Genomic DNA, 71040 nt, shown 5'->3' with positions numbered 1-71040 from the left:
TCCCTGGACCAGTTCTTCTGTGAAGTTCCCCAGATCCTCAAGCTCTCCTGCTCAGATGCCTACCTCAGGGAGGCTGGGCTTATTGTGGCTAGTCTCTTAGTAGGTTTTGGGTGTTTTGTTTTCATTGTGGTGTCCTATGTGCAGATCTTCAGGGCCGTGCTGAGGATCCCCTCTGAGCAGGGACGGCACAAAGCCTTTTCCACGTGCCTCCCTCACCTGGGTGTGGTCTCCTTGTTCATCAGCACCGGCATGTTTGCCTACCTGAAGCCCAACTCAATCTCCTCCCCATCCCTGGATGTGGTGGTGGCAGTTCTGTACTCAGTGGTGCCTCCAGTAGTGAACCCCCTCATCTACAGCATGAGGAACCAGGAACTCAAGGAGGCCATTAGGAAAGTGATTTCATGGATGTTTCTCAGTTGTGGTAAACTTCCCATCTCTCTTCACAAGTGAATCACAGGGCATCTGAAAGCAGGACTTTATTTTGTTTGTTTATCATTATTGTCATTGTTATCTGGTTTTTTTTTTTATTTGTGTCTATTCTATTCCTAAGTAAATGTTTAGATTCATCTGACTTGTACTGAGGAATGAACTTGCTCTGTCTCACCTGTATAATAGGGGTGTCTAACCCTGGGTCAGAGGAGACTCTCTCATTGCACCTCTGTAATAAAGTGGCATCTCCTCAATGCAGTTCCTCATGATTGAGGTGTTTTTCCAAAGCTGATGTCAACAACAGACCCAAGGAATTTCACCCGAAAAGGTCCTGTTTCTCCTTGCGTTTTGGAGAGAAAAGCTAATTGTCACTTTTGTGGCTGTTAGAGACCAAGGGGTGGGATTTGGACTAAGCCATTGGTGTGTGGTGAGAGTGGAGATGGTGAGTGGTCTCTGAGGTACATACCCAGGGTTATCCCACATGTGACAGTGCACAGGACTTTCCCCCGGAGGGGAATCTGCAGCTGCCTGCAGATCTCTGTGGTGGGCACTGACTGGACCCACCCCAAGGTGAGCGATGGCCCAAGCTGGATTCACCCAAAGAGAAAGTGCTAAATCCCAGTATCTGCAAGGAAACCAAGATGGACAGAGGTGACCCGTCACAGACCACCTCCAACCAGGGACAGCACCTTTACAGCTACCACACCTCCAGCAGCACACACACCACCATGACCACAGAGCCCTCCCGGTCCCCTCTCAGGCTGGTCTGGTGTGAAGGTGACAAGCGGTCTGTGCATCCCCTGCAGCAGGTACCCACCAGAACAGCCACAGCCACAGTCCCTCCAGTGTGGGCCTGGGCTTTGGGTCTGCCCAGGTGCCCTGCGCAGCCTTGGGGCCATTCCTCACCAGGCCGCTCCAGCCCTGGGTCTCTCCACATCCTGCTGTCCTCCTCCTCCAGCCTGCCCCACTTGGCCTGGCCATAGAAGCACATACATATCTTCACCCCCAAACAGACACACGCTGGTGAGAAGAGTCACACAGCAAACAGCCAGGAGCAGAGTTGAAGAAGGCAGGACAGACCATGGTGAGCAGGCACAGGGTTGGGCTGGACCAGCACTGACCTGACCCTGTCCCACATGCAGCTGGCTCCTTGCATCCCTCGCCTCTCCCCTTCCACATGATTCTTCCTCCCAGTCCACTTGGATCCCTCCCTTTCTCTGCCCCGCTCTCCTCCCCACTTAACAACCCTCACCAATTACTTCTGCCCCATTGGTCCCAAGGTTGCTGTTCCCATCCCCAACTTGGCTAGTTCCTATACCATTGCCTGCGTCACCTGGTCCCTTCAATGGCCTCTCTGGTGGCTCCCCAGGGCACTGTAGGCCTTGCAAGACTTGACCGACAACAAGATCCCTGATGCTCCCCTTCAGTTATCTCTGCAGTCTGGTCACTTCTCACATCTCTGCTCTTCAACTGCCTGTGAGACCCAGCTGGGCCACACGGTGCTGCCTGTACCTGTGTTCCCTTCTCACACTGTTCTCTGTCACATCTGGCAGTTCTCATGTCATGCCCCACCATTTCCCATGGCATGTACAGGTGGCTTCACCCCAGGGCAGGGCCTCAGCAGGGACTGAGTCATCTGCCTGCAGCTTTCATATCTGGTGTTCTTGATGATCTCATGATGCCTGCCTGCTTGCTCCTGCAAATCTCATTGCTGTCATGAGGTGGCCTCAAAAGTCACAGCCCAACCAAGTTGGCTTTTCTTACCTCTACCCCAACCCTGAGTTGTCATTTGTGTCATGATGGGGTTTGTGACGTGCTTGATGATGTCAGAGTATGTGTCTGTACTGGTCGTGTCACCAAAATCCGGGAATAAACCTCATAACACCAATGTAGTGTTAAAAGGCAGGCATTCTTTATTGCAGAGCTGGATGCACGGGGAATCAGCTCCACCCAACGTGCATGCCAGGTGATCACCAACACACAAATTATATGGGATCAAAACATACATATTCATTGTTTTTCTCAGAAAAGGCAGTCCTATGATAATCATTTCTTAGAATCCATTTCCATATTCTCCTCCCCGTCACGCATGCTCAGTGATTTGAGTCGGTGGTCCTCAAGGGGTCTCTGGTGGTCATGCACCCATGTCTGCTGGGTGACCCTCTTCTTCCAGGCATGTGCAGTATCCTTGTTGTAGGTGCACCTGTCCATAGCAACTTACTTCATAAGATTAATATCTCCGAACCTATTGTTCAGTTTGGCAGGGACTGTACATGGAACATAGCAGCATTGTACCTTGCCATGGTCAGTGAGCTTCACTACCTATTACCTTGGTTACAAACTAATTATCTCAACCTGATTCTATAGTTTCTGTTTCACAGCCCCTATCCCACGGTTACAGTTGTGGCTGGGATGATTTTCTTCACAGTAGCTTGCATGGTGCTGTGTTTTGGATGTGTGACCAAAACAGTGTTGATAACACACCCTTGCTTTAGCTATCGCTGAGCAGTGCTTACACAGCGTCAAGGCCTCCTGTTTCTCACCCTGCCCCACCAGTGAGTAGGCTGGGGGTGGGCAAGGAGTTGGGAGGGGACACAGCTGGGACATCTGACCCCATCTGACCAAAGGGATATTCCAGACCACATAATGTCATGGTCAGCAAAAAAAGCTGTGGGGAAGGAGGAGGAAAGGGGGGACGTCTGGAAGATGGCTTCTGTCTTCCCAAGCAACTGTTACTCCTGATGAAGCCCTGTTTTCCTGCCCAGGGCTAAACCCCTGCCTGCTGCTAGGAAGTGGTGAAGGAATTCCTGATTTGGCTTTGCATGTGTGCGCAGCTTTTGCTTTACCTGTGAAACTGCCTTCATCTCACCCCACGAGTTCACTCACTTTTACCCTTTGGATTCTTCTTCCCCATCCTGCTGGGAGGGAGGGAGGGAGCGAGCAGCTGTGTGGGGCTGAGCTGCCTAACAGGTTACACCACACCACCAGGACATTTTCTTGGGACAACCTCCCCCACCCAGCTGCCAGCTCTTACCCCACAAGTCACTCCCAGACAAAGCTCCTCACCTGGGGCTGAGCTGGATGACTGGGGTCCAGCTGTGACCAGAGGGAGGACAAGGCTTCTCCTGGGTCCTCTGCAGCCTTTGTGATCCCCACAGATCAAGGTAGCATGCAGAGGAGAACCTGGAATCATGTAGACCATACCCATGTCCATGAGGGCTCTCCAGAAGGGTCCCTCAGTCTAAATATTCAGCCTGGCTTGGTTTTATTTTCATGAAGAGAGAGGAGAAACTGCCCCAGGAGCCTCCTGCCAGACCCATCTCTTCATGCCACCTTTCCAGCCCTGGCCATTCACCATGGTCCTTGGGAGGGCTGACCTTTGCCATGTCCTGCGGGGCTCAGTGCCCATGTCGCTAGGAGAGGCAGTCCTGCCCAGCCTCTGTCCTGGCCCAGAGCCCTGCAAAGTGCAGAGCAGGGCTGACTGGGAACCAGCACCTGGGACGCAGCTCAGCCTGGGCAGGGGCAGGGTGCTGGGGGAGGCTGCCCAAGCAGGAGGGCCGCTGGGGGCTGGGGCACTGCGAGTTGCTGTGGGGGATGATGCCAAGGGAGACTTTTCTCCACCACTGAACACCCCCTGCCCCAGGGGATGTGCACAGCAGGGCCGTGGGGCCATGTGTGGGGCTGCATCTGCACAAGGGAGGGAATGCCCACAGCAGACACAATGCTCCAGGGAGCTCCCACACTGCTGGGACCTCAGAATTACCCCCAGCCCCCAGCCAGGCAGGGCTCTCGCCCTTCTTACTGCGATGGTTCCAGTGGACATGTGCTGGCTCACGAGAAAGCACTGACCAATCTGATTGAACTCTTAGGTTCTCCCTGCTCAGAGCAGACCACGGTGCTAGAGACCTCCATAGGTCCCTTCCCAGCCAAACCTCTGTAGGGGGGGAGGGGAAAAACAGTGGATGTGAGGGTAGTGCATTGAGGCATTGCTGGCATTTTTAATCCCTGTCCAACCCTGTCCTCGGGATTACTCAGTGAATGAGTTCATCCTCAAAAGGAGGCTCTGCTCCATGGACACCAGGAGTCAAATCAGCACAGGAATACCACCAAAAATTTCTCAGAAACACTCCTGGTAATTCCAGAATTACAGTATAAGGAGTGTTTGAAGAGGCCTCTGGAGGTTGTCATGTACAACCACTTCTTATTCAAGCATGGTCATCTAAAGCAGGTTGTCCAGGACTGTGTCCAGACAGAGTTTGTTAGAAGCTGCTCGAGGTTGTTTACAGACTGCTGGGAGTCAAGGAATCCTGTGACTCTCCTGACCTGGCAGCAAAAGGCACCGCAGCTTCCTCAGACAGTTCCCAGGAGTCCCCCAATGATCTCAGACAAAGTCCCCAGGAAACATTTTCAGGACACTGTTAGAATCATAGAATGGTTAGGGTTGGAAGAGACCTCAAAGATCATCTAGTTCCAACCCCCCCTGCTGCGGGCAGGGACACCCTCCACTAGACCACATTGCCCAAAGCCTCATCCAACCTGGCCTTGAACACTTCCAGGGATGGGGCCTCCACAACCTCTCTGGGCAACCTGTTCCAGGGCCTCACCACTCTAACAGTAAAGAGTTTCTTTCTAACATCTAATCTAAATCAACACTCCTTCAGCTTGAACCCATTACCCCTTGTCCTGTCACTACACTCCCTGATAAACAGTCCCTCACCATCTTTCCTGTAGGCCCCCTTCAGGTACTGGTAAGCCGCAATTAGATCTCCCTGGAGCCGCCTTTTCTCCAGGCTGAACAATCCCAACTCTCTCAGCCTGTCCTCATAGGAGAGGTGCTCCAGCCCTCTGCTCAGCTTCATGGCCCTCCTCTGGACTCGTTCCAACAGCTCAATGTCTTTCTTGTACTGGGGCCCCCAGAGCTGGAGGCAGTACTGCAGGTGGGGTCTCACAAGAGTGGAGTACAGGGGTAGGATCACCTCCCTCGACCTGCTGGTCACGCCTCTTTTGATGCAGCCCAGGACATGGTTGGCTTTCTGGGCTGCAAGCACACACTGCTGGCTCATGTTGAACTTCTCATCAATCAATACCCCCAAGTCCTTCTCCTCGGGGCTGCTTTCAATCCATTCCTTGCCTAGCCTGTAGTCGTGCTTGGGATTGCCCTGACCCATGTGCAGGACCTTGGATTTGGCCTTGTTGAACTTCATGCGGTTTGCAGAGGCCCACCTCTCCAGCCTGTCAAGGTCTCTCTGGATGGCATCCCTTCCCTCCAACATGTTGACCACACCACACAGCTTGGTGTCGTTGGCAAACTTGCTGAGGGTGCACTCAATCCCATTGTCCATGTTGCCGACAAAGGTGTTGAACAGTGCCGGTCCCGGTACCAACCCCTGAGGAACGCCACTCGTCACCGTTCTCCACTTGGACATTGAGCTGTTGACCACAACTCTTTGAGTGTGACCATCCAGCCAATTCCTTATCCACCGAGTGGTCCATCCAATCGAATCCATGTCTCTCCAATTTAGAGACAAGGATGTCGTGCAGGACAGTGTCAAATGCTTTGACTGTCACCAATCACCTCCTAATTTTCCATGTGCCTGAGCATAGTCTCCAGGAGGGTCTGCTCCATAATCTTGCCAGGCACAGAGGTGAGACTGACCGGCCTGTAGTTCCCTGGGTCTTCCTTTTTACCCTTCTTAAAAATGGGGGTTATGTTCCCCCTCTTCCAGTTGGTGGGAACTTTGCCAGACTGCCAGGACTTTTCAAATATGATGGAGTGCGGCCTGGCCACTTCATCCGCCAGTTCCCTCAAGACCTGTGTATGCAACTCATCAGGTCCCATGGACTTGTGCACCTTCAGGTTCCTTAGATATTCTCGAACCTGATCTTCTTCTGCAGTGGGCGGTTCTGCATTCTCCCAGTCCCTGCCTTCTGCGACCTGGGCAGCGTGGCTCAAGGATTTGCCAGTGAAGACTGAGGCAAAGAAGTCGTTGAGTACCTCAGCCTTCTCCATATCCTGGGTAACCAGGTCACCCGTTTCATTCCGGAGGGGACCCACATTTTCCCTCGTCCTCCTTTTCTCACTGACATACCTATAGAAGCTTCCCTTTCTGTTGAAGAAAGCCCTGAGGAACATGGTGGGAATTTACTGTTCATCCTGAAGAGAGCAGGAGGTTGGTCTGGAGTACTCCCAAGGTCCCTTCTGGCCTGAACGCTTTGGTGTTTCTGTCACCTCTGATGGTAGCTTCTGCGAATCCTGATTTTCTTCCCATGATTCTTAAATTGCTTCTGTGTGTAGGGGTGAGCACCTGAGCCAGCCTCTCCTAGTGATGTAGTGTTTTCTTGTGAGCCTGAAACATTTTAAGTTCAAAGTTCAATTGTGAATGACTGCTTGTTCAGACTGGGCTCTCCTCAGAGCCTGCAGCACCTGTGAATGACATCATGATGACATGCACAAGTTAAAGGCAGGTAGGTGATGATATTCTCTCAACCCTGAAGCCCCTTGCAGATGCAAGAGTATCAAGCAGGACTGCAAGGACTGATGCTTCTCCAGCATGCGTTTCTAAGGTCAACTTTCTCACTGTGGGAGGGTGAGGCAGCTGGGTTTGTTCAGTCAGGAGAAAAGGTGGCTTTGGGGAGACTATAGAGAGCCTTCAGACACCCACCAGGAGGGAATCAGGGAGAGGCAGGCGCTTCACTGTTGTGAATGTATGATTGGATCATGGCGGCAATGAGGTGATTTCCCAGGGAGTTGGTGTCATCTCCATCCTTCGAAGGTTTCAGGTGCAACATGAGTGCATTCTTAGCAAATGTGCAGATGACACCAAGCTGTGTGGTGCAGTTGACATGCCTGAGGGACGGGATGCCATTCAGAATGACCAGGACAAGCTAGAGAAGTGGGTCCATGTGATCCTCATGATATTCAGCAAGGCCAAGTCTAAGGTCCTACACCTGGGTCAGGGAAGCCCCTGGTATCAATAGAGCCTGGGGGATGAAGGGCTTGAGAGCAGCCCTGTGCAGCAGGACATGGGGGTACTGGTGCATGAAAAACTGGACATGAGCCAGCAATGTGCACTTGCAGCCCAGAAAGCCAACTGTATCCTGGGCTGCATCTAAAGAAGTGTGGGCAGCAGGTCGAGGGAGATGATTCTGCCCCTCTACTCCACACTGATGAGACCCCACCTGAAGTACTGCATCCATTTCTGGTGTCCTCAGCACAGGAAAGACATGGACCTGTTGGAGCAAGTCCAGAGGAGGCCACGAAGATGATCAGAAGGCTGGAATGCCTCTCCTATGAAGACAGTTTGAGACAGTTGGGATTGTTCAGCCTGGAGAAGAGACTGCTTCGGGGAGACCTTCCTGCAGCCTTTCTGTACTTCAAGGGGGCTTATAAGAAAAATGGGGACAGACTTTTTAGTAGGGCCTGTAGTGATATGACAAAGGGTGATGGTTTTAAAGTAAAAGACGTTAGATTCAGACTAGATACAAGGAAGAAGTTTTTTATGATGTGGGTGATGAGACAGTGGAAAATGTTGCCTAGAGAGGTGATAGATGCCCCATTCCTGGAAACCTTCAAGGTCAGATTGGACTGGGCTCTGAGAAACCTGATCTAGTTGAAGATGTCCCTGCTCATTGCGGGGAGGTTGGACTTGATGACCTTTAAAGGTCCTTTCCAATTAAAACCATTCTATGATTCTATAATTTAATAACTCTATGATTCTATGTTTCTGTGTCCTGTGCAAGTTGGTGTGACCCTATAACTGTGGGCAGTGAGTGTGACCCTCCTGTGAGCAGGAGGTTGGACTAGAGCCCTCCTGAGGTCCCTTCCAGCCTGAAGTATTTTGTGTTTCCCTCTACTACAGGGATCTTCCCTTTGTGGTGGTAGGGAAAGCACTCGGGTTCCCTGCCACCATGGAAATAAGTCAGACCGACATATAGTCAGATCAAGTGCAGCTTTCTTGTCCCACTCCAGTCAGCCTTTCTCAGGTGAAGGCTGTTTGGCAGGTACCCCTTGTCCTGGTTCTGGCGAGGATAGTTAATTTCACAAGGAGCCAGGATAGGTGAGCCAAGCTGGCTGGGGGCTATTCCATACCATGTGATGTCATGCTCACCATAAAAGGGGGCTAGCTGGGGAGGGGCGGGTTTGGCGTGGCTCCGGGAGGGGCTGAGCATCCCAGTAGGTTGGTTGGATCGGTAAATTGCTTTCTGTTATCACCCATTGTGAATATCTGTTATCAGTACTGTTGTTGATTGTTTTCCCTCTCCCTTCCTGTCCCAGTAAACTGCCCTTATCCCAACCCACGAGGCTTTGCCGTTGTTTTTCCTTTCTCCTCCCCATCCCGCTGGGGGAGGGGTGAGCGAGTGGCAGCATGGTGCTCAGCCGCCGACTGAGCATCAACCCTGAACAGCTCTGATCATATCCTTGCCTTCACCTTGTATTTTCTTTTTGCCTCTTTTGCCCCTCCCAGGTTCCTCCTTTGATCACCCTCATGCCCTCTCATACGAACAACCCACCTCTGGTTGCCCTTTCCTCATCAACCCCTGTTTTCCTTGCTTTGTGCCCTCACTTGGTGTTTCTGGGATGGTTACCATGGTAATATTGACCTTGGCTTGCTCTTTCATTTAAGTGAAGGCTCAGGGAAGGACAGCAGTAGCTGGAGAAAGCTTGAAGGTTGCTCTCAGAGATGACTGCATGTTTCTTTAGTTGTGGGAAAGAGCATGAGAAAGGAAAACCACCAGAACCTGGGGTTTTGGAGGTCCAGACTGGACATGAAGTTGAAGAAATGTCACTAGAAGGGTAGTGCTGTGGTGCAATAGGTCACTCAGAGAAAGTCTGGATTAGCTCCTTGGCCCGGAACAGCCAGTGAAGATGGAGAGACGTCAGTAAAGGAAGGGAGATGCTGGAGTGAGAACGAGGTGGAAAAATGAGCCTGCAAGGAAACAGAGGCAGGTGTGGGACAGTATAGGACAGCCTGTGGTGGAGATGGCCAAGGGTGCTGGCAAGGCTGAAAGGCCCTGACATGGGGCAATGTTGCCTCCTTGCACCCCGCACCGGGGAGGCCAGGAGGTGTCATATAATTCTCCTTCACTTGGCATCACACACCACACAACCCACTGCCCCAGGAGACCTCTGAGCCATTCATGAGGGACAAGATCTCCCTTCTCAGGGGCTGGGGCTCAGGGCTTGGCATGATGAGACATATCTAGGGTTGATTCAGCATTAGAGCCACCGGCACTTTTCCTTTGTCTGCCTTCCTCACTTCCTCCAATGTTCTGCTCTAGGGAGTCCTTGAGGAGGCTTCGTTGGTAGTGGTCCTCAGTGCGACCAATTAATACTCTAGGAAACTTCAGCATTTGCTTCCGACTTCACCTTCTTGAGAAGTTTGTGCAATCTCTTCTCAGCGCTGGAGGTTCATGGATTCAGCACCAAAGACACCACGGGGCTCATTACAATGCAGAAAGCTCTCATGTGTCTTGTCCGTTCCTGTAAGTTTCTTCATGTCATCAGGATATGTACAGCTATGTTGAGAGGCATCAGGAAGGTAGTTAAAGAGGAAGAGTTCAATAAGCATTTAAGACAAAAGGATTTTTTCCTATTAAGGTCTTTACGGAAGAAGTGATAGCAGCATTCTCCATATTGATCCCAACAGTCACCAGAGGAGGTCTGGGCAGGTAAGAGAAGCAGTCTTTTGAGGCCAGACACTATGGACAACCTTTGTCCTCACCACTCCACTCCCGACATTTCTCTCCTCAGCCCTCTGGGCCTTGCATCACTTTTCCTCCCACCAGACTTCTCCACTGAAGTCTGCAGCTGGATACTACAGCTCCTTTGCACCAACTCCCACCTGCTTTCCTCCATGGATTTCTCTCCATGGCCAACAAACAAAAGTTTACCCACAATACAATTCAGTACAGAGTAATTATGCCTCAGTCTTCACCAGCAAGGGCTTGAGCCACACTGCCTAGGTCACAGAAAGCAAAGGCAGGGACTGGGAGAATGAAGAACTGCCCACTGTAGAAGATCAGGTTTGAGAATATCTAAGGAACCAGAAGGTGCACAAGTCCATGGGACCTGATGAGATGCATCCGCGTGTCCTGAGGGAACTGGCGGATGAAGTAGCTAAGCCAGTCTCCACCATATTTGAGAAGCTGTGGCACTCTGGTGAATTTCCTACTGACTATAAAAGGGGAAATATAACCCTCATTTTTAAAAAGGGAAAAAAGGAAGACCCAAGGAACTACAGACTGGTCAGACTCTCCTCTGTGCCCGGCAAGATCACAGAGCAGATCCTCCTGGAAGCTATGCTCAGGCATATCAGAAAAAAAGGAGGTGATTGGTGACAGACAACATGGCTTCACTTAAGGGCGAATCATGCCAACAAATCTGGTGGCCTTCTATGATGGGATTACAGCATTGGTAGATAAGGGGTGAGCAACTGATGTCATCTGCCTGGAGTTGTGGAAAGCATTTGACACTGTCATACACAACATCCTTGTCTCTAAATTGGAGAGACACAGATTTGACAGATAGACGACTTGGAGTATAAGGAATTGGCTGGATGGTCGCACTCAAAGACTTGTGGTCAACAGTTCGATGTCCAAGTGGAGAACAGAGACGAGTGGTGTTCCTCAGGGGTTGGTACTGGGACCGGTGCTGTTTAACGTCTTTGTCGGTGACATGGACTGTGGGATTGAGTGCACCCTCAGCAAGTTTGCCGACAACACCAAGTTGTGTGGTGTGGTCAACACGCTGGAGGGAAGGGATGCCATCCATAGGGACCTGGACAGGCTGGAGAGATGGGTCCACAGGAACTGCATGAAGTTCAACAAGGCCAAGTGCAAGGTCCTGCACGTGGGTTGGGGCAATCCCAAGCACAAACGGATTGAGTGCAGCCTCGAGGAGAAGGACCTGGGAGTGTTGATTGATGTGAAGTCAACATGAGCAATACTGCTCTTGCAGCCTAGAAAGCCAACTGTATCCTGGGCTGCATCAAGCAGCGTGACCAGCAGGTTGAGGGAGGTGATTCTGCCCCTCTACTCCACTCTGGTGAGACCTCATCTGCAGTACTGCGTCCAGCTCTGGGGGGGCTATGTAAAAGAGTTTAAGAAATTTACCAGATGTGAGTTACCCTAGGTTTGCTTTATTGCAGTGCTGGATGCACAGGGAATCAACTCCACCCAACGTGCATGCAAGTGATTACCAACACACAGGTTATATAGAATCAAAACATACATATTCATCATTTTTCTCAGAAAAGGCAGTCCTATGATAATAATTTCTTAGAATCCATTTACATGTTCTCCTCCCTGTCACGCATGCTCAGTGATTTGAGTCGGTGGTCTTCAAGGGGTATCTGGTGGTTGTCAGTGGTCGCGCAGCCGTGTTTGCTGGATGACCCTCTTCTTGTACGCATGCTCAGTATCCTCGCTGTGGATGCACCTGTCCATAACAACTTACTTCGTAAGATTAATATTCCTGGGCCTATTGTCCGGTTGGGTAGGGACTGTACGTGGAATGTAGCAGCATTGTTCATTGCTATGGTCAGTTACCTTCATTACCTATTACCTTGATTGCAAACTAATTATTCCAAGCTAATCATTCTATAGTTTCTGTCTCACGGCCTCTATCCCACGATTACATTTTCCCCTTTTTGGAAGTTTTCCTTCCAGGCCTTGAGTAGCTTTCTGATTAGCATAAGTTTACTTATAGCTAAGCTTCTATATTTTCTACAATTCCCTCCTTTTGTTTTTTTTGCATCCCTGCAATTATTTATGTCTCCAAGCTCCTTGCAATTTTGCTATTATACTAGAAAAACAGGTTATACAACATTGAAAAATCACTATTACACATACAATCCCTGTAATCACTAAGGCTGCTAAAGCGAGTGCCTTTTTGAGCCTTACAGATAAATCAGGAATCCAGGAGGTCAACCATGACACAGTTTCAGTAAAACCCCAAGATGTGTCACCCTTTTGTACTTGTTGCATTTGAGAGCTAACTTCCCAAATTTTATGTACGTCAGTCATTAATTCCCCTGAATGATCTATATACATGCAACAACTCACATTTAGCATTGTGCAAACTCTGCTGTGCAATGCTAACATCATATCTAAGGCCATACAATTTTGCAGGGTAATTTTCGAGAGTTCTGTAATTTCAGTTTGCAAGGTTGTTAACCCATGAGCAGTATAATTCGCTAATTTTTCAATTTCTCCTATGTTTAGAATTGCTTTTTCCAGTTCACTCACCCCTAAAGATGGTATGAGCCACCAGAGGAAAGAATCAAATCCTGAGGGCCTTTCTATTAGTGGGTTATCCGTCCTTTTGACACCAGTCAAAAAGGTATGATGCCAGATTGGAACTTCTTTAGTTTTAGGTAGAATTTGTAAATCTACAGTTACCAATCCTAAAGTGCAAGTTCCTCCCCAACGTGGTGGAAGCACCTTATAAGCTTTATCACCACATAACCAAAATATTCCTAATGCATTTGGTGCCCACCAAGCCCAGCTTAATTGAGATTTAATATGACTGGTTGTGTTACATTTAGTCCAATTTCCCACAAAAGTGTGGTTAAGGCAAAACTGTCAATTCCAGTCTTCTCTCTACACAGAGGATGTTATGATATTCATCTAAAGGGGGAATTTCATGGTTAATATTTGCTCTTCATACTTAGTTGTTACAGAGGTATTTCTCCAAAACTTTCCCCAAACCGAATCCTTTGGAATTGGAATACCAATTAATTCAAATCCATGATCTACAGACTTCAGTAAAGATGCACAAAGCCAACATGCAGTGAGATTCAGATTCCCTGTGAAAGACTTCATTAAAGAAACATGAGTATTATTTAACCAGAAATTTTCCTCTTTGTTTCCAGCTAGACTTCATTTCTTTAATCTAGGTTTGGTCATTGTTCTGTAGACACTGCCAACTTGAAAATCCCATGAAAATTCATAATCATACCCTGCTGGGGAGTTCCAAAATCCATCCTTGATTTTGTCATATATTACAAAAAAAGAATGGAATTGTTAAGTTTAAATTGACACAACACCAATCATTGTATCTATTCTTTGCCATTCCCCATAAGTGATGGTTGATACACCAGGTTCCTGTCTGCAGCTCATATACATGTATATGATACAAATACGAATTCCAAAAATCTTCCGTCAAAAATCTAACAATAACACAAAATTCTAAAAGGGCATTAGGATTAAAAAAAAGGTATTCCACACAATCTCAGTATCTCTACCTACTGCAATATTTTCCCCTTTCTTATTCTTAGTTCCCCAAACTTTACAAAAGGTTTGTCCCCAAAAACTAGTATTAGTATATTGTGTTATGGTTCCATTTGTAAATGCATCTCGGTATTGCAAGATAAACTTTGTCCACAAGGTGTCAGTCTCCGTCAAGAGAAAACAAATCAGCAAGTACAGCAGTACGTTGGTTTTCATTCTGTCGCGGAATCTTTACGCACATGTGAGTGATGGATCCATGTCTCTTTTCCTTGTACCTTTATGACATGAAAGGAAGTTAATAACACCATTTAAGGTCCTTCCCATTTGGGCTCAAGTCTATTTTTGCATTTAAAATTCTTTATGTACACTTTATCCCCTCATTGAATATTATGTACCTGTATTTCAGGCATTAGCCCTTGATACCAATAAGCATGATCTCGCAATTGCATAAAAGAATTTTACAGGTACAACAAATATAGAGTTACCTGTTCATCTCCATCCAAAAGGCTTGTTTTCGCTGGAATATAAGTTCCAGGTACTGCAAAAACTCTCCCAAATAAAACCTCTGCTGGTGATACACCCACTGGTTGCCTCGATGTGTTTCTAATGTCCCAAAGTAGTAAATTTAGCGCTTCTGGCCACTTCAAGCCAGTTCGTTTACAGGTTTTAACTAATTTGTCTTTGATCATCGTATTCATCCTTTCTACTTGCCCTGATGATGTGGGTGATAAGGCGTGTGCAATCGCATCTTGATATTTAATGAATGATAAATTTGCAGTAAATTGCGGCAGAGAAATGTGCTCCTCTGTCCGAGTCAATTATTTCAGGAACTCCATACCTAGGTACTATCTCTTTCAATGGAGCTTTAACCACTGCTTTCGAGTTGTTCTTTCAAGTTGGGAAAGCCTCCACCCAGCCCGAAAGCTGGTCAACAATCACAAGTAAATAAGCATATCCCATAGCCCTAGGCATCTCCACGTAGTCAATTTGTAGTTTTTGGAAAGGATATGTTGCTGGAGGTTGCTTTCCTGCTGGTGTCTTAATTTTCAAAAAGAGGCATGCTCTTTGCACAGTCGACACCCTTCACAAATTCTTTTAATCGCAGTGTAAATCCCTGGTGCTGCCCACAATCTCTGTACTCTCAAGGCTATATTTTCAGGTCCACCATGGGTTTTCTCATGGTGCCATCACATGATCGGTATTAAGTACCTTTTTGGGAGTAATGGTTTACCCCCTAGAGTCCATTGTCCATTCTGCCGTTCGGCTCCCAGCTTCTCCCAGAGCTGTCTTTCTTCCTCGGGAAGTTCCTCATACAGTTTCTGCATGCCTGGTAATTCCAGGTCGAGCTCTCCTTGATGGGTCAGTGTCATTGAAAAGATGACTTGTCGGGCTGCCGCTTTTGTAGCCTGGTCCGTGAGCTCATTCCCTTTTGCCAATTGATTCTCTTGGTTGGTGTGTGCTTATCACTGCTAGTTGGGATGGTAATTGAATCGCTTCCAGGAGTTCTTTAATCTGTTGCCCATGGGCGATCGTTTTACCTGCTGATGTGAGAAATCCCCTTTCTTTCCACAGCATACCTGTAGCATGTCAAACTCCAAACGCATATGTAGAGTCAGTATACAAATTAACCCGTATCCGATTGCATATTGATCCTGGAAAATGCACAGCTCTCCTGGAGTGAGGTCCCACAACTGCAGAGGACACAGGAAGGCTTCGAGAGACACATGGGGGTGCAGGCAGAGAGAAAGGTGTATGCATAGCAGTGAGTATGTTAAAGGCAGGAAGAAGACTTGAAGTAGTGGTGGGGCTGCGGGGGTGTCATGCTGAAGGGAATCACAAACAAATGCCACTCCTGTCTTCAAGCAGGAAAAGAAGGAAGACGCAGGGAACTACAGGCCAGTCAGACTCACCTCCCTTCCTGGGAAGATGATGGAGCAGCTAATGCTGGAAACCCTTTCCAGGCACAGGAACGATAAGGAAGTCATCAGGAGCCGTCAAGGCCCAGAGCCTTATGTATGTCCAGTTTGCCTGAGTATTCCCTGATCTGATCCTTTTCCAGCAAGGCACTTCTCCATGCTCCAGACTTTCCCCCTGGTCTCTGGCACCTGGGATTCCCGAAGGCCGATCTTGCTGGCAAATACTGAGGCAGTGACGGCATTCGGTGCCTCAGCCTTTCCCACGTCCTGCGTCACCAGGTCCCCAGTCTCACTGAGCAATGGGCCCACAGTTTCCCTGGTTTCCCTTTTGTTCCCTGTCTACTTACAGAAGCCCTTCTTGGTTTCTTTGGCATCCCTTGCCAAATTCCATTCCATTTGGGCTTTAGCTTTCCTACCTTGGTCCCTGCATGCTCGAAGTCTCTGTGTTCCTCCCAGGTTACCCATCCTTACTTCCACATTCTCTGTTCTTCCTTCTTGTGTTTGAGTTTGGCCAGGAGCTCCTTGTTCATCCACACAGCTCTCCTGGCATTTTTGCCTGGCATCATATTTGATGGGATGTGCTTCTCTTGAGCTCGGAGGAGGTGATCCTGGAATATGAACCAGCTTTCTTGGGCCCCCCTTCCCTCCAGGGCCACATCCCATGAAACTCTTCCAAGCAGATCCTTGAAGAGACCAAAGTCTACTCTCCTAAAACCCAGGGCTCTGAGATTGTTTTTACCTTCCTGCCTGCCCTCAGGAACCTGAACTCCATCATCTCATGGTCACTGCAGCCCCATCTCATGGTCACAAGGCCGCCTTTGACCTTCACATCCCCAACAAGGCCCTCATTGTTGATGAGGATGAGGTCAGGCAGAGCACCTCTCCTCATTGGCTCCTCTGCAACTTGAGTGAGGAATTTCTCATCCAGGCACTCCACAAACCTCCTGGCTTGCTTATGCCCTGCTGTGTTGTCCTTTGAGCAAATATCGAGGTGGTTGACATCTCCCATGAGGACCAGAGCCTGCCAATGTGAGGCTGCTCCTATCTGCCTGTTGAGGGCCTCATATACTTCTTCCTCCTGGTCGAGTGGCCGATAGCTGACATCCACTGTAATGCCACCCTTTCCTGGTCTCACTTTAATCCTCACCCTTAAGCTCTCTGTTGACTCCCTACCCATCCCCAGACAGAGCTCCGTGTACTCCAACTGTATTACTCCACTGCATTAGTGTGCAGATACTTTAGAGTGGAACCCCAGCATGTTGAGTTCTTGGGGAGGGTGTGAGAGATTTCTCCATCATGGTGCTTTGTAGGCATTTCCTTGCTTACATGCAAATGCTCAACTTAAGCCTCATTCTGTTGATTTTGTGATCCCTTCCCATCACATCACCCCATGCCCTTGCTCATTGATCCTGTCTGTCACTCCCTTACAGGACTGCTGGTTACTCTCTCCCTCCCCCATCATTCTCAGTTTAAAGCCCTCCATATGAGGTCAGCCAGCCTGTTGGCAGAAATAGCTTTGCCCTCCTTAGTGAGGTGGATCCCATCTCTGCCAGGACGATGCTGGTCTGCAAACAGGGTCCCATGGTCGTGGAACCCAAAACCCTACCCCAGTTCTGCAGTTAATTATTAACTTGTCCTAGTAGTGCCTTTCTCCTCACCAACGAGATTGAGGAGAACACCACGTGGGCCCCCATGCCCTTCACTTCCACCCCTCAGAGCTTTGTAGGCACTTCTGATACTGTCCAGGTTTCCCCTGGTAGTGTCATTTGTGCCCACATGGGATAAGAGCAGGAGGCAGTAGTCAGAGAGCTGGATGTCAGTTAGGGTCAGCTGTGTCCCCTCCCAGCCCCTTGCCCAGCCCCAGCCCACTCCCTGGGAGGGGCAGAGTGAGAACAGAGAAGGCCTTGATGCTCTGCAAGCCCTGCTCAGTAATAGCTAAAGCATCCGCATGTTATCAACACGGTTTTGGTCACAGATCTAAAGCACAACACCATACAGGCTGCTAGGAAGAAAAATAACTGCATGCTAACCCCAGCCAGTACAGAGATGTTTCTAATGATCTGAAAGAAGATGAAAGAGTGCTTCCTCATAATGTTTCTGGAGGACATCAGATTAAGGAAGCAGATGCTACACTGCAGCACAGGGCTGCCATCCAGAAGGACCTAGCCGGGCTGGAAGGGTGGGCTGATAGGAATGTCACCCATTACAATGCAAAACCCCCCATGGCACTACATCTGGTTGAGGCTTGGCTATCATCTCCATTGTGGAGATACCACAGCCTTTCAGAGTGCCTGTTCCTGGTGCCTGATAGACCTTATAGTGCAGCTTCTTTTCTCTTAAGTCTAGTCAGAATGTCCCACATCCCAACTTTTTCCCATGGCTTCTCATCCTTCCACTGTGCCCACATGGGAAGAGTCTGACTCATTCTGCTCCGCACCATTCCATAAGACAGCTGTAGGCAGTGACAGTATTGATATCTATAAAATAGAATTTTCCACTTCACAAGGTCAGAAATGTGTTTGGGTTAATGCTTAGACACTGTCTAATTTAGGGTTAAATACACTGTGTTGCTTTGCTAAAGACTGTACCCTTGAAGAAGAGGGAAAGGCTGATAAAATGCATGCCTTGCTAAGGACTGTTCTTGAAGAAGAGCTGAAAGTGTGATAAAGGGGAAGCATAGTGCAATGTGTGAGCAACTGGCTGACAGGTCGGGCCCAAAGAGTTATGGTAAAAGAGGTTACATCAGGCTGGCGGCCAGTCACTAGTAGGGTTCCCCAGGGAACCAGGGCCAGTTCTTTTTAATGTTTTCATAAACGACTTGGACTGTGTTGTGAGCAAGTTTGCAGATGACACCAAATTGGGAGGAGCTGTTGATTCCGTCAAGGGTGGAGAGGCCTTGCAGAGAGATCAGGATAGATTGGAGAACTGGGCAATCACCAACCGCATGAGGTTTAACAAGGGCAAGTGCCTGATTCTGCACCTGGGAAGGGGCAGCCCTGGCTATACATACAGACTGGGCGATGAGACGCTGGAGACCAGCCATGCTGAAAGGGACTTGGGGGGTCTTGATTGACAGCAAGTTGAACATGAGTCAACAGTGTGCCCAGGCTGCCAGGAAGGCCAATCGTATCCTGGGGTGCATCAAGCAGGGCATTGCTAGCTGGTCTAGGGAAGTGATTGTCCCACTCTACACTGCGCTGGTGCGGCCTCACCTCGAGCACTGTGTGCAGTTTTGGGCGCCACAGTACAAAAAGGACATAAAACTATTGGAGAGTGTCTGAAGGAGGGCAACAAAGATGGTCAAGGGTCTAGATGGGAAGACATATGAGGAGAGGCTGAAGTCCCTTGGTTCGTTCAGCCTAGAGAAGAGGAGACAGAGGAGACCTCATCGTGGCCTACAACTTCCTCACGAGAGGGAGCGAAGGGGCAGGCGCTGATCTCCTCCCTCTGGTGACCAGTGATAGAACCTGAGGGAACGGCATGAAGCTGCAACAGGGGACGTTTAGGTTGGATATCAGGAAAAGGTTCTTCACTGAGAGGGTGGTTGGGCACTGGAATAGGCTCCCCAGGGAAGTGGTCACAGCACCGAGCTTGACTGAGTTCAAGAAGCGTCTGGATAAAGCTCTGTCATATGCTCCGATTTGGCTGGTCCTGTGTGGAGCCAGGAGTTGGACTCGATGATCCTTATGGGTCCCTTCCAACTCAGGATATTCTATGATTGAATGATTCTATGATTCTGTGATCACTGACTGTCCCTCTCTGAGCACTGGAGAGATGGATTTTAAAAGTGGGATTTTTTTCCTCCCGTGGCATGGTGGTCTATGAGAGGTTGAAATGTTCCCCTGCCTTAACCCCTCTCCCTGTCCCATGGCCAGGCAGGACACCGCAGCAGTGACAAGCAGGGATCATTTCCCCCCCCACGCAGGGCAGGGTTTCAGTGGTGTCCATCAGGTCTCTCCTCTCTGGTGAGTAGTCTGGAGACTGGAGTAGGATTCCTCTTGCCTCAGCTCACTGAGCACAAAATAGGTGGCGGCAGGCCAGCCCCTTCCACTGTGATCCATGGGGATGGAGGGTGCCAGTCAGCTGCTCACACCTCTTTTGGCATTTGAGGTGCCCAGGATGGTCATAAACTCGTGTATGTGTCTGCGAGCTCTGATGAAGCATACACCTGCCCGAGCATCAGCTATGGGGCAGTGGGGAGGAGGTCCCTTGGTCACCTGAGATTACACCCAGTGTTGGACTCACATTTCCAAGGCGGCTGCTGGGCTTCCAGCTGACCAAAAGGAAGAGTGCATCCAAAGGAGGGTCAGGTCTCTCTCTGGGCACAGTCCACTGCACTCACTGGAGCTCAGCTCACTGCATAACTCAGACATGTGCATGTCTCTGCACTGTAGGCCCCTACCTTATTCCAGGCTCTTTTTAATGCCATAAGAATGGCCTCCAGTGCCACGTCAGGCACCTGGGGTGCCCAGTGCAACTGCATGTGGCTTGCAAGTAGTGCACAGGACCTCCAGGACAGCCATGTCCCACTGGAGTGGGTGCTACTCCCAAAGGGGTCTGGTGCCTGTGTGCCAGCACCTGAATGCCAGCACCATGGCAAGGAGGCAAGGTCCATCGCAGATGAAAGAAGATGAAAGAGTGCTTCCTCATAATGTTTCTGGAGGACATCAGATTAAGGAAGCAGATGCTACACTGCAGCGCAGGGCTGCCATCTAGAAGAACCTAGCCAGGCTGGAGGGGTGGGCCGATAGGAACGTTATGATAGCCAACAAGGACAAATCTGAGATCCTGCCCCTCAGTTTGGGTAGCCCATTGCAATGTGAAGGGCTACAGACTGCCTGGCTGGTTTTCAGCTCTGCATACAAGGCTCTGGATTGTAGGTATCCTGGGTTGTATAAGCAGGAGCACAGCCAGTGGAAGTGATTATCCCCTTCCCCTTGGCTCAGCACTTGTCAAACCACATCCAGAATGTTTCCAAAGGTTTGACTTCCTCCAATGCAAGAGAGGCATCAGTAAACTGGAGCCAGTTCAGGGGAGGCCACCAAGACAGGAGACCTGGCCTTGTGAGGAAAGGTTGAGGGATCTGGGCTTTTTCAGCCCGGGAAACATAAAGTCTTGGAGGGGAACACATATGTATTGGGTTTGCGGGGCAAAGTGTTAGTAGCAGAGGGGGCTTCAGGGTGCCTTCTGTGAGAAGCTGCTAGAAGCTTCCCGCATGTCCAATAGAGCCAATGCCAGCTGGCTCCAAGACGGACCCACTACTGGCCGATGCCGACCCCATCAGTGATGGATATAGCGCCTCTGGGATAACATAGTTAAGAACTGGAGAAAGAAAAAAACAAGGAGTAATTGCAGCCAGAGAGACAAGTGAGAATGTGTGAGAGGAACCACTCTGCAGAAACCAAAGTCAGTGAAGAAGGAGAGGGAGGAGGTGCACTAGGCACAAGAGCAGAGATTCCCCCTGCATCCCATGGAGAAGGCCATGGTGAGGCAGGCTGTCTCCTGGCAGCCCATGGAGGTTGATGGTGGAGCAGAAATCCACCTGAAGCTCATGGAGGACCCCATGCTGGAGCAGGAGGATGCACCTGAAGGAGGCTGTGGCCCTGTGGGAAGCTGATGCTGGAGCAAGCTCCTGGCAGGACCTGTGGACCTGTGGAGACAGGAACCTGCGCTGGAGCAGGTTTGTGGCAGGACCCTGTGGGGGACCCACTCCCATTTATCCTCTTCTCCCCCCCTCACATTCTTCTGTTTTAACATCCTTATACACTCAGATCAGCCTACCCTGCTAACCCTTTCCCTACGCGCCATGTTCTTAACGTTTTGTATCCTCTTCCGATGTTTCTAAGCTGGTTGCTGTGGTTCTTTCTACCCTGGGCAGCAATTCCTTTCAATGTATACACCATTGCCGGTAGAGTCCTTCAATTCTTGACATTGCTACCCTGTCAGAGCCATCCCAAGGGAGGATGAGCCATCTCTCACTTGCTTTGAACAGCTGGAAAAGTGGATCTTCAGTCCAAGGGACTTGAAACACTTGAGGGTTTGGCCAACAGAAACCTCCTGAAGGTAAACAAGGTGAAGGGGGTGATGTCTACACAGGGGAAGAATAACTTCATTTATTGGGTGTAGGTAGCGGCAGCGCTGCAGGGGTCATCTCTGTGACAAGAAGCAAGGGGCTAACTCATTCTCTGCACAGCTGGTTCTAGATGCATCAGCAATGGGCCCACTGCTGGTAAAAGCTGAGCAGACACTCCCTGCAGCCTTTTGGGTTGCAGTTCCTCATATTCTTGAGTCCAGCTTTGGAAGTAAATGCCAAGCCTCAGGCTCTGAAGTGAAAAACTCCCATTTCATTAGAGAGATGACACACAGGAGCCCAGCCGTAACGTGGTGATAGAAACATTTAGAGAGGGCCTCTGGGTCAGGCAGACAGTGTTTGTGTCCCTGGAGAAGCGGGATGATTGCAGTCATTTGTGTATGACCATGATTATCAATGACAGAACACCCAAACCATACCACATGTCTGGGGTCAATTGGAGGTCATGTGTGCATTTCACTGCTTCTGAAATACCACCAGTAGCACGAGTTGCTTCAATGTGCCTTTGAGCTCCTGGTTCCTCATGCTGTAGATAAGGGGGTTCAGTGCTGGAGACACAACTGAATACAAAACAGTAACCACCAGATCCAGAGCAGGGGAGGAGATGGAGGGAGGCTTCAGGTAGGCCAGCATTACAGTGCTGATAAACAGGGAGACCACGGCCAGGTGAGGGAGGCACGTGGAAAAGGCTTTGTGCCGTCCCTGCTCAGAGGGGATCCTCAGCACGGCCCTGAAGATCTGCACATAGGACAGCACAATGAAAACAAAACAAGCGAAGATAAAAAATGCAGTAACCACAATTAGCCCAATTTCCCTGAGGTTGGAGTCTGAGCAGGAGAGCTTGAGGAGCGGGGGAATTTCACAGAAGAACTGGTCCACACCATTGCCGTGGCAGAGAGGAAGTGAAAATGTATTGGCCGTGTGCAGCACAGCATTGAGAAACCCACTGCCCCAGGCAGCTGCTGCCATGTGGACACAAGCTCTGCTGCCCAGGAGGGTCCCGTAGTGCAGGGGTTGGCAGATGGCAACGTAGCGGTCATAGGACATGACTGTGAGAAGGGAATATTCTGCTGAGATCAAGAAGACAAGCAGAAAGACTTGTGCAGCACATCCTGCATAGGAGATGGCCCTGGTGTCCCAGAGGGAATTGGCCATGGCTTTGGGCACTGTGGTGGAGATGGAGCCCAGGTCAAGGAGGGAGAGGTTGAGGAGGAAGAAGTACATGGGGGTATGGAGGTGGTGGTCGCAGGCTATGGCAGTGATGATGAGGCCATTGCCCAGCAGGACAGCCAGGTAGATGCCCAGGAAGAGCCAGAATTGCAAGAGCTGCAGCTCCCGTGTGTCTGCGAATGCCAGGAGGAGGAACTCAGTGATGGAGCTGCTGTTGGGCATTTTCTCCCTATGGACTCAGTGGCCTGTGCAAGGAGGAAAAGACAGTGACAAGTGAGGACAGACTTGTCTGAGAAAAACCAAACACATTTCTCACAGACTCTTCTCCCACCACACACCCACCCTTTTTCCTTCTTGGCAGGACCTTCATGCAGCTCCCTGGATGGAGCTCTGGTTTGTGCTGGCTGAGTGTGCTGTGGGGAGCAGGGCCTCTGCCCATGGGCTCCCGAGGTGCTGGTCGTGCTCTAGTTCAGGGTCTACCTGGGAGCAGCGGGGATCTGGGGGCCAGATCTGATCGTCAGAATTTCTCAGACAAAATCCCTTTAAACATTGAAGAGCTTGTCAGCAACCGTACCCCCAGTACTAAAGGAAGGGGGTTGCAGAAAGGGGTTTAGGCTTTTGTTTGTTGGTGGTTTTGGGCAGTCCTTCCTCATCCCTCCTCTCCTCCCTTGGGGGTCTTCTCTGAAGTCAGAAATCCTGAGCATCTCTGCTGCACTCAGGCTGAGCAGCTGCTAGTCCTGAGAGGCAAAAGGAATTGCTGTGGCTTAGTGCACGGGGAGGCGAGCTGGTGTATCCATGTGTCTTGTTCCCAGCTGCCCTGAGCTTGCTCCTTCTCTGGATGGAGGGGCGCTGCACTCCTGTGTTACCTGGAGAAGAAATCAGACCCCACTGACAGCAGAGGGATCCACTGCAGATCACTAAGTGCCTCACCCTGTCTCCAGGGACCTGAGCAAGGTCTGAGCACCCACTGCTTGCCAAGGACACAGAGTTCATTTCACCAGCCCAGCAGTATTTCTCTGCCTGTAGTATCTCTGCACTCGTCCATCAGGTTACACACAGATGCTGTGGGAGAGATTTGCAGTCTGGAGGGCAGCACACAGCTTTGAAAGACACCCCAAGGAGTTAGCCAAGTGTCCCAATGATGGTATCTCAGGAAGTCAGCTCATTCCCCACCACCTCTGACTGCATGACCCAAAGCCCCAGAGCGTAGGGGAAAACTAGGACACTGGATTCCCATGCACACATCTGCATGAGAGGATGGACACGGGCAGGTTCTGACTCTGCAGCTGAAACTCCCATCCCCAGAGGGTCTGACCGCAATAAGAGCAGCACAGACAGGTGGAGAGACAAGCAGGATTACAGTCCTGGTCCAGCTAAGCCCATCAGAGAGACACCTGGGCACTTAGGAAAGACTTCCCCTTTCCCAGCTTTTCACACCAGCTCTCAGATGGCAACATCCGACATTGCAGGGAGGCAGAGGTTTCTCATGCCCTGGACCCCACGGCCGCGAGGGCAGATGCTCAGCTGGGTGGGAGAGGAGCGGCGAGGGGGTTGCTCAGGGGAAGCAATCTGCACTGCAGGGGATGGCAGGAGGTGCCTGTATATCCCCAGAAATGGAATTTCTGTTCAACATTTCCTCTCACTCCCTGACCAAGTCTCTGCTGCTTGGAGCTGTCCCTGCTGGGTGCTGCTCCTCTGTCCCCACCTCTGTGCCCTGTCCCTGCTCGCAGACCCCATCCCAGCCACTGTGTGCTCAGCTCTGCCCTGCAGACACCTCCAAGGGCAGGACACCGCCAAGGGGCATCGCTGTGCTTCAAAGTTCAGATGAGAATATCAGAGGAACCCTGATGAGCCTGGAAAGGTAATGCTGGTGACGTATAAGCCAGGGGGATTGATCTGATGCTTCCAGACTCATTCACCTTGCAGTGAAACAGATTTGGCACCTCAGTGCCTTCTCCAAACCAGTGAGAGTAATTCCCAGCTCTCACTCCCCACCCAGCCAACCAAGAGGAGAAAATTGAAAGCATGAGCTCCTTCCCTTCCAGGTAAAGCCTCCTCTTTTTTTTCCATCTTGCAAGATTCCCCTCTAGAGATGTCTTGGCTGTGATCTGGAGCTGTGAGCATCCCTGACCTACACAGCACCCTTTTGATAGGCAGAACGACCCTTCCCTGCAAGGGATCACTCCTTCCATCCAGAGCTTCTCCCTACAGCCCCTTGGGGAGCTCCCTGGGCAGGCTGAGCGCTGACCCTGACAAGCAGCAGAGTCCCTGCCCCATTATTGGCTTACCAGTACCTGAACGGGGCCTACAGGAAAGATGGTGAGGGACTGTTTATCAGGGAGTGTAGTGACAGGACAAGGGGTAATGGGTTCAAGCTGAAGGAGGGTCGATTTAGATTAGATGTTAGAAAGAAATTCTTTACTGTTAGAGTGGTGAGGCCCTGGAACAGGTTGCCCAGAGAGGTTGTGGATGCCCCCTCCCTGGAAGTGTTCAAGGCCAGGCTGGATGGGGCTTTGGGCAATGAGGTCTAGTGGAGGGTGTCCCTGCCTGCAGCAGGGGGGTTGGAACTAGATGATCTTTGAGGTCCCTTCCAACCCAAACCATTCTATGATTCTATGATTTTATGATCACAGCCCCCCAGGGGGTGCAGGGACCCTTCTCTGAAGGACAGCCCTGGGCACCTCTGGGAACACACCCAGTTTCACACCCCTGCAGCTGTTCCTGGGAGAAGGCAGTCATGATGCTGTGTTGTTCTGTCAGTGTGGCAGTGAATCATTGACCCGGGGCAGGTTTTTTTCCTGCACACTGGTGAAGTTGTGAGAGTCCTCCTGAAAGACCCCATAAGCTGTGGGCTGTGTCAGTTTAGGAGATCCCTCCAGCAACTGCGTCTGCATTGCCCTCAGCTAGACACCATGTTAAGGCCTGTGAAGATTTCTCTCACAATAAACTCTAAGTTGTTTTCCCCCTTCAAAAAGCTCTGTCATCTCCTCATGGTGCCTGCAGGCAGTGCCCTCAGCCCTGCTGCACTTTGCAGATGAACTGCTCCTGGGCAGAGCTTTCTCTCTGCAGTGCTGCCCACTTGCCATGAGCTCCCTGTGTCCCAGGAGCCCGGCCCACCTCAGCAGCAGAGGACCAGCCCAAGAGAGCCCTTGAGATTTCCCTGGGGCTCTCCAGAATCCTACTTTGAAAGAGACTGAAGTAATCACTGAATTACTACTAATCTGCCAGCTCTGCAGAGGCGCTTCTTTCCAGAAGTGTCATTTCTCCTCTCAGAGACAGAGTTCAGTAGGAGAATGCTTGCTCCTTGTCCCACCGTTAGACAGGACACATGGACAGGGACAAGGAAGAACCCGTACTGTGGGGAGGGATTCAGCTGAGTCAGTCGAGGCGTCTCATCCTGGGGTTGTAGTCCTGGGGCTCAAAGGGGAGTCAGCTCCCTCCCACACACCCAAAAAATCCACAGGAGGTGGGATTCATCTTGCCTCAGTTTAGAGGAGGCCACAAAGATGATCAGAGGGCTGGAACACCTCTCCTATGAAGACAAGCTGAGAGAGTTGGAGTTGTTCAGCCTGGACAAGAGAAGGCTCCGTGGAGAACTTATAGCAGCCTTGCATATCTAAAGGGGCCTCCAAGAAAGCTGGAGAAGGACTGTTTACAAGGGCATGTAGTTATAGGACAAGGGTTAATGGCTTTAAACTGAAAGAGGGTAGATTTAGACTAGATATTAGGAAAAAATTCTTCGCTGTGAGGGTGGTGAGGCACTGGCACAGCTTGCTCAGAGAAATTTTGGATGCCCCCTCCCTGGAAGTGCTCAAAGCCAGATTGGATGGGGCTTTGGGCAACCTCGTCTAGTAAAGGGTGTCCCTGCCCATGGCAGGGGGATGTGGATCTAGATGATCCTTGAGGTCCCTTCCAACCCAAACCATTCTATGATTCTATGACTGAAATGCACCTCATTCAAAAGAGAGAAGCAGCCATATGTTGTGTTGAGGTAAAATAATAATTTGACTGAGTTCCATAAGTTGGCTGGAATTTAACAAAGTGGATTCAACAGTGGTTTGACAAGGTTCAGCAGGTTTGGCCCTGTGAGGTGCCCACACCTGAGCTGTCTGTCCTCATGCACTCCTCATGCACACGGGGTGTTCAGAGACACGAGTCCTTCCCTTGCAGACGCAGAGGCAGCACATGGCAGCAGTCACAGTGTCTCGCTGGGCTCCTGTTGCCACGTCAGGAGGCTGGGAGGCACCTCAGCCCTGCGCTGTATCGCCCTGCTCTGCACTCGCCTGAGGTGCCCCAAGGCAGGAGGAATGGACACGGGGACCTGGGTTCAAGGAAGCCCACCCCAGTGCTACATGCAGGTGGTTTCCCAGGGGACGTTACTCTCTAAGTCAAGTGACCTGGGGACACTGTGTGTCCCACACACCTTCATGGTGTCTCCAGGAACAGCTGTGGGCATTTGTGCTCACTCAGGCTCATCCCACCACACGCACACCATGTGCATGCTTACGACTCATCTGTACAATGCTGTGATGTAAACGGTAAGAGTCTGATGTGTGGCTGAGGGACACCCTCTCATTGAGTCATGAGGTTCAGAAAGGACCCCCTTGCTTTCTAAACTCCTTCTCAGAGAGGAGCCTAGGTGCGGCTAGGTCCAGTCTTAGTCCCAGACTTGGTCAATGGTTTATGTCTAAAGGATTATATATAGCCACATATCAGAGTCAACGATTGCCTGTCAGAGCCCCTGAAGGACTTTCACTGAATCAGTTTTGCAAAGTTGAAACTAATAGAAAGTTTATTAAAGTGACAGATATAAAGAGTTTGGAATTACCATTGATAAATGCACTTACTGCAACAGAGCTGATATATGACTATGATTATAATTATAATGCTAGCAAAATACTGTCCTGGGTAAAATACTGTCACTGAAAAGCTAAAATGGCAATTGCTTACCAAGAAGGTGTCCCTCTCTTGGGTGGAGGAGAAGGAGCACAGGCCGTTGACAGATTCTTAGGTGTCTTCAATTTCTTCTCTCCCCACCTGGGGTAACTTCCTCAATGTCCTTTATACCCCAACCTTAGCTGTTCCCTCCCAGGGGTGACATTTAATATCATTTGGGTGGAGACTCAAGGACTATAGTCATATAAGTTTAGCATGTACTCCTTTTAGCTGATTATCAAATTTAGGGGTGTCAACTTTAAAATTCATTTCACGGATAATGAAGCAAAAGGTCTCACTCGGGGCACCGTGGCCTTCAAGATTCTGTGTAGAAACCATCTGTCTGTTTATTCCGCATTCTCTAGCCAAAACAGGGACATCTTGCTGCCATAAGACTCCCTCCTTCAGCTGCTTCTCATACCAACCTTGTGGATCTCCATCCACAATGTTTGTATAAGAGATAAGTGGACACCGGTGTTTTTAACCTCTTAGGTGCAATTCCCACAAAAGCAAACATGGACTTCTGACCTAGTGATTCAGTGTCGCACTGTGGAGGGACAAACAACCCCTCTGAGCTGGGGTGGGAGGCCAGTGCTGGCAATGGTGGTTGTTCTTGGCTGCTGTGTGACGATGACCGCGGGGCAGCTTTCCCGGGGTGCCCAGCACACATGGGCACAGAGCAGGTCCTGCTCTGCTGGTGCTTCATGGCTCTGCCAGGAGGCCTGGCTGTGCAAGGACACTGCTGTGTGCCCCCACCCTGCACACTCACGCAGCTGAGGTGGACACCGGTGTTTCCCTCTCGCTGGCACTTCCCAGCCCAGACATCCCAGCCCCTTCCCAGCTCTCACCACTCCCCTGCCCTCTCCCCAGGTGAGCAGAGCATCCCAGTCTGTGCTGGTCCCTCAGCAGGAAATGGAGAAGATGGAGGTGAGTGACAGTGTCTCTCTGGCTGGCATGCTGAGGAGATCTCCACGCCAGGCAGCCTGCAGCCCCCCTGCCAGTCCCGCTCCCCAGGACAGCACAGAGTCCTGGCCCTGGGGCTCCTCTGGCAGCTCCCACTGCCCCAGTGGCAGGGCAGCCTGCCCCAAGCTGGCACCCGCAGCCAAGGCTTTCTCTTTCCATGTCTGCCCTGCACACACATGGTGCCCTGCTCTTCTCCCAGGACATCCCATCTCCCCACAGAGCCTTTCCGCAAGGCGGGCATATCTGTGCTAGCCTGGCCTCCTGGCATGTGCTGTCCCTGCAGATCCGCTGTGCTCTCCTGGCAGCTCCTCATTCCTTCCAGAAAAACACTCCTCTGCCATCAGCCCTACCACAGGCTGTCGAGCCCCAGGCAGCTTAGTTGGAGTCCATTCAGCATCTGTGTGGGTGCTGTCCACCCACAAGGAACACCTGAGCCATTCCTCAGTCCCTGGAAGAGCACACTGGGACCCTCATCTCATCCCTCTGCGCCCATGCAGAAACAAGCAAAGCAACAGTTTTCTTTAGAGTCTCTTCCTTGGGCATGTTCTTGAGAGCAACAGTGGAATAAGAGTCAAGCCTTTGGGCAGTGCCCTGAGGAGATTGCCTTTCCTGGTGGAAATGCTGTTACAGAGGCCAGCTCTGTCAGAGATCTGCTGTGCAGGGGCTCTGTACACAGGAACGGCCTCTGCAGCTCCAGAGAAGGTCTTGGGGGATAAAATCTCAGTCAGAAATGTCACTTCAGAGTTTGTTTTAATGTTTAAATGTACAGAGGGTGTGAAAATTCATTTACACTGACTTGGGGACCACTAGACGGGTAGATAATGAATTAGCAATGGTATGAATAATGAAAATTCTTTGTGGACAACATTATCACACATAAAAAAAAAAACTAATAATAAATTAAAACCAATATCAACAACTACAACATGTATATAAAAAAGGTAGGGCCTCTAATGAGATATATTACAAGTGATATGGAGAAGAAGATAGGCAGTATATTGCTTCTAAAAAATATCTAGTTATCAGTTTCCAGATTGTATCCTTGAGCTCCTGGTTCCTCTTGCTATAGATGAGGGGGTTCACTGCTGGAGACCCCAAAAAGCAGAGAGTAGCCACCACCAGATCCAGAGATGGGGAGGAGGTGGACTTGGGCTTCAGATAGGCAAACATTGAGACCACAGCCAGGTGAGGGAAGCACATGGAAAAGGCTTTGTGCCGTCCCTGCTCAGAGGAGATCCTCAGCATGGCCCTGAAGATCTGCACATAGGACAGCACAATGAAAACAAAACAGCCAAATGTTAGACAGACACTAACCACGAGAAGCCAAACCTCCCTGAGGGAGGTGCCTGACCAGGAGAGCTTGAGGATCTGGGGGATTTCACAGAAGAACTGGTCCAGAGCATTCCCTTGGCAGAGTGGTATAGAAAATGCATTGGCCATGTGCAGCATAGCATAGAGAAACCCACTGCCCCAGGCAGCTGCTGCCATGTGGACACAAGCTCTGCTGCCCAGGAGGGTCCCGTAGTGCAGGGGTTTGCAGATGGCAACGTAGCAGTCGTAGGCCATGACAGTGAGAAGAGAAAACTCTGCTGACATCAGAAAGAAAAAGACCTGTGCAGCACAGCCTTGGTAGAAGATGGCCCTGGTTCCCAACAGGAAATTGGCCATGGCTTTAGGGACAGTGGTGGAGATGGATCCCATGTCAAGGATGGAGAGGTTGAGGAGGAAGAAGTACATGGGGGTGTGGAGGTGGTGGTCGCAGGCTATGGCAGTGATGATGAGGCCATTGCCCAGCAGGACAGCCAGGTAGATGCCCAGGAAGAGCCAGAAGTGCAAGAGCTGCAGCTCCCATGTCTCTGTGAATGGCAGGAGGAACAATTAATTCATGGAGCTGCCACTGGGCATTTGCTGGTTCTTGCCATGCAGGCATTGTCCTAAGAAGGAAAAGACAGGGGAAGATTATGACAGTTTTCTGTGAGAAAAGTCAGACAATTTTTCATAGAAATTCCGCCCCTCTCCCCCAACTCCAACATATTTCCTTTCTTTACTTCATGCTGCCTGCAGGTGCTTTGAGGAGAGGGACGTCTGCCCATGTGCTCTTTTTTATGACTGCAGTGCGGAATCTAAACACAAGACAGAGAAAAGGGCTCAGCTCTCTGTGGCTCAGGGCATAGTCAGGACAGATGCATCATTCTGTTCCCAGCTGCCCTGTGCTTTCGCTTCTGCTACCTCGAGGATGACTGCTCACAAAAATTACTCTTTAAAAAAAAGCAACTGTAATCTCATGAAAACAGGGGAGTGCTGTTTCAAAGGGCAGATCTGCAAACTGTTCTTTCTCCAGCACAGAGGTGGAGTTGTGACGGAGAGGGCAGGACACGGCCCCTCTCAGAGAGAAGCAAAGGAATCTGAGAGGAGACTGGCAACCCACGAGGGATGGCTCAGAAATCCCTGGGATCCTACAGGAGAGCCGTGCCTTTCTGGGGGGTGGCATGCAAAACCAGCAGGATGAACAAAGCAGACAGTCAGATGTCCTGAAGATGGGCTGTCCTAAAGGCAGAGTCAGCTCATGGCTCAGCAGACAACGCCCAGCAGACATCTAGAGTGAGGGACCACAAGAGAGCAGCCTGAAGGCAGCCTAGCCCAGGGCTTGCCTGCAGTTTCCTCCCACTCCCTGCCCATGTCTCTGCTGCCTGGAGCTGTCCCTGCCAGGAGCTGGTGCTCTGCCCACACCTCTCCTCCCTGTCCCTGCTCACAGAGCCCATCCCACCCTCTGTGTGCTCAGCTCTGCCCTGCAGACCCCTCCTGGCACCAGGGCACTGCCCAAGGGGATCTCCATGCTCCTTGAGAAGTGCCCTGGGAAATGTCTCAGAGGTGATCTGGAACTTTGAGAACTGTAGACACACGCAGCACCCTCTCAAGAGCAGAAGGACCCTGCCCTGCCCTTCCAGGGGGTCGCTCCTTCCACCCACAGCTTCTCCCTGCAGTGCCCTGGGCAGCTCCCCGGGCAGGCTGAGTGCTGACCCTGGCAGGCGGCAGAGTCCCTGCCACGGCACACAGCCCCTGGGCTGCAGGGACCCTGCTCTGAAGGACACAACTGGGCACCCCTGCCTGCACACCTGCATTCCCAGCCACTCAAACTTGCCTCTGCACAGGGAGTCCACCTGGCACATCCCAGCAGCTGTGGGCTCTGCCAGCTTGAGGAGGTGCCTCCAGGAACCGCATCGGCATTGCCCTGCACCCAGAGACTTACCGTGTCAAGGGCTCTGAAGATTTCTCCTTGCGTGAGCTCTCAGCAAGCCTCCCATTTCCAACTGCCTTTAAGCTCTCTCTGCCTCGCTGTTCTCCCCTCAGTGCCTGCAGGCAGACCCCTCAGCCCTGCTGTGCTCTGCAGAGGAGCTGCTCCTGGCCAGAGATGTCTCTCTGCAGCACTGCCTGCTTGCCCTGAGCTGCGTTCGTCCCAGGAGACCAGCAGCAGAGGCCCAGCCCAAGGCGGCATGTTAATGACCCCTCTGGTGGGTTTGGGGATGAGTCCATGAAGCTCCGACCCTGAGAGGAAGCTGATGAAACCTCTCCAGAAGTCACAGTCCGATGCAAACTCCACAGTTTCTTGGAGCATTAATGGGTCCCCCTGAGGGCCATCCCTGACAAAGCAACTCTGGGGCTGGTTAGAGCAGGCAAGTGGAGGCAGTGATGACAGGTGGACAAAAGCAATGAAAAGATGGCTCTGATGTTGAGTAACCAGGATGTGTTATACTAAGTCAAAGGGCCAAGCCATGACCCCCAGCCCCTGGGAGGGGAGACCCTGTCCCTCACACGTGGCTCAGGGCTCTTCCTGGGCCAGCGTGATGTGGGGATGTGCAATGCCTAGAGCAGGACTACCACACACTCTCTCTCAGGCTCACAGGTTGTGACAAGGGGGCGATGAAGTCCTGGTGCTCTAATGAGAAGATGTCTCCTCACAGGCATCACCTGCAGAGAGAACAGCCACAGCCCAGCAGACCAAGACCTTGGCTGTGTTGGGGGCTTTCAGCCTTGCCACTGCCCCCAGATGTCTCCACCACAGCATGTCCTACGGTGTCCCACACCTGCACCTCTTTCCCTGCAGGCTGTTAACATCCATCTTGCTTTTGGTCTCACCTGAGCGTCTTCCTACCCTTACTGATATCTCTCCATCCTCACAGACTGTTCATTGAAATGCAAAGCTCTGGCTAATCCAGACTCTTGCTGGGTGGTCTCTTGTACCACAGAACTGCACTTGGAAGGACATTTCTTTCTCCTCTTTCTCCCCGTGCCCAATCTCAACCTCCCAGCCCACACTTGGTGCCTTTTTGTCTTTCTCATGACGTCTAAAAGCTCCACCATCTCTGAAACCACCTTTCAAGCAGTCTCAGGCTACTCCTAGACTGCCCTGAGCCTCCCCACCACTGGGCAAAGGGGCCAAAGAAGCCCAGGTCTCTCAGCCCCTCCACACAGCCCATCTGCTTAAGGCCCCAAACTCCACCCGGCCACATCTCCTCTGGCCACTCTCCAGCTCCTCCCAGCTCCAGCAAAAGAGGGAGCCGAGAACTGGGACAAAGCCATGTGTGGGGGTCCCTACCAGTGCGGTGTCAAGGGCCAGAAGAACTGCCCTGCTCTGGGTGACCAAGCTCATCCTAACGCAGCCCCGTATGCAAGTGGCCTTCTTCACAGTGAGCAGAAACCCCTGGCTCGGATGGTGTCCCTCGCAGTTGCCAGGCCCTTCTCCTCAGAGTCCCTCCTCAGCACAGCAGGTCCCAGCTGGCCCTGATGTATGGGTTTGTTCTTCTCCCTGAGGCCAGACTGGCCAATTCTCCTTGTCAATGTCACGAGGTTTCTTTTGGCCAAATCTCTGAGTTTCTCCAGGTCCCTCTGGACTGAAGCTCCATTTGGTTAGCGGTTACTGTTTGTGTGCGGGTGGCTCACCCTGACGGTGGTGTAGTCTCACAAGAGAACAGCATGAGGAGTTGCAGATCTCTACAGACCCAGGTGGGAATTGCCATGAAGAGAGTCTGCAAAACACCAAAGGAGGGTACAAAGCAAGCCAAACCAGGGTCAGTGGAGAAAGGATAAATGAGGGTGGGGCTGTTTCTATGCAAGGTACAAACTGACTCAATTTAACATCTCCTTCAAAAGCTTCTACAACTCATCATGTAAAATGCCACACACCAGCACACAACCTCCAATGTTTTCCCACAATGAGACAGGACCCATCAGTGAACAAGGCATATGGCTTCTCATTTTCTGTTATTTTATTACACTGTGGGGCCTCTTCAGCACGTGTCACTTTCTCGTCTGGCGACATTCCGAAATCTTTGCCTTCTGGCTGGTCTGTGATCACTTCCAGAATTCCTGGATGATTGGGGTTTCCTATTTCAGCCCGCCATGTGATCAGTGCGACCCACTTACTCCACATAGTATCAGCTGCATGGTGTGTAGAGGGGACCCTCTCTTTGAACATCCAGCCCAGCACTGGCAGTCGGGGTGCCAGGAGGAGCTGTGCTTCACGACCAATCACTTCTGAAGCATCTCAAACCCCTTCAGATGCTGCCAACATCTCTTTTTCAGTTAGAGTGTAGCAGGCCTGGGATCCTCTGTACCCCTGACTCCAGATCTCAAGTCTCCCCTGATGCTTTCTGCCAGAGACTCCAGGTAGGGCCATTCTCCCCGGCTGCGGTGTACAGCACATTTTTGACATCTGATCCTGCCTGGACTGGCCCCAAGGCTACTGCATGGACAATTTCCTGTTAAATTTGTTCAAAGGCTTGCCGTTGCTCAGGGCCCCATTTGAAATGGTTCTTCTTCCTGTTCACCTGACAGAGAGGGCTTACAATGAGACTTTAATTTGGAATATGCATTCACCAGAAACTCACAATGCCTAAGAAAGCTTGTGTTTCCTTTTTGTTGGTTGGTGGAGACATGGCTGCTATTTTGTTGATAATATCCATTGGAATCTGATGACGCCCATCTCTCCATTTTATTCCTAAAAACTGGATGTCCCGTGCAGGTCCCTTGACCTTACTTCATTTTATAGAAAAACCAGTTTTCAGCAAGATTTGGACTATGTTCTTCCCTTTCTCAGAAACTTCTGCCTTGTTGCCCCATACAATGATGTCATCAATGTGTTGCAGGTGCTCCAGGACTTAGCCGTGTTCCGGTGCAGCCTGGACCAGTCCATGGCAAATGGTGGGGCTGTGTTTCTACCCCCATGGTGGTTTGTGCCAGGTGTCCTGGAAGCCCCTCCAAGTGAAAGCAAACTGTGCCCTGCACTCTGCCACCAAAGGGATCGAGAAAAATGCATTAGCGATATCAGTTGTGGTGCACTACTTGGCTGACATTGAGTCCAGTTCATGTTGAAGTTCCGGCATGTCTGGCACAGCAGCACTCAGTGGTGGTGTGACTTCATTCAGGCCATGATTTGTCTGCTGTCAGCCTCCACTCTCCATTGGACTTCCTCACTGGCCATATGGGACTGTTAAAGGGTGAGCGGGTTCTGCTGATCACTCCCTGACTCTCCAGCTGACGAATCAGCATATGGATGGGAATCAGGGAGTCTCACTTGGTGAGATATTGTCGCCGGTGCACCATTGTGGGAGTGATTGGCACCTTTTGTTGTTTGACCCTCAGCAACCCCACAACAGAAGTCTGCTCCAAGACAGCAGGCAAAGAATACAGCGGTTCAATTTCCTGCATCTCCAAGGCAGCTATGCCAATCGACCGTCACGACCCTTTTGGGTCCTTGAAATACCCTCTCTGGAGTTAGCATATGCCGAGGACGCATGGAGCCTCTGGGCCAGTCACAATGGGGTGGATTTCCCAGTCATTCCCAGTAAGACTCACTTCAGCCTCCAGTACAGTCAACCATTTGGATCCCTGGGTTCTGCACCTTCATGGCTCAATCACATTAGTGTACACTGTGCACTGGTGTCCACTAGAGCCTTCTGTTCTTGTGGGTCTGACGTGCCAGGCCATCAGATCCACCAGTCCAATAAATCCAGTTGTCCCTCTCCTCCACCTGGGTGGAGGCACGGCCCCTCTAATCCTGCTCATTGTATTTGCTACTCACTTCTTGCAAAAAGGACTTAGAGGTCCCTTCAAGAGGATCGTACGTATGGGCAAGCCTTCCACTCGGTCTGGGAGACTGCCCGCTGGAAACTGGAGCCGCATTTTTCCTTTTATCCCCTTTTATGATTGTTTTGCCTTGCAGCTCATGTCCTTGTGCCTGTACAATCGAGCGAGGTTTTCCATCCCACTTCCTCATGTCCTCTCCATGGTCACACAGGTAAAACCACAGAGTGCCTCATGGTGTGTACCCTCTATATCCTCTCTCTGGAGCAGAGGAACGCTTACTCCTAGTAGCTGAAATACTGGTCTGTACAGGTAGGGAGTAGGACATATCCTCTCTGAATTGCTGGAACTCCCGGGACAGTTTCTCCACAGCCGAGACAAGGAAGGAAGAGAAACTTTCTTCGTATTGCCAGAGTCGGCCAGTCACTTCATCCACTGCTGGTGCCTTTTCACCTTTCTAGTCCATTACTGACAATGAGTTGGCATACAATGATGGTGAACTCCGTACGAACTTCTGCCACATTTGTCATGTACTTTGGATTTCATCAGGATCTGTGGGTAACTGTGCAATGACTGGGTCCTAATAAACTATCTCCCGCACAGCTAATTCCCTCAGGTACTGGATACATCTCTCCATGGTGATCCACTTGCCTGGGTGACATATAACATCTTCACTGAAGGGATATCTTTCCCTCATGCTTGAAAGTCGCTTCCAGAGGCTGAGGGCTTGTGCCCCTTTTCCAATCACCTTCTCGATGTCCCCTTCCCCAGACAGGGATCTCAGCTGCTTGGCCTCCCTTCCCTATAATTCCAGGCTCCTGGCCCCATTACCCCAGCATTGGAGCAGCCAGGTAATGATGTGCTCACCTGGATGGTGGCTGAAATCTTTTCACGTATCTCACAGCTCCCTCAGGGACAGGGATCGGGTGATTACCTGTCCTGGTTCTGACAAGGATAGAGTTAATTTCACAAGGAGCCAGGACAGATGACCCAAGCTGGCCGGGGGCTATTCCATACCATGTGACATCATGCTCACCATAAAAGGGGGGCTAGTCGGGCAGGGGAGGGCCGGCACGGTTTCCGTGCAGTTCCAGGACGGGCTGAGCATCTGGTCAGTCAGTCGTTGGATCGGTAAATTGTTCTCTGTTATCACCCACTGTGAATATCTGTTATCAGTGCTGTTGCTGATTGTTTCCCTCTCCCTTGCTGCCCTTATCCCAATGCTCAAGGCTTTGCTGTTGTTTTTCCATTCTCCTCCCCATCCCGCTGGGGGAGGGGTGAGCAAGCGGTGCGTGGCGCTCAGCTGCTGGCTGGGGCTAAACCACGTCATTACATCTGGTTCTGCCTCTTCCCCCTGTTCTCGGAATGGTCCTGGTTCATCATCACCCCTAACTTAGCGAACTGATTTTTTTGTGTATTTCTCCTTGTGTATGGGGGTGACTAATACCAGCAAGGGTGGGTTTTTTGGTTCAGCTGCAGTGCCTGTCACTGAGCTTTGAGTACTCACAGTGCCCATTGCAAGGATTGGGGTAGCCACAATGGCTGTAGCTGTTTTCCCTTTCTTCCCCTGATGGTGCTGCTTAATATCCACCTGTGTTTGACAGATACTGGCCAAAGCCCAGCACAGGGCAGTAAGTGGTGCCTCTTTGGAATAGCCACAGCATTTTCCTTTCAAATATTCTATCACTTTGTCAGGGTCCTGTAGATGTGAAGTACCAAACCATTGGAGGTGAGAAAGTCTCTGGATAGCTGTCCATATTCTCCCACATGCCATGCCACCCTGACTATTCAGCCTTGGGAAAGATCTGTGGGTGGCATTCTTAAGATAATTTTTTGTAACCCTAAACAAAACTTAAAACACATTCAGGAGAAAAAGCGATAGGAGCATGCTGTCTTAAACATCCCAAGGGTATTCAAAATTCTTAAAAGCCTCTGTAACCAGCCTGAAAGAAAAAGGGGAGGTGAAAGAGCAGCAGAAAGTATCCCCCCTTGTCTTCCCCATAGATTGGGTGTGATTATTAATCAATTCAAAGAGATCTCATCCAAGGTACAGACATGACAGCAATGCCACATACAAATACCAGCTTAATCTCATGACCAGTGATGTTATCATGTCATAAGTCGATATCACACAGCACAGCAAAATGAGAATCCTGACCCCTCTCCCAAAGGTGATAAACAGCGCCGCAGGGAATATGTACAGCAAGTGAGGGTTTACATACCACAGCCATGTGAACAAACAAAACACCATTGTGACCAGTGACTGTTTAAATAACATTATAAATACTTACAACAATTTTGTTTTATAATGCTCTGGTCAGATCTGTCGTTATCTCAACCCTTCATGCCCCACGTTGGGTGCCAAAAAGGACTGTCGTGGTTTAGCCCCACCCGGCAGCTGAGCACCATGTGGCCGCTCTTCACCTCTCCCCTGTTTGGAATGGGGAGGAGAATGGGAAGACAAAGGTAAAACTCATGAGTTGGGATAAGGACAGTTTACTGGGACAGCAAAAGGAGAGGGAAATAACAACAACAGCACTTATAACAGCACATACAACATGGGTGGTACACAATGCAGATTCTCACCCGTGATGACCATACACAACCAGCATTCAGACCCGTTCTGGAGCCCCGCCGCCCCTCCCTGACTAGTCTCCTTTGATGCTGAGTATGATGTCATATGGTATGGAATACTCCTTTGGCTAGTTTGGGTCACCAGTCCTGGCTGTGTCTTGTCCCAGCTTCTGGTGAAAATTAAGTCCACTTTACTTGAAACCAGGACATTGTCCCACCACATCAGAGCAGTGGTTCCCTCAGCAGCCCTGGGATGGTGTAAGGGGCTCCAAGCCCTCATGCCTGTGTCCCACGCTGAGGGCATTGGTGCACATCTGCTTCAGAGCAAAGACATGCTGGTAAGGATGGCAGGTGGCAATGTAATGATGAAACAAGATGTTCACCAAGACAACAACCATGCAGTCCTCAAGGCCAGAGAAAAACAGGCCTTACAAGAGAGGAGTTTGCTGCCTGAGGTGACTCTGTAGCACCTTATGCCAATCTCCAGGAACGCCAGGTACCCCTGAGAAAGTCCCTGGGTGGGGAAAGCCTGTGATCCAGCCACCCTCTGGATATCAGTGGCATGGTTTTTTACTTGATATCCTTGGGTAGGTTTGTAGAGGACAAGGGACATGAGGACTATCAGGAGTGGAGAACACAGGGACATGAGTAGAGACCCTGGTGTGCTGTGCCTCCCAGTCCTGCAGCAGCATCCTGGGTTGTCCTGGTTTCAGCTGAGAGTGTTAATTTTCTTCATAGTAGCTAGTATGGGGATATGTTTTGGATTTGTGCTGGAAACAATGTTGATAATATAGAGATGTTTTTGTTATATGGACCTATTGTTGAGCTGTGCTTACAGAGTCAAGGCCTTTTCTGCTCCTCACACCGCCCTGCCAGCAGGATGGCTGGGGGTGCACAAGGAGTTGGGAAGGGACACAGACAGGAGAGGTAACCCAAACTGACCAAAGGGATATTCCATACCATATGATGTCATGCTCAGTTTATAAGGAGCTTGGGGGAAGAGGAAGAGGGGGGGCGGTGGCGTTCGGAGTGATGGCGTTTGTCTTCCCAAGTCACTGTTATGCGTGACAGAGCCCTGCGTTCCTGGAGATGGCTGAACACCTGCCTGCCCATGGGAAGTGGGGAATGAATTCCTTGCTTTGCTTTGTTTGTGCGCACAGCTTTTGCTTTACCTATTAAACTGTCTTTATCTCAACCCATGAGTTTTCTCACCTTAACTTTTCCAATTCTCTCCCCCATCCTGCTGTGGTGGAGTGAGCATGCAGCTGTATGGTGCATGAATCATAGAATCATAGAATGGTTTGGGTTGGAAGGGACCTCAAAGATCATCTAGTTCCAACCCCCCTGCTGCAGGCAGGGACACCCTCCACTAGACCTCATTGCCCAAAGCCCCATCCAGCCTGGCCTTGAACACTTCCAGGGAGGGGGCATCCACAACCTCTCTGGGCAACCTGTTCCAGGGCCTCACCACTCTAACAGTAAAGAATTTCTTTCTAACATCTAATCTAAATCGACCCTCCTTCAGCTTGAACCCATTACCCCTTGTCCTGTCACTACACTCCCTGATAAACAGTCCCTCACCATCTTTCCTGTAGGCCCCGTTCAGGTACTGGTAAGCCAATAATGGGGCAGGGACTCTGCTGCTTGTCAGGGTCAGCGCTCAGCCTGCCCAGGGAGCTCCCCAAGGGGCTGTAGGGAGAAGCTCTGGATGGAAGGAGTGATCCCTTGCAGGGAAGGGTCGTTCTGCCTATCAAAAGGGTGCTGTGTAGGTCAGGGATGCTCACAGCTCCAGATCACAGCCAAGACATCTCTAGAGGGGAATCTTGCAAGATGGAAAAAAAAGAGGAGGCTTTACCTGGAAGGGAAGGAGCTCATGCTTTCAATTTTCTCCTCTTGGTTGGCTGGGTGGGGAGTGAGAGCTGGGAATTACTCTCACTGGTTTGGAGAAGGCACTGAGGTGCCAAATCTGTTTCACTGCAAGGTGAATGAGTCTGGAAGCATCAGATCAATCCCCCTGGCTTATACGTCACCAGCATTACCTTTCCAGGCTCATCAGGGTTCCTCTGATATTCTCATCTGAACTTTGAAGCACAGCGATGCCCCTTGGCGGTGTCCTGCCCTTGGAGGTGTCTGCAGGGCAGAGCTGAGCACACAGTGGCTGGGATGGGGTCTGCGAGCAGGGACAGGGCACAGAGGTGGGGACAGAGGAGCAGCACCCAGCAGGGACAGCTCCAAGCAGCAGAGACTTGGTCAGGGAGTGAGAGGAAATGTTGAACAGAAATTCCATTTCTGGGGATATACAGGCACCTCCTGCCATCCCCTGCAGTGCAGATTGCTTCCCCTGAGCAACCCCCTCGCCGCTCCTCTCCCACCCAGCTGAGCATCTGCCCTCGCGGCCGTGGGGTCCAGGGCATGAGAAACCTCTGCCTCCCTGCAATGTCGGATGTTGCCATCTGAGAGCTGGTGTGAAAAGCTGGGAAAGGGGAAGTCTTTCCTAAGTGCCCAGGTGTCTCTCTGATGGGCTTAGCTGGACCAGGACTGTAATCCTGCTTGTCTCTCCACCTGTCTGTGCTGCTCTTATTGCGGTCAGACCCTCTGGGGATGGGAGTTTCAGCTGCAGAGTCAGAACCTGCCCGTGTCCATCCTCTCATGCAGATGTGTGCATGGGAATCCAGTGTCCTAGTTTTCCCCTACGCTCTGGGGCTTTGGGTCATGCAGTCAGAGGTGGTGGGGAATGAGCTGACTTCCTGAGATACCATCATTGGGACACTTGGCTAACTCCTTGGGGTGTCTTTCAAAGCTGTGTGCTGCCCTCCAGACTGCAAATCTCTCCCACAGCATCTGTGTGTAACCTGATGGACGAGTGCAGAGATACTACAGGCAGAGAAATACTGCTGGGCTGGTGAAATGAACTCTGTGTCCTTGGCAAGCAGTGGGTGCTCAGACCTTGCTCAGGTCCCTGGAGACAGGGTGAGGCACTTAGTGATCTGCAGTGGATCCCTCTGCTGTCAGTGGGGTCTGATTTCTTCTCCAGGTAACACAGGAGTGCAGCGCCCCTCCATCCAGAGAAGGAGCAAGCTCAGGGCAGCTGGGAACAAGACACATGGATACACCAGCTCGCCTCCCCGTGCACTAAGCCACAGCAATTCCTTTTGCCTCTCAGGACTAGCAGCTGCTCAGCCTGAGTGCAGCAGAGATGCTCAGGATTTCTGACTTCAGAGAAGACCCCCAAGGGAGGAGAGGAGGGATGAGGAAGGACTGCCCAAAACCACCAACAAACAAAAGCCTAAACCCCTTTCTGCAACCCCCTTCCTTTAGTACTGGGGGTACGGTTGCTGACAAGCTCTTCAATGTTTAAAGGGATTTTGTCTGAGAAATTCTGACGATCAGATCTGGCCCCCAGATCCCCGCTGCTCCCAGGTAGACCCTGAACTAGAGCACGACCAGCACCTCGGGAGCCCATGGGCAGAGGCCCTGCTCCCCACAGCACACTCAGCCAGCACAAACCAGAGCTCCATCCAGGGAGCTGCATGAAGGTCCTGCCAAGAAGGAAAAAGGGTGGGTGTGTGGTGGGAGAAGAGTCTGTGAGAAATGTGTTTGGTTTTTCTCAGACAAGTCTGTCCTCACTTGTCACTGTCTTTTCCTCCTTGCACAGGCCACTGAGTCCATAGGGAGAAAATGCCCAACAGCAGCTCCATCACTGAGTTCCTCCTCCTGGCATTCGCAGACACACGGGAGCTGCAGCTCTTGCAATTCTGGCTCTTCCTGGGCATCTACCTGGCTGTCCTGCTGGGCAATGGCCTCATCATCACTGCCATAGCCTGCGACCACCACCTCCATACCCCCATGTACTTCTTCCTCCTCAACCTCTCCCTCCTTGACCTGGGCTCCATCTCCACCACAGTGCCCAAAGCCATGGCCAATTCCCTCTGGGACACCAGGGCCATCTCCTATGCAGGATGTGCTGCACAAGTCTTTCTGCTTGTCTTCTTGATCTCAGCAGAATATTCCCTTCTCACAGTCATGTCCTATGACCGCTACGTTGCCATCTGCCAACCCCTGCACTACGGGACCCTCCTGGGCAGCAGAGCTTGTGTCCACATGGCAGCAGCTGCCTGGGGCAGTGGGTTTCTCAATGCTGTGCTGCACACGGCCAATACATTTTCACTTCCTCTCTGCCACGGCAATGGTGTGGACCAGTTCTTCTGTGAAATTCCCCCGCTCCTCAAGCTCTCCTGCTCAGACTCCAACCTCAGGGAAATTGGGCTAATTGTGGTTACTGCATTTTTTATCTTCGCTTGTTTTGTTTTCATTGTGCTGTCCTATGTGCAGATCTTCAGGGCCGTGCTGAGGATCCCCTCTGAGCAGGGACGGCACAAAGCCTTTTCCACGTGCCTCCCTCACCTGGCCGTGGTCTCCCTGTTTATCAGCACTGTAATGCTGGCCTACCTGAAGCCTCCCTCCATCTCCTCCCCTGCTCTGGATCTGGTGGTTACTGTTTTGTATTCAGTTGTGTCTCCAGCACTGAACCCCCTTATCTACAGCATGAGGAACCAGGAGCTCAAAGGCACATTGAAGCAACTCGTGCTACTGGTGGTATTTCAGAAGCAGTGAAATGCACACATGACCTCCAATTGACCCCAGACATGTGGTATGGTTTGGGTGTTCTGTCATTGATAATCATGGTCATACACAAATGACTGCAATCATCCCGCTTCTCCAGGGACACAAACACTGTCTGCCTGACCCAGAGGCCCTCTCTAAATGTTTCTATCACCACGTTACGGCTGGGCTCCTGTGTGTCATCTCTCTAATGAAATGGGAGTTTTTCACTTCAGAGCCTGAGGCTTGGCATTTACTTCCAAAGCTGGACTCAAGAATATGAGGAACTGCAACCCAAAAGGCTGCAGGGAGTGTCTGCTCAGCTTTTACCAGCAGTGGGCCCATTGCTGATGCATCTAGAACCAGCTGTGCAGAGAATGAGTTAGCCCCTTGCTTCTTGTCACAGAGATGACCCCTGCAGCGCTGCCGCTACCTACACCCAATAAATGAAGTTATTCTTCCCCTGTGTAGACATCACCCCCTTCACCTTGTTTACCTTCAGGAGGTTTCTGTTGGCCAAACCCTCAAGTGTTTCAAGTCCCTTGGACTGAAGATCCACTTTTCCAGCTGTTCAAAGCAAGTGAGAGATGGCTCATCCTCCCTTGGGATGGCTCTGACAGGGTAGCAATGTCAAGAATTGAAGGACTCTACCGGCAATGGTGTATACATTGAAAGGAATTGCTGCCCAGGGTAGAAAGAACCACAGCAACCAGCTTAGAAACATCGGAAGAGGATACAAAACGTTAAGAACATGGCGCGTAGGGAAAGGGTTAGCAGGGTAGGCTGATCTGAGTGTATAAGGATGTTAAAACAGAAGAATGTGAGGGGGGGAGAAGAGGATAAATGGGAGTGGGTCCCCCACAGGGTCCTGCCACAAACCTGCTCCAGCGCAGGTTCCTGTCTCCACAGGTCCACAGGTCCTGCCAGGAGCTTGCTCCAGCATCAGCTTCCCACAGGGCCACAGCCTCCTTCAGGTGCATCCTCCTGCTCCAGCATGGGGTCCTCCATGAGCTTCAGGTGGATTTCTGCTCCACCATCAACCTCCATGGGCTGCCAGGAGACAGCCTGCCTCACCATGGCCTTCTCCATGGGATGCAGGGGGAATCTCTGCTCTTGTGCCTAGTGCACCTCCTCCCTCTCCTTCTTCACTGACTTTGGTTTCTGCAGAGTGGTTCCTCTCACACATTCTCACTTGTCTCTCTGGCTGCAATTACTCCTTGTTTTTTTCTTTCTCCAGTTCTTAACTATGTTATCCCAGAGGCGCTATATCCATCACTGATGGGGTCGGCATCGGCCAGTAGTGGGTCCGTCTTGGAGCCAGCTGGCATTGGCTCTATTGGACATGCGGGAAGCTTCTAGCAGCTTCTCACAGAAGGCACCCTGAAGCCCCCTCTGCTACTAACACTTTGCCCCGCAAACCCAATACATATGTGTTCCCCTCCAAGACTTTATGTTTCCCGGGCTGAAAAAGCCCAGATCCCTCAACCTTTCCTCACAAGGCCAGGTCTCCTGTCTTGGTGGCCTCCCCTGAACTGGCTCCAGTTTACTGATGCCTCTCTTGCATTGGAGGAAGTCAAACCTTTGGAAACATTCTGGATGTGGTTTGACAAGTGCTGAGCCAAGGGGAAGGGGATAATCACTTCCACTGGCTGTGCTCCTGCTTATACAACCCAGGATACCTACAATCCAGAGCCTTGTATGCAGAGCTGAAAACCAGCCAGGCAGTCTGTAGCCCTTCACATTGCAATGGGCTACCCAAACTGAGGGGCAGGATCTCAGATTTGTCCTTGTTGGCTATCATAACGTTCCTATCGGCCCACCCCTCCAGCCTGGCTAGGTTCTTCTAGATGGCAGCCCTGCGCTGCAGTGTAGCATCTGCTTCCTTAATCTGATGTCCTCCAGAAACATTATGAGGAAGCACTCTTTCATCTTCTTTCATCTGCGATGGACCTTGCCTCCTTGCCATGGTGCTGGCATTCAGGTGCTGGCACACAGGCACCAGACCCCTTTGGGAGTAGCACCCACTCCAGTGGGACATGGCTGTCCTGGAGGTCCTGTGCACTACTTGCAAGCCACATGCAGTTGCACTGGGCACCCCAGGTGCCTGACGTGGCACTGGAGGCCGTTCTTATGGCATTAAAAAGAGCCTGGAATAAGGTAGGGGCCTACAGTGCAGAGACATGCACATGTCTGAGTTATGCAGTGAGCTGAGCTCCAGTGAGTGCAGTGGACTGTGCCCAGAGAGAGACCTGACCCTCCTTTGGATGCACTCTTCCTTTTGGTCAGCTGGAAGCCCAGCAGCCGCCTTGGAAATGTGAGTCCAACACTGGGTGTAATCTCAGGTGACCAAGGGACCTCCTCCCCACTGCCCCATAGCTGATGCTCGGGCAGGTGTATGCTTCATCAGAGCTCGCAGACACATACACGAGTTTATGACCATCCTGGGCACCTCAAATGCCAAAAGAGGTGTGAGCAGCTGACTGGCACCCTCCATCCCCATGGATCACAGTGGAAGGGGCTGGCCTGCCGCCACCTATTTTGTGCTCAGTGAGCTGAGGCAAGAGGAATCCTACTCCAGTCTCCAGACTACTCACCAGAGAGGAGAGACCTGATGGACACCACTGAAACCCTGCCCTGCGTGGGGGGGGAAATGATCCCTGCTTGTCACTGCTGCGGTGTCCTGCCTGGCCATGGGACAGGGAGAGGGGTTAAGGCAGGGGAACATTTCAACCTCTCATAGACCACCATGCCACGGGAGGAAAAAAATCCCACTTTTAAAATCCATCTCTCCAGTGCTCAGAGAGGGACAGTCAGTGATCACAGAATCATAGAATCATTCAATCATAGAATATCCTGAGTTGGAAGGGACCCATAAGGATCATCGAGTCCAACTCCTGGCTCCACACAGGACCAGCCAAATCGGAGCATATGACAGAGCTTTATCCAGACGCTTCTTGAACTCAGTCAAGCTCGGTGCTGTGACCACTTCCCTGGGGAGCCTATTCCAGTGCCCAACCACCCTCTCAGTGAAGAACCTTTTCCTGATATCCAACCTAAACGTCCCCTGTTGCAGCTTCATGCCGTTCCCTCAGGTTCTATCACTGGTCACCAGAGGGAGGAGATCAGCGCCTGCCCCTTCGCTCCCTCTCGTGAGGAAGTTGTAGGCCACGATGAGGTCTCCTCTGTCTCCTCTTCTCTAGGCTGAACGAACCAAGGGACTTCAGCCTCTCCTCATATGTCTTCCCATCTAGACCCTTGACCATCTTTGTTGCCCTCCTTCAGACACTCTCCAATAGTTTTATGTCCTTTTTGTACTGTGGCGCCCAAAACTGCACACAGTGCTCGAGGTGAGGCCGCACCAGCGCAGTGTAGAGTGGGACAATCACTTCCCTAGACCAGCTAGCAATGCCCTGCTTGATGCACCCCAGGATACGATTGGCCTTCCTGGCAGCCTGGGCACACTGTTGACTCATGTTCAACTTGCTGTCAATCAAGACCCCCCAAGTCCCTTTCAGCATGGCTGGTCTCCAGCGTCTCATCGCCCAGTCTGTATGTATAGCCAGGGCTGCCCCTTCCCAGGTGCAGAATCAGGCACTTGCCCTTGTTAAACCTCATGCGGTTGGTGATTGCCCAGTTCTCCAATCTATCCTGATCTCTCTGCAAGGCCTCTCCACCCTTGACGGAATCAACAGCTCCTCCCAATTTGGTGTCATCTGCAAACTTGCTCACAACACAGTCCAAGTCGTTTATGAAAACATTAAAAAGAACTGGCCCTGGTTCCCTGGGGAACCCTACTAGTGACTGGCCGCCAGCCTGATGTAACCTCTTTTACCATAACTCTTTGGGCCCGACCTGTCAGCCAGTTGCTCACACATTGCACTATGCTTCCCCTTTATCACACTTTCAGCTCTTCTTCAAGAACAGTCCTTAGCAAGGCATGCATTTTATCAGCCTTTCCCTCTTCTTCAAGGGTACAGTCTTTAGCAAAGCAACACAGTGTATTTAACCCTAAATTAGACAGTGTCTAAGCATTAACCCAAACACATTTCTGACCTTGTGAAGTGGAAAATTCTATTTTATAGATATCAATACTGTCACTGCCTACAGCTGTCTTATGGAATGGTGCGGAGCAGAATGAGTCAGACTCTTCCCATGTGGGCACAGTGGAAGGATGAGAAGCCATGGGAAAAAGTTGGGATGTGGGACATTCTGACTAGACTTAAGAGAAAAGAAGCTGCACTATAAGGTCTATCAGGCACCAGGAACAGGCACTCTGAAAGGCTGTGGTATCTCCACAATGGAGATGATAGCCAAGCCTCAACCAGATGTAGTGCCATGGGGGGTTTTGCATTGTAATGGGTGACATTCCTATCAGCCCACCCTTCCAGCCCGGCTAGGTCCTTCTGGATGGCAGCCCTGTGCTGCAGTGTAGCATCTGCTTCCTTAATCTGATGTCCTCCAGAAACATTATGAGGAAGCACTCTTTCATCTTCTTTCAGATCATTAGAAACATCTCTGTACTGGCTGGGGTTAGCATGCAGTTATTTTTCTTCCTAGCAGCCTGTATGGTGTTGTGCTTTAGATCTGTGACCAAAACCGTGTTGATAACATGCGGATGCTTTAGCTATTACTGAGCAGGGCTTGCAGAGCATCAAGGCCTTCTCTGTTCTCACTCTGCCCCTCCCAGGGAGTGGGCTGGGGCTGGGCAAGGGGCTGGGAGGGGACACAGCTGACCCTAACTGACATCCAGCTCTCTGACTACTGCCTCCTGCTCTTATCCCATGTGGGCACAAATGACACTACCAGGGGAAACCTGGACAGTATCAGAAGTGCCTACAAAGCTCTGAGGGGTGGAAGTGAAGGGCATGGGGGCCCACGTGGTGTTCTCCTCAATCTCGTTGGTGAGGAGAAAGGCACTACTAGGACAAGTTAATAATTAACTGCAGAACTGGGGTAGGGTTTTGGGTTCCACGACCATGGGACCCTGTTTGCAGACCAGCATCGTCCTGGCAGAGATGGGATCCACCTCACTAAGGAGGGCAAAGCTATTTCTGCCAACAGGCTGGCTGACCTCATATGGAGGGCTTTAAACTGAGAATGATGGGGGAGGGAGAGAGTAACCAGCAGTCCTGTAAGGGAGTGACAGACAGGATCAATGAGCAAGGGCATGGGGTGATGTGATGGGAAGGGATCACAAAATCAACAGAATGAGGCTTAAGTTGAGCATTTGCATGTAAGCAAGGAAATGCCTACAAAGCACCATGATGGAGAAATCTCTCACACCCTCCCCAAGAACTCAACATGCTGGGGTTCCACTCTAAAGTATCTGCACACTAATGCAGTGGAGTAATACAGTTGGAGTACACGGAGCTCTGTCTGGGGATGGGTAGGGAGTCAACAGAGAGCTTAAGGGTGAGGATTAAAGTGAGACCAGGAAAGGGTGGCATTACAGTGGATGTCAGCTATCGGCCACTCGACCAGGAGGAAGAAGTATATGAGGCCCTCAACAGGCAGATAGGAGCAGCCTCACATTGGCAGGCTCTGGTCCTCATGGGAGATGTCAACCACCTCGATATTTGCTCAAAGGACAACACAGCAGGGCATAAGCAAGCCAGGAGGTTTGTGGAGTGCCTGGATGAGAAATTCCTCACTCAAGTTGCAGAGGAGCCAATGAGGAGAGGTGCTCTGCCTGACCTCATCCTCATCAACAATGAGGGCCTTGTTGGGGATGTGAAGGTCAAAGGCGGCCTTGTGACCATGAGATGGGGCTGCAGTGACCATGAGATGATGGAGTTCAGGTTCCTGAGGGCAGGCAGGAAGGTAAAAACAATCTCAGAGCCCTGGGTTTTAGGAGAGTAGACTTTGGTCTCTTCAAGGATCTGCTTGGAAGAGTTTCATGGGATGTGGCCCTGGAGGGAAGGGGGGCCCAAGAAAGCTGGTTCATATTCCAGGATCACCTCCTCCGAGCTCAAGAGAAGCACATCCCATCAAATATGATGCCAGGCAAAAATGCCAGGAGAGCTGTGTGGATGAACAAGGAGCTCCTGGCCAAACTCAAACACAAGAAGGAAGAACAGAGAATGTGGAAGTAAGGATGGGTAACCTGGGAGGAACACAGAGACTTCGAGCATGCAGGGACCAAGGTAGGAAAGCTAAAGCCCAAATGGAATGGAATTTGGCAAGGGATGCCAAAGAAACCAAGAAGGGCTTCTGTAAGTAGACAGGGAACAAAAGGGAAACCAGGGAAACTGTGGGCCCATTGCTCAGTGAGACTGGGGACCTGGTGACGCAGGACGTGGGAAAGGCTGAGGCACCGAATGCCGTCACTGCCTCAGTATTTGCCAGCAAGATCGGCCTTCGGGAATCCCAGGTGCCAGAGACCAGGGGGAAAGTCTGGAGCATGGAGAAGTGCCTTGCTGGAAAAGGATCAGATCAGGGAATACTCAGGCAAACTGGACATACATAAGGCTCTGGGCCTTGACGGCTCCTGATGACTTCCTTATCGTTCCTGTGCCTGGAAAGGGTTTCCAGCATTAGCTGCTCCATCATCTTCCCAGGAAGGGAGGTGAGTCTGACTGGCCTGTAGTTCCCTGCGTCTTCCTTCTTTTCCTGCTTGAAGACAGGAGTGGCATTTGTTTGTGATTCCCTTCAGCATGACACCCCCGCAGCCCCACCACTACTTCAAGTCTTCTTCCTGCCTTTAACATACTCACTGCTATGCATACACCTTTCTCTCTGCCTGCACCCCCATGTGTCTCTCGAAGCCTTCCTGTGTCCTCTGCAGTTGTGGGACCTCACTCCAGGAGAGCTGTGCATTTTCCAGGATCAATATGCAATCGGATACGGGTTAATTTGTATACTGACTCTACATATGCGTTTGGAGTTTGACATGCTACAGGTATGCTGTGGAAAGAAAGGGGATTTCTCACATCAGCAGGTAAAACGATCGCCCATGGGCAACAGATTAAAGAACTCCTGGAAGCGATTCAATTACCATCCCAACTAGCAGTGATAAGCACACACCAACCAAGAGAATCAATTGGCAAAAGGGAATGAGCTCACGGACCAGGCTACAAAAGCGGCAGCCCGACAAGTCATCTTTTCAATGACACTGACCCATCAAGGAGAGCTCGACCTGGAATTACCAGGCATGCAGAAACTGTATGAGGAACTTCCCGAGGAAGAAAGACAGCTCTGGGAGAAGCTGGGAGCCGAACGGCAGAATGGACAATGGACTCTAGGGGGTAAACCATTACTCCCAAAAAGGTACTTAATACCGATCATGTGATGGCACCATGAGAAAACCCATGGTGGACCTGAAAATATAGCCTTGAGAGTACAGAGATTGTGGGCAGCACCAGGGATTTACACTGCGATTAAAAGAATTTGTGAAGGGTGTCGACTGTGCAAAGAGCATGCCTCTTTTTGAAAATTAAGACACCAGCAGGAAAGCAACCTCCAGCAACATATCCTTTCCAAAAACTACAAATTGACTACGTGGAGATGCCTAGGGCTATGGGATATGCTTATTTACTTGTGATTGTTGACCAGCTTTCGGGCTGGGTGGAGGCTTTCCCAACTTGAAAGAACAACTCGAAAGCAGTGGTTAAAGCTCCATTGAAAGAGATAGTACCTAGGTATGGAGTTCCTGAAATAATTGACTCGGACAGAGGAGCACATTTCTCTGCCGCAATTTACTGCAAATTTATCATTCATTAAATATCAAGATGCGATTGCACACGCCTTATCACCCACATCATCAGGGCAAGTAGAAAGGATGAATACGATGATCAAAGACAAATTAGTTAAAACCTGTAAACGAACTGGCTTGAAGTGGCCAGAAGCGCTAAATTTACTACTTTGGGACATTAGAAACACATCGAGGCAACCAGTGGGTGTATCACCAGCAGAGGTTTTATTTGGGAGAGTTTTTGCAGTACCTGGAACTTATATTCCAGCGAAAACAAGCCTTTTGGATGGAGATGAACAGGTAACAATATTTGTTGTACTTACAAAATTTTTTTGTGTAATTGCAAAATCATGCTTATTGGTATCGAGGGATTGTATGTATAATATTGCTTTTTCAATGTTGTATAACCGGCTTTTCTAGTATAATAGCAAAATTGCAAGGAGCTTGGAGATATAAATAATTGCAGGGATACAATAAAAACAAAAGGAGGGAATTGTAGAAAATATAGAAGCTTAGATATAAGAAAACTTAGGTTAACTAGAAAGCTGCTTAAGGCCTAGAACTGTTTCAAAGCCTATAGTCGTGGGGAAGGAGTTTGTAACCAAGGTAATAGGTAATGAATCTAACTGACCATGGCAATGTACAATGCTGCTATGTTCCATGTACGGTCCCAACCCAACCGGACAATAGGCCCGGGAATATTAATCTTATGAAGTAAGTTATGGACAGGTGTATTCACAGTGAGGATACTGAGCATGCCTGCAAGAAGAGGGTTATCCAGTGGTGAGGTGCGAGACCACTGATGACCACCAGAGACACCTTGAAGACCACCGACTCAAATCACTGAGCATGCGTGACGGGGAGGAGAACATGTAAATGAATTCCAAGAAATTATTATCATAGGACTGCCTTTTCTGAGAAAAATGATGAATATGTATGTTTTGATTCTATATAACCTGTGTGTTGGTAATCACTTGCATGCACGTTGGGTGGAGTTGATTCCCAGTGCATCCAGCACTGCAATAAAGCAAACCTAGGGTAATTCATGTCTGCTGGATTTCTTTTACACTTCTGGCTCTTCCTGGGCATCTGCCTGGCTGCTCTCCTGGGCAATGGCCTCATCATCACTGCCATAGCCTGCGACCACCACCTCCACACCCCCATGTACGTCCTCCTCCTCAACCTCTCCATCCTTGATATGGGATCCATCTCCACCACTGTCCCTAAAGCCATGGCCAACTCGCTCTGGGACACCAGGGCCATCTCCTATGCAGGGTGCTCTGCACAGGTCTTTTTCATGCTGATCTCAGCAGAATATTTCCTTCTCACTGTCATGGCCTATGACCGCTACATTGCCATCTGCAAACCCCTGCACTACGGGACCCTCCTGGGCCGCAGAGCTTGTGTCCACATGGCAGCAGCTGCCTGGGGCAATGGGTTTCTCTATGCTGTGCTGCACACGGCCAATACATTTTCTATACCACTCTGCCAGGGTAATGCTGTCGACCAGTTCTTCTGTGAAATCCCCCAGATCCTCAAGCTCTCCTGCTCACATTCCTACCTCAGGGACGTTTGGCTTCTTATATTAAGTTCTTTTTTATCATTTGGCTGTTTTGTTTTCATTGTGCTGTCCTATGTGCAGATCTTCAGGGCCCTGCTGAGTATCCCCTCTGAGCAGGAATGGCACAAAGCCTTTTCCACGTGCCTCCCTCACCTGGCCGTGGTCTCCCTGTTCACCAGTACTGCCATGTTTTCTCACCTGAAGCCCAAGTCCATGTCCTCCCCATCCCTGGACCTGGTGATGGCCGTTGTGTACTTGGTGGTGCCTCCAGCAGTGAACCCCCTCATCTCCAGCATGAGGAACCAGGAGCTCAAGGATGCAGTTTAGAAACTGATGACTAGATGTTTTTTAGATGTAATATGGTTCCCAGCTGCTTCTACATATTACTTGTAACAATTCATAACAGGCTCATCCTATCTTTTATACATTTTCATAGAATCATAGAATGGTTTGGGTTGGAAGGGACCTTAAAGATCATCTAGTTCCAACCCCCCTGCTGCGGGCAGGGACACACTCCACTAGACCACATTGCCCAAAGCCTCATCCAACCTGGTCTTAAACACTTCCAGTGATGGGGCATCCACAACCTCTCTGGGCAACCTGTTCCAGGGCCTCACCACTCTAACAGTAAATAATTTCTTTCTAACATCTAATCTAAATCAACACTCCTTCAGCTTAAACCCATTACCCCTTGTCCTGTCACTACACTCCCTGATGAACAGTCCCTCACCATCTTTCCTGTAGGCCCCCTTCAGATACTGGTAAGCCACAATTAGATCTCCCCAGAGCCGCCTTTTCTCCAGGCTGAACAATCCCAACTCTCTCAGCCTGTCCTCATAGGAAAGATGCTCCAGCCCTCTGATCAGCTTCGTGGCCCTCCTCTGGACTCTCTCCAACAGCTCAATATCTCTCTTGTACTGGGGCCCCCAGAGCTGGATGCAATACTGCAGGTGGGGGTCTCACAAGAGTGGAGTACAGGGGCAGGATCACCTCCCTCAACCTGCTGGTCACTCCTCTTTTGATGCAGCCCAGGACACGGTTGGCTTTCTGGGCTGCAAGCGCACACTGCTGGCTCATGTTGAGCTTCTCATCAATCAATACCCCCAAGTCCTTCTCCTCGGGGCTGCTTTCAATCCATTCCTCGCCCAGCCTGTAGTCGTGCTTGGGATTGCCCCGACCCACGTGCAGGACCTTGCACTTGGCTTGTTGAACTTCATGCGGTTTGCAGAGGCCCACCTCTCCAGCCTGTCAAGGTCTCTCTGGATGGCATCCCTTCCCTGCAGCGTGTTGACCACACCACAGAGCTTGGTGTCGTCGGCAAACTTGCTGAGGGTGCACTCAATCCCATTGTCCATGTCGCCGACAAAGATGTTGAACAGTGCCGGTCCCGGTACCAACCCCTGAGGAATGCCACTCGTCACCGTTCTCCACTTGGACATTGAGCTGTTGACCACAACTCTTTGAGTGCGACCATCCAGCCAATTCCTTATCCACCGAGTGGTCCATCCAATCGAATCCATGTCTCTCCAATTTAGAGACAAGGATGTCGTGCAGGACACTGTCTAATGCTTTGCACAAGTCCAGGTAGATGACATCCATCAGTCTTCCCTTATCCACGGACGCTGTAACCCCATCATAGAAGGTCACAAAGTTTGTAAGGCACAATTTGCCCCTAGTGAAGCCGTGTTGACTGTCACCAATCACCTCCTAATTTTCCATGTGCCTGAGCATAGTCTCCAGGAGGGTCTGCTCCATAATCTTGCCAGGCACGGAGGTGAGACTGACCGGCCTGTAGTTCCCTGGGTCTTCCTTTTTACCCTTCTTAAAAATGGGGGTTATGTTCCCCCTCTTCCAGTTGGCGGGAACTTTGCCAGACTGCCAGGACTTCTCAAATATGATGGCGAGTGGCCTGGCCACTTCATCCGCCAGTTCCCTCAAGACCTGTGTATGCAACTCATCAGGTCCCATGGACTTGTGCACCTTCAGGTTCCTTAGATATTCTCGAACCTGATCTTCTTCTGCAGTGGGCGGTTCTGCATTCTCCCAATCCCTGCCTTCTGCGACCTGGGCAGCGTGGCTCAAGGATTTGCCAGTGAAGACTGAGGCAAAGAAGTCGTTGAGTACCTCAGCCTTCTCCATATCCTGGGTAACCAGCTCGCCCATTTCATTCCGGAGGGGACCCACATTTTCCCTCGTCCTCCTTTTCTCACTGACATACCTATAGAAGCTTTTCTTGTTGTCCTTGACATCCCTGGCCAGACTAATTTCTATCAGGGCTTTGGCTTTCCTAAGCTGCTCCCTGGCTGCTCAGACAGTTTCTCTGTATTCTTCCCAGGCTACCTGCCCTTGCTTCCACCCTCTGCAGGCTTCCTTTTTTTGTTTGACTTTGCCCAGGAGCTCCTTGTTCATCCACAGGGGCCTCTTGGTGGATTTGCTTGACTTCCTCTGTGTTGGGATGCATCGCTCCTGAGCTTGGAGGAGGTGACCCTTGAATATTAGCCAGCTGTCTTGGGCCCCTCTTCCTTCCAGGGCTTTGTCCCATGGTATTCTACCAAGCAGATCCCTAACTATTATATTGCTTCCCTTTGAAATAAAAAATAAATGAAGAAGATAAGAAAAAATCTAAAGAAAAGAAAACGTGTCAATGCACTTTTCAGCTTTTACGATTCTTCATACTTTTTTGTCTTTCCTTTTAATATTCTGGTCTTTCATGGAATTTGGTGTTCTTTTTCCTTTTTTTGAAAAGGAACTTGTTTTCCAGAACTGGGGTTAATTGTAGGACACAAACGCCTTCAGTCTCAGGGACACAGAAGCTCGGTGCCAGTGTAGATGCCCTGGGACCCCTTGACCAGCCTCCACCTGCAGCTCCCCAGGGGCTCTGGTCTCTCACAGCTCCTCTCTGACAGCTGCCAGTCCCAGGCAAGCCCCTCAGCTACTCTGGGATCCCTACAAGTGGCCATGGATAGTCACCTCCTTAATTGTATTCTATCTCTCCATTCCCATCTCGTGGTCTAAATAATTTCTTGTATGACTATGCCTTGTGGAAGGTGAACCTCACTAGATGCAGTTTGGACATGCATATAGTGAAGGAGAGTGCTTTCATAGAATCATAGAACCATAGAATCATAGAATAGTTTGAGTTGGAAGGCATCTCAAAGTTCACATGCCCTTCACTAGATCAGGTTGCCCAAAGCATCATCCACCTGTCCTTGAAGACTTCCAGGGATGGGGCATCCACAGCTTATCTGGGCAACCTGTGCCAGTGCCTCACCACCCTCACAGGGAAGAATTTCTTCCTAATATCTACCCTCTTTTAATTTAAACACATTACCCCTTGTCCTATCACTACACTCCCTTGGAAATAGTCCCTCTCAATCCTTCCTTTAGGCCACCTTTAGGTACTGGAAGGCTGCAATAAGGTCTCCTCAGGGCCTTCTCCAGGCTGAACAACCCCAACTCTCTCAGCCTGTCTTCACAGGAGAGGCGTTCCAGCCCTCTGATCATCTTTATGATGTCCTCTGGATTCACTCCAACAGCTCCATGTCTGTCTTGTACTGAAGATGGCAGAGCTGAACACAGTACTCTACGTGGGCTCTCACCAGAGCAGAGGGGCAGAATCATCTCCCTTAACCTGCTGGCCATGGTTCTTTTGATGCAGCCCAGGATACAGTTGGATTGCTGGGCTGCAAGTGCACATTGACAGCTCATGTCCAGTTTTTCATTGACCAGTACCCTCATGTCCTGCTGCACAGGGCTGCTCTCAATCCCTTCATCGCCCAGAAGGTATTGATACCAGGGGCTGCCTGACCCAGGTGTCCGACCTTGTACTTGGCCTTGCTGAATTTCATGAAGATCACATGGACCCACCCTCTGGGGGGGATGTCCTCTGCACTGTCACATGTGGGACAGCCCTGGCCATGACCCTCTGTGACCACTCACCATCTCCACTCTCACCACACACCAATGATTGAGTCCAAAACCCACCCCTTGGTCTCTAACAGCCACAAAAGTGACAATTAGCTTTTCTCTCCTAAAGGCAAGGAGCAACTAGCCCTTTTGGGGTGAAATTCCTTGGGCCCGTTGTTGACATCAGCTTTGGAAGAGCAGCTCAGTCTCGAGGAACTGCATTGAGGAGATGTCACTTTATTACAGAGGTGCAATGAGAGAGTCTCCTCTGACCCAGCGTTAGACATCCCTTTTACAGAGGTGAGACAGGGCAAGTTCATTCCTCAGTACAAGTCAGACGAATCTAAACATTTATTTAGTAACTTACCAGACACAAATGAAAAAGCAGATAACAATTACAATTATGATAAACAAACAAACAAAATAAAGGCCTGCTATGGGATACCCTGTGATTCACTTGTGAAGAGAGATGGGAAGTTTATCACAACTGAGAAACATCCATGAAATCACTTTCCTAATGGCCTCCTTGAGCTCCTTGTTCCTCATGCTGTAGATGAGGGGGTTCACTGCTGGAGGCACCACTGAGTACAGAACTGCCACCAAATACAGCAAATACAGCAGTGCACATAAACAGGGAGATGACAGCCAGGTGAGGGAGGCATGTGGAAAAGGCTTTGTGCCGTCCCTGCTCAGAGGGGATCCTCAGCACTGCCCTGAAGATCTGCACATAGGACAGCACAATGAAAACAAAACACCCAAATGCTACACAGATACTAACAACAATAACCTTAGCCTCCCTGAGGTAGTCTGAGTCTGAGCAGGAGAGCTTGAGGATCTGGGGGATTTCACAGAAGAACTGGTCGACAGCATTACCCTGGCAGAGTGGTATAGAAAATGTATTGGCCATGTGCAGCATAGCATAGAGAAACCCACTGCCCCAGGCAGCTGCTGCCATGTGGACACAAGCTCTGCGGCCCAGGAGGGTCCCGTAGTGCAGGGGTTTGCAGATGGCAATGTAGCGGTCATAGGCCATGACAGTGAGGAGAGAAAACTCTGCTTGAAATCAAGAAGATAAAAGAGCTGGGCAGTACATCCTGTGTAGGAGATGGCCCTGGTGTCCCAGAGGGAATTGGTCATGGATTTGGGAACAGTGGTGGAGATGGAGCCCAGATCGAGGAGGGAGAGGTTGAGGAGGAAGAAGTACATGGGGGTGTGGAGGTGGTGGTCGCAGGCTATGGCAGTGATGATGAGGCCATTGCCCAGCAGGACAGCCAGGTGGATGCCCAGGAAGAGCCAGAAGTGCAAGAGCTGCAGCTCCCATGTCTCTGCGAGTGCCAGGAGGAGGAACTGGGTGATGGAGCTGCTGTTGGACATCTGCTGCCTCTAGGCATAGGGACCTGTCCAAGAAGGAAAAGGCAATGAAGAGTTAGGGGAGATTTCTATGAGGAACAGCCCATGCCATTTCCTACAGAATTCCCCCTCCCTGAGCTGAAAGTGGAACGAGTCAACACATTCCCCAACCCTATCAACCTATTCCATATTTCATAGGACCCCCCAAACTGCTTCTTCCCTTTCAGGAAGACCTTTACAGGTCCCATTTCTGAGCTCTGGTTGGTGCTGGCTGAGGCTGCCCCAGGGAGCAGGGGGCTCTGCTGGGGGCTCTGCAGGAGCCAGCCCTGCCCTACAGCCATAGGTCCATAGGAACACAGGCTGATCTGGGATTAAATCCACTTGGGATATCTAAGAGATTTTCAGCATTTTTGCTCCCATTTCACCCAACTGCAGAGCAGAGCTGGGGGGGATTTTATTTTGTTTATTCTGTTCGAGTTGTCCCACTACACCTGAGGAGTGTTTTTCAGGCAGAAATCCCTGGCATTTCTGCTGCACTCCAAGTGAAACCTTGTGCATCCCAAGAGGCAAAGGGACTGTCCCCTAGTGATGAGTGAGGAGAGCCGGTCAGTCCATCAGCCCTGGTCTCAGCTGCCCTGTTGTCGTGGTTTAGGCCCAGCCGGTAGCTGGGTGCCACGCGGCCGCTCACTCACCCCTCCCCCAGCGGGACGGGGAAAACGGGAAAACAACGGCAAAGCCTCGAGGGTTGGGATAAGGGCAGTTTACTGGAACAGCAAGGGAGAGGGAAACAGTCAACAACAGTACTGATAACAGATATTCACAATGGGTAACAACAGATAACAATTTACCGAGCCAACGAACGACCGACCGCACACTCAGCCCGTCCCGGAACCGCGCCGAAAAGAAGCAAGGAAAAAAAAAAAACCGTGCCGCCCCCTTTTATGGTAAGCATGATGTCACATGGTATGGAATAGCCCCCCGGCCAGCCTGGGTCACCTGCCCTGGCTCCTTGTGAAATTAACTCTGTCCTTGCCAGAACCAGGACATTATCCACCCCTTATTCCATACCATCTACGTCATGCCCAGATTATTTCACAGACACTATTCTCTTATTCCATGGGCCATCGCTCTAAAGTGTCCATCGAGTTCATTTAGTCCATGGCTTTGGGTTCCATCTGCCATTACAGTCTCTCAGAGCAGGAACAATGGTGCGTGCTGCTGGATTGTTGCATGCTCCATCCACAGTTTTTTCACGGCTGGTGTATCTGGCGTGGTCCAGGCTCGCAGTCTGGACATCAAAGATGTGATTTTTTCGATGAAGTTCCTGGGCACCAGTTGAAGTCAGTTCTAGTTCCAAAGTCCATCCTTCATTAGTTTTGGGTGATTCTTATAGTCATACCATTGATACAGTATATAGTTATTAACATCATGCAATTTAATTTTATTGGCTATTTTCACCCAAAATCAAATCCCCTTGGGGTACACACCGGATTTCCCCATCCTTTCTCATCACCCACCAAGTGCACCCTGGTCCCTGAGCAAAAGCAATCCCGGAGATGGGCTTGCCTTTGTCTGAAGCAGGGATAACCCAAACTGTTTTACCCAACATATTTTTCATGCGCACTACAGGAACTTTATCTCCTTCTACTGGGCGTGGTAATTTTGATTGGGCAGGGCCAGCTCGATTGGCAGATCCCCTAGTGTTAACTAACCAGGTGGCCTTTGCTAAATGTGTGTCCCAGTGTTTGAGGGTCCCACCACCCATTGCTCTCAGGGTAGTTTTTAGCAGTCCATTGTACCTTTCAATTTTCCCAGAGGCTGGTGCATGATAGGGGATGTGATACACCCACTCAATGCCATGCTCTTTGGCCCAGGTGTCTATGAGGTTATTCCGGAAATGAGTCCCGTTGTCTGACTCAGTTCTCTCTGGGGTGCCATGTCGCCACAGGACTTGCTTTTCAAGACCCAGGATGGTGTTCTGGGCAGTGGCATGGGGCACAGGATAGGTTTCCAGCCATCCAGTGGTTACTTCCACCATTGTAAGAACATAGCGCTTGCCTTGGCGGCTTTGTGGGAGCGTGATGTAGTCGATTTGCCATGCTTCCCCATATTTATATTTCAACCATCGTCCTCCATACCACAGAGGTTTTACCCGCTTGGCTTGCTTGATTACAGCGCATGTTTCACATTGATGGATGACCTGTGAGATGGCGTCCATGCTCAAGTCCACCCCTCGATCACGGGCCCATCTATATGTCGCATCTCTTCCTTGATGGCCCGATGTGTCATGGGCCCATCGAGCTATAAATAATTCACCCTTACGCTGCCAGTCCAAATCCACCTGAGCCACTTCAATCTTGGCAGCCTGATCCACCTGCTGGTTGTTCTGATGTTCCTCAGTGGCCCGACTCTTGGGTACGTGGGCATCTACATGACGTACCTTTACAACTAGCTTCTCTAGCCAGGCAGCAATATCTTGCCACAATGGGGCAGCCCAGATGGGTTTGCCTCTGCGTTGCCAGTTGCTCTGCTTCCACTGCTGTAACCACCCCCACAGGGCATTGGCCACCATCCATGAGTCAGTATCGAGGTACAGTGTTGGCCACTTTTCTCTTTCAGCAATATCTAAAGCCAGCTGGATGGCTTTCACCTCTGCAAACTGGCTCGATTCACCTTGTCCTTCAGCAGCTTCTGCAACTCGCCGTGTAGGACTCCATACAGCGGCCTTCCACTTTCGATGCTTTCCCACTATGCGACAGGACCCATCAGTGAAGAGAGCATATGGTTTCTCATCTTCTGTTAGTTTATTATACGGTGGGGCTTCTTCAGCACGTGTCACCTCCTCCTCTGGCGACATTCCGAAATCTTTCCCTTCTGGCCAGTCTGTGATCACTTCCAGAATTCCTGGACGACTGGGGCTTCCTATTCGAGCCCGCTGTGTAATCAGTGCAACCCACTTGCTCCACGTAGCATCGGTTGCATGATGTGTAGAAGGAGCCCTCTCTTTGAACATCCAGCCCAGCACTGGCAGTCGGGGTGCCAAGAGGAGCTGTGCTTCAGTGCCAATCACCTCTGAAGCAGCTCGAACCCCTTCATAGGCTGCCAATATCTCCTTTTCCGTTGGAGTGTAGCGGGCCTCGGATCCTCTATATCCCCGACTCCAAAACCCCAGGGGTCGACCTCGAGTCTCCCCTGGTGCTTTCTGCCAGAGACTCCAGGTAGGGCCATTCCCCCCGGCTGCGGTGTACAACACATTTTTTACATCTGGTCCTGCCCGGACTGGCCCAAGAGCTACGGCATGAACTATTTCTTGTTTAATTTGTTCAAAAGCTTGTCGTTGCTCAGGGCCCCATTTGAAATCATTCTTCTTCCGGGTTACGTGGTAGAGAGGGCTTACTATCAGACTGTAATTCGGAATGTGCATTCTCCAGAAACCCACAACGCCTAAGAAGGCCTGTGTTTCCTTTTTGTTGGTTGGTGGAGACATGGCTGCTATTTTGTTGATAATATCCACTGGGATCTGACGCCGCCCGTCATGCCACCTTATTCCTAAAAACTGGATTTCCTGCGCAGGCCCCTTCACCTTACTTCGTTTTATGGCAAAGCCAGCCTGCAGCAGGATTTGGATTATTTTCTTCCCCTTCTCAGAAACTTCCTCTGCTGAGTTGCCCCATACAATGATGTCATCAATGTACTGCAGGTGCTCTGGGGCTTCGCCCTTTTCCAGTGCAGTCTGGATCAGTCCATGGCAAATGGTGGGGCTGTGTTTCCACCCCTGGGGCAGTCGGTTCCAGGTATACTGGACGCCCCTCCAAGTGAAGGCAAACTGTGGCCTACACTCTGCTGCCAAAGGGATTGAGAAAAATGCATTAGCTATATCAATTGTGGCATACCATTTGGCTGCCTTCGACTCCAGTTCATATTGAAGTTCCAGCATGTCTGGCACAGCAGCACTCATCGGCGGTGTGACTTCATTCAGGCCACGATAGTCTACCGTCAGCCTCCACTCTCCATTGGACTTCCGCACTGGCCATATGGGACTGTTAAAGGGTGAGCGGGTTCTGCTGATCACTCCCTGACCCTCCAGTTGACGAATTAGCTTGTGGATGGGAACCAGGGAGTCTCTGTTGGTGCGGTATTGCCGCCGGTGCACAGTTGTGGTAGCAATCGGCACCTGTTGCTCTTCAACCCTCAGCAACCCTACAACAGAAGGGTCCTCCGAGAGACCGGGCAAACTAGACAACGTTTCAATTTCCTCCGCTTCCAAGGCGGCTATTCCAAAAGCCCACCGGTAGCCTTTTGGGTCTTTGAAATATCCTTTCCGGAGGTAGTCTATGCCCAGGATGCACGGAGCCTCTGGCCCAGTCACAATGGGGTGCTTTTGCCACTCATTCCCAGTTAGACTTACTTCAGCCTCCAACAGAGTCAACTGTTGGGATCCCCCTGTCACACCAGAAATAGATATCGGTTCCACCCCTTCATAACTCGATGGCATTAGGGTACACTGTGCACCGGTGTCCACTAGGGCTTTGTACTCCTGTGGGTCCGATGTGCCAGGCCATCGGATCCACACAGTCCAATACACTCTATTGTCCCTTTCCTCCACCTGGCTGGAGGCAGGGCCCCTCTAATCCTGCTCATCATATTCACTACTCATCTCTTGCAGAAAGGACTTAGAAGTCCCTTCAAGAGGATCATAAGTGCAATCAGGCCTTCCACTTGATCTGGGGGGCTGCCCGGTGGAAACTGGAGCAGCATTCTTTCTGGAAGAGTCCCTTTGTACAGCTGTCTTGCCTTGTAGCTCACGTACGCGTGCCCGCAAGATTGAGGTAGGCTTCCCATCCCATTTCCTCATGTCTTCTCCGTGGTCACGCAGGTAAAACCACAGGGTACCTCGTGGTGTGTATGCTCCATATCCCCTCTCTGGAGCAGAAAAACGCTTACTTCTAACAGCTGAAATACGGGTTTGTGTAGGTGGGGAGTACGATATATCCTCTTTGAGTTGCCGGACATCCTGGGACAGTTTCTCCACAGCTGAGACGAGGGAGGAAGAAAGGCTCTCTTCATATTGCCGGAGTCGGCCAGCCACTTCGTCCACTGTGGGTGCCTCTTCACTTTTCCAGTCGATTACTGCCAGTGAGTTGGCGTACGATGATGGTGCACTGCGTACAAATTTTCGCCACATGGGTCGGGTACACTGGACTTCATCGGGGTCTGTGGGCAACTGTGCGTTGTCCGGATCATAATAAACCATTTCCCGCACAGCTAATTCCCTCAGATATTGGATACCTCTCTCCATAGTGGTCCACTTGCCTGGCCGACATATGACATCTTCGCTGAAAGGATACCTTTCCCTCACACTTGACAGGAGTCGCCTCCAGAGGCTGAGGGCCTGCGCCTTCTTCCCAATTGCCTTGTCAATGCCCCCTTCCCTAGACAAGGATCCCAGCTGCTTGGCCTCCCTGCCCTCCAGTTCCAGACTACTGGCCCCGTTATCCCAGCAGCGGAGCAGCCAGGTAATTATGTGCTCCCCTGGAAGGCGGCTGAAATCTTTCCGCATATCTCGCAGCTCACTCAGGGACAGAGATCGGGTGATCACTTCTGGTTCTGGCTCTTCTTCTTGTTCTCGTGATGGTCCCGGTTCGTCATCATCTCTCACTAAGCGAACCGATTTCCTTGTGTATTTCTTTTTGTGTATAGGGGCGACCGATACTGGTATGGGTTGATCTTTTGGCTCGGCTATAGTGCCTGTTGTGGGGGTCTGGGCAGCTGCAGTGCCTGTTGTGGGGGTCTGGGCAGCTGCAGTGCCTGTTGCGGGGCCTGTTGCAGGGGCTGTTGCAGGGGCTTGGGCAGCTGCAGGGCCTGAAGATCCGCTCTCCCCCTCTGGATGGTGCTGTCTACTATCAAGCAGTGTTTGATAGATTGTGGCCAGGGCCCAGCACAGCGCGGTAAGTTGTGTCTCCTTAGAATCCCCACAGCATTTTCCTTTCAAATATTCTACCATTTTATGAGGGTCTTGCAGCTGTTCGGGGGTGAAGCTCCAAACCATTGGGGGTGAGAAGGTCTCTAGATACCCACCCATACTCTCCCACATGCCGTGCCAGCCCTGACCATTCAGCATTGGGGAAAATCCCTGGGTGGTATTCTTGAAACAATTTTTGCTAACCCTGAACAGGAGTTGGAAAACATTCAGGAGACCTAGCAATAGCAATATACTGGCCTGAACATTCCAAGGGTATTCAAAATTCTCAAAAATGGTCATGACCAACCAAAAGGGAAAAGGGGAGGTGAAAGAGTGGGAGAAGGTATCCCCCCCTGTCTTCCCCATAGATTGGGTGCGATTATTAATCAATTCTGAAAGATACTGACCAAGGTACGGGCCTGACTGAAATGCTACGTACAAGTACCAGCTCAGACTCATGACCGTCGATGATATCTTATCATAAGCCATTATCACACAGTACAACAATAAGAGAACAGGAACCCCTTTTCCAGAGGTGATAAACAGCACAGCAGGGATTACATAGAGTAAACTTGGGTTTACAAACCAGAGCCATGTGACCAAACAGAACAGCATTATGACCAGCAACTGTTTCAAGAACATTATAAATTCTTATAACAATTTTGTTTTAACACACTTGGGTCAGACTTGTCCTTATCACAACCCCTCGAGCCCCACGTTGGGCGCCAAAAAGGACTGTCGTGGTTTAGGCCCAGCCGGTAGCTGGGTGCCACGCGGCCGCTCACTCACCCCTCCCCCAGCGGGACGGGGAAAACGGGAAAACAACGGCAAAGCCTCGAGGGTTGGGATAAGGGCAGTTTACTGGAACAGCAAGGGAGAGGGAAACAGTCAACAACAGTACTGATAACAGATATTCACAATGGGTAACAACAGATAACAATTTACCGAGCCAACGAACCACCGACCGCACACTCAGCCCGTCCCGGAACCGCGCCGAAAAGAAGCAAGGAAAAAAAAAAAACCGTGCCGCCCCCTTTTATGGTAAGCATGATGTCACATGGTATGGAATAGCCCCCCGGCCAGCCTGGGTCACCTGCCCTGGCTCCTTGTGAAATTAACTCTGTCCTTGCCAGAACCAGGACACCTGTGCTGGCACCTCTTTGAGCTGCAGGATGATCGCACCCGGATGTTCCCCCCAAAAGGAACTGGGCCCTGCTGAGAGCAGAGGAATCCATTTCCCAAGTGCACATCTCCAACCCCCTCAGCCTGTCTCACTCTACCTGAGCAGGATCTCAGCCCTCCCCTCCCAGCCAGGAACACAGAGGGCTCTCTGCAGCTGTCTGCAGGCAGCCACCCAGCAGCGTTTTCATGGCCTTAGCACTGAGGGGTCTTCTCCACGGGGCTCCTGGGGAACACCGGGATGCCACGGGAGAGCTGTGCCCTGGGGGAGGGCAGTCTGCAGCCCAGCAAGACCCCCCAGGGAAAGAAGCAAATGTCCTAAAGATGGGGTGTCCTGAAGGGAGAATGGGGTCATTTGTATCCCCTGCAGCCCGGGCATTAGGCGGGGACTTGGACACTTCATTCCCATGGACACATCTGCATGGCAAGACCCACAGGGCTGGTCTCTGAGCTGCGTCTGAACCCCACCCCCCCATCCCAGCAAACCTGGTGATACGATCAAGGGGAGCAGAGACAGGAGGGGAAACCCAGAGAAATGCCACAGTGCTGCTGCCGATGGAGGCACTCGGGTATTTGGTAATGTCCGCTCCTCAGGGGTCAGGCTGCCGAGAAGGTGACCTTCAGGGCAGAGGCTCCGCTGGGTGGGAGAGCAGAGCAGGGGGTTTCTCCGGGGAAGGTGCCTGCACTGCAGGGGATGGCAGGGAGGTGCCCCAACCCCCCTTCCACAGCATTTCTGGGAACAGCTGCCTCTCACTCCCTGCCCATGTCTCTGCTGCCTGGAGCTGTCCCTGCCAGGAGCTGTTCCTCTGTGCTCAGGTCTCCTCCCTGCCTGTGCTCACAGAGCCCATGCCACCGGCTGTGTGCTCAGCTCTGCCCTGCAGACCCGTCCTGGCAGCAGGGCACTGCCCAGGGGCACCTCTGTGTGCAGGGGCTAAGGAGCAGCTCAGACAAGTCCTAATGGGAACTGGGCTCTCAGTGTCCTCTCCAGAGCACAAAAAGAAATTCCTTTCTCACTGCCCTCCCCACTAACAAAGAGGAGACATCTCAAAGCACAGACTCCTTCCTTTCAAGTAAATTCTGCCATTTTCCTCCTGCACACAAAAATCCTCCCAGAAGATAAGAAGTGGGATGTACCAGCTTGAAGAGGTCCCTCCAGCAACCACAGCTGCTTTTCCCTGCAGACACAGACTTACCACGTAGGGGGCTGTGAAGAGTTCTCTTTGAATCAGCTCTCAGCATCCTCTCACCCCAGGCTGCCTTTAACCTCTCTTCTCCTCCCTCCTCTCCCCTCGGTGCCTGCAGGCAGAGCCCTCAGCCCTGCTGCGCTCTGCAGAGGAGCTGCTCCTGGGCAGAGATGTCTCTCTGCAGTGCTGCCCGCTTGCCATGAGCTCCCTCCGTCCCAGGAGCCTGGAGCAGCTCAGCAGCAGAGGACCAGCCCAGGGTGACACTTTCTCTGCCCTCCCACACTCCCTGCAGATGTCCCTGGGGCTCCAGGGCTGAAGCTTCTCAAAGGCATCAGGGTCTCTCCTGGGGAGCGTAGGCTGACGCAGACTGAAGTCATCACTGACTGTCCCTCTCTGAGCACTGGAGAGATGGATTTCAGAAGTGGGATTTTTCCTCCCGTGGCATGGTGGTCTATGAGAGGTTGAAATGTTCCCCTGCCTTAAGCCCTCTCCCTGTCCCATGGCCAGGCAGGACACCGCAGCAGTGACAGGCAGGGATCATTTCCCCCCACGCAGGGCAGGGATTCAGCGGTGTCCATCAGGTCTCTCCTCTCTGGTGAGTAGTCTGGAGACTGGAGTGGGCTTCAGCTCTCCCCCACGCACCCCACAGACCCACAGGAGGTGGGATTCCTCTTGCCTCAGCTCAGTGTGCACACCGTCCATGAGTCAGTATAGAGACAAAGGACTGGCCATTTTTTCGCTCCGCAATGTCTAAAGCCAGCCGGATGGCTTTCACCTCTGCAAACTGACTCGATTCACCTTCTCCTTCAGCTGTTTCTGTGACTCATCGTGTAGGACTCCATCCATCAGCCTTCAACCTCAGATTTGCTCCCATAATATGAGAGGGCGCATCTGCACACAGGGCATACTGCTTCTCATTTTCTGGTGGTTTATGACATGGTGTGTCCTCTTCAGCACATGTCACGTCCTCTTCTGGCAACACTACGAAGTTTTGGCCTTCTGGCCAGTCCATGGTCACTTCCAAGATTCCTGAGCAGTTGAGGTTTCCCATTCGAGCCTGTTGTGTTATTAGCACAACCCCTTTACTCCACATAGCATCAGTTTCATTATGCAGAGAGGGTTCCCTCCCTTTGAACATCCAGCCCAGTACAGGCAATCGAGGTGCCAAGATGGGTTGTGCTTCAGTACCAACTCTTTCTGAAGTGGCTCAAAGCCCTTCATATGCTGCCAATATCTTTTTTTCAGTTGGAGTGCAGTGGGCCTCGGATCCTCCATATCCCTGGCTCCAAAAACCCAGGGGTCGACCTCGAGTCTCTTCAGATGCTTTCTGCCAGAGGCTTCAGGTGGGGCCGTGGTCCCTGGCTGTGCTGTAAAGCATGTTTTTCACTTCTCCTCCGGTCTAGACTGGCCCAATGGCTATCACACGAACTATCTCTTGTCTAATTTGTTCAAAGGCTTGTTGCTGCTCAGGACCCATTCAAAGCTGTTCTTCTCCTGGGTCACTTGATAGAGAGGGCTTATGATCAGACTATAACCTGGAGTGTGCCTTCTCCAAAAACCCACAACACCTAGGAAAGCTTGTGTTTCTTTTTTGTTAGGTGGTGGCAACAAACCTGTTATTTTATGGATCACATCCATTGGGCTATAACGATGCCCATCTTCATATTTTGTTCCTAAATCCTGGACCTCCTGTGCAGGTCCTTTGCTCTTCCTTTATTGTATAGCAAAACCAGCTCTCAGAAGAATCTAGATCCCTCTTTTCCCTTTCGCAAACACTTCCTCTTCTGTCTTGCCCCACACAATGATGTCATCAATACACTGCAGGTGCTCAGGAGCTTCACCCTCTTCCAGTGCAGTCTGGATCAGCACATGGCCAATGGTACCTGCTGTTCTTGAACCCACAGCAACCCCACAACAGAAGGATCCTCTGAGGGACCTGGCAAGCTAACGGCTAAACATCTTCTCTGTACTCAAGGCAGCTATACCAAAAGCCCATTGGTACCCTGTTGGGTCTTTGAAGTACCCTCTCTGGAGGTGGTCTATGCCAAGGATGCTTCTGGACCAGTCCCAACGGGGTGCTTTTGCCACTCTTTCCCAGTTAGGCTTTCCTCAGCCTCCAACACAGACAGTTCTTGGGATCCTCCTGTCACTCCAGAAATACAAATGGGTTCTACCCCTTTGTAATCTGATGTCATTAGAGTACATGCGCACCGGTGTCCCCAGACCTTTATACTCCCATGGGGCTGATGTGTGTGGTGGGTTGAGCCTGGCTGGGGGTCAGGTGCCCACCAGAGCCGCTCTCTCACTCCCCTCATTCACTAAACAGGGGAGAAAAGGCATAACGAAATGCTTGTGGGTCGAGATAAGGACAGGGAGAGATCACTCACTAATTATCGTCATGAGCAAAACAGACCAAACTTAGAGAGGGAATTCATCTAATTTATTACTAGGCAAAACAGAGTAGAGGAATGAGAAAATAAAATCAACTCTTAAAACACCTCCCCCCACCCCTCCCATCTTCCCGGGCTCAACTTCACTCCCGGCTTTAACCTTCCCCCCCTCAGCGGCACAGGGGGACGGGGAATGGGGGTTACGGTCAGTTCATCTCACGGTGTTTCTGCCGCTTCTTCATCCTCAGGGGGAGGACTCCTCTCATCGTTCCCCTGCTCCAGCATGGAGGAGTCCCTCTCACGGGGTGCAGACCTTCAGGAGCAAACTGCTCCAGCGTGGGGTCCCCCACGGGGCCACAAGTCCTGCCAGCAAACCTGCCCTGGCGTGGGCTCCCCTCTTCATGGGTCCACCGGTCCGGCCAGGAACTTGCTACAGCGCGGGCTTCCCACGGGCCACAGCCTCCTTCAGGTGCCTCCACCTGCTCCGGCGTGGGGTCCTCCACGGGCTGCAGGTGGAATCGCTACACCCCCTCATCCTTCCTCCATGGGCTGCAGGGGGACAGCCTGCTTCACCATGGTCTTCACCACGGGCTGCAGGGGGATCTCTGCTCCGGCGCCTGGAGCTCCTCCTCCCCCTCCATCTGCACTGGCCTTGGTGTCTGCAGAGTTTCTTACATCTTCTCACTCCTCTCTCTGGCTGCAAAAGCTCTCTCGCTCTAAGTGTTTTTCTACTTCTTAAATATGTTATCACAGAGGCGCTGATGGGCTTGGCCTTGGCCAGCGGCGGGCCCGTCTTAGAGCTGGCTGGCATTGGCTCTATCAGACACAGGGGAAGCTTCTGGCAGCTTCTCACAGAAGCCACCCCTGTAGCCCCCCCGCTACCAAAACCTTGCCATGCAAACCCAACACAATGTGTCAGGCCATCCATCCCACATGGCCCAGTAAACTCGGTTGTCCCTTTCCTCTGCCCTGCTGGAGACAGGGCCCCTTTATTCCTGGTCAGCGTATTCATTCCTTGGGTTTTGTCACTGCAAAGCAGAAGTCCCTTCAATCAGGGTCGAAAGTAAGATCAGCCCTTCTACTCTGCCCAACAGAACCTGGAGCAGTAGTTTCTCTGGGTAGATGCCTTTTGGCTGGTTCTTTGTCTGGCAGTTCCAGTACCCAAGCTTCTAGTCTCCAGGTAGGTTCACCATCCCACGTCCTCATGCCCTCCCCCTGGTCACACAGATAGAACAACAGGGTGACATGTGGTGTGTGCCAATGCTACCCTGTCCCTTGAACAGAAAAAGGCTGACTCTTAAAATGAAACCTTGGTGTCTATGAGAGAGGAAGACATCTGTTTTTAAATGCAGGGACAATTGCTAGGACAGTTTCTCCACAGCTGAGAAGCAGGCCCGTAGGGAGGAAGCGAGATTCTCTTTCAGTTCCTGGAGGGTGCTGGCCAATCCATCCACAGTTGGTGCCTCTGCCTCTGTCCAGCTCTTTATCGCTGGGGTGTTGGCATATGTTCAGTGGCTATCAAATGCCATCCGCCTGATTGGCACTTACCTCAAAGGCACCCTTAACCTCTGCTAAGTCAATATTCCTCAATTATGACAGTGCGTACAATTCATCAATTCTTTCCAAAATAACTTCAGAATACAAATCATGTCACAGCATATTTAAACAAGTCAAAAAGTTTAAAAAATATTTTTTTTTAAAAAAGTTTTTAAAAAATTTAAGCAGTCAAAATGAACATCTTCCAGGTGACTGCCTGCTCTTTGGGCAATTTCCAAAGCAAATATTCAAGACAGTTGCCTTCAGTCTTTTCACAACTGATCCACAACAGGTCTCTTATTTATAGTTAGTGTCCCGTAAAGATACAGCCATATCCATAATCCTTAAAAATGACATATAATGTCAGTGAAGAATCCGAGCCATGTACAGTTCTTGTGAACCACTTCTCAGTCTATTTTTATTTCTTTGAAGCCCTGACAGCAGCCCGTATCATCATGGGAACAAAACCAGTGACACCCTGGTTTCACTGAAACTCGGGCAAACCCCCCACTGACTTCAAAACCTAAACCAGACTTTTACCACCAGCCTTTGATTCCCACCTTGTGCCTCATAAGAATGAACTATCCTCAGACCCTCATAGCCAGAGGACTAAAAGAGAGCACTATTTCCGTTTCAGACATGTGACATGGACTGCTGGATGGTTTGGGAAGTGAATGGTGATGGGGAAGCACAGCGTGGTCGCTTGAATTACTGTGGCACATAACAAACAGAGGATGACCTTACAGAGGAACATGCCAGCCTGACAAAGGATTCGTGGATCTGCTATGATAATGGTGATGTCCCATGGACTCAGTACAGGCAAGGAGTCCAGTGCATTCAATGCTGCTGTTGCTGAGTGCAGCTAGTGGATTTGCTGGTCATTACACGTGGTTACTTCTGACCCTCAGCTACCGAGAGAGACAAGTAAATACGTGCTGCATCTCCTGACTGAGACCTTACTGGCCCTATCTCCTGCCAGTGCTAGCTCACACCACCAGTAAAAATGCTGGTCTTCTCATCATGCAGAAATAAATAAATAAATAACTATCTGTCCTGTTATCTGTCTCTTCTGATAGCTGTGGGCATCTACGGGAAGGCAAAACAGGGGTGCCTGAGCTCGTTGATCCAGAATATGCCCATCTTCATTACGAGTATGTCCCTGCTAACAGAGGTGCCAGCTATTCCCTCTGCTCTTTGGGGCACGTGCATCCTTGAAGAGAGCAGTGATGCCAGATGGTGTGAGTGTCACGACTGGAAGGAATGGGTGCATCGATGCTGGATTGCTGGAG

The 71040-nt window shown here is 50.8% G+C and overlaps 3 protein-coding genes and 1 pseudogene across 3 annotated transcripts in view; 2 read left to right on the top strand and 2 right to left on the bottom strand.

Moving 5' to 3' along the window:
• The window catches only part of LOC129197049 (olfactory receptor 14C36-like), a 960-nt gene extending 510 nt beyond the window's left edge, over positions 1-450 (top strand). Inside the window, exon 1 of the mRNA XM_054805034.1 lies at positions 1-450. This exon is cut by the window's left edge and continues 510 nt beyond it. Within this exon, the coding sequence (XP_054661009.1) occupies positions 1-450 (450 nt within the window).
• Positions 451-22122: 21672 nt separating this feature from the next.
• On the bottom strand, positions 22123-23058 carry LOC129196989 (olfactory receptor 14A16-like). Its single transcript, XM_054804954.1, has one exon. It carries the CDS (start codon positions 23056-23058, stop codon positions 22123-22125), a length of 936 nt encoding a protein of 311 aa, XP_054660929.1.
• A 19011-nt stretch (positions 23059-42069) lies between these two features.
• On the top strand, positions 42070-43005 carry LOC129196988 (olfactory receptor 14A16-like). Its single transcript, XM_054804953.1, has one exon. The coding sequence runs from the start codon at positions 42070-42072 to the stop codon at positions 43003-43005; it is 936 nt and encodes a 311-aa protein (XP_054660928.1).
• A 14127-nt stretch (positions 43006-57132) lies between these two features.
• On the bottom strand, positions 57133-57524 carry LOC129196987 (olfactory receptor 14I1-like; annotated as a pseudogene).
• Between the last annotated feature and the right edge of the window lie 13516 nt (positions 57525-71040).

The sequence above is a fragment of the Grus americana genome, chromosome 27 (assembly GCF_028858705.1).
Source record: "Grus americana isolate bGruAme1 chromosome 27, bGruAme1.mat, whole genome shotgun sequence".
NCBI lineage: Eukaryota > Metazoa > Chordata > Aves > Gruiformes > Gruidae > Grus > Grus americana.
This window is presented reverse-complemented; position numbering and strand designations above follow the sequence as displayed.

Coding starts and splice junctions, on each gene's coding strand:
- LOC129196989 (XM_054804954.1), bottom strand. CDS start 23,058: ATGCCCAACAGCAGCTCCATCACTGAGTTCCTCCTCCTGGCATTCGCA.
- LOC129196988 (XM_054804953.1), top strand. CDS start 42,070: ATGCCCAACAGCAGCTCCATCACTGAGTTCCTCCTCCTGGCATTCGCA.